Here is a 72089-nt window from a genome sequence, read left to right as displayed (position 1 = left end):
TTTCTTCCTGGTTTTGATTTTTGAAACTCGTTGAGTTGAACAACAGTTAGAGGGCATTGCCGCGATGGTTGGGGAGCTTAAATGATCCCAATTTCCCCTTTCCTTCCTGTCACATGTTGCATGCGATGGCACACAGGACGACTAGTGTGGCCGTAGGAGTGTGCATGTAAAGAATTCAGACATCTGTGTGTGTGTGTGTGTGTGTGTGTGTGTGTGTGTGTGTGTATGGAAACGCATGCCGCATACCAATTACAAGTCAGACTGCAGCGGAGAGGCACACAACTGCTCAACACTTGAATGTGAAAAGCACCGTGTGACTTACGCATCTGTCGCCCAGTCTGGCGTCTTCTGCAAACATTTTTTTTTTTTGCTTTTAAACTTTTTTTTTTTTTTTTTTTTGGGCCCAGGTTGGAAGCGGATTACCTTTCTCTGTTCTCTTCTCCCCCCCTGGTGGAGAGTTGAAATAATCACAGCAGCTTGTGTTGTTGCGCCTCCTCCAAGGTTGTTACTGTGCAGTTTGAAGCCTGCAGCACGGCACTCAAGACTGAGAGCAAACACCCGTGCACAAACACAAGTGTTTGCTCTTCTGTGCTCATGGAGGACTTTGTCTAAGAGAGGAAAGCGAAGTGTGTGTGTGAGAGAGCATTCAGGCACTCTCAGATATTCATATACAAGGCGCGTTACACTACTTGGTCTTATCTGGGAGCAATCATACACTTTATACGTTTAAGATCAAACCAACAGGGTTGGATCCAGGCCTTTACAGACTGTCTTTGAGACACTGGAGCTGTGAATGCAACTTAAACACATCACGGTCTGCCTCCCTCTAGTGTCAAGAGAGCAGATGGAAGAAACAAATGTTTGTGTTCTTTTTTTTTTAGAGCGGTACACTTGAAGTCAATGAAATTGCATTTTGGGGATTGTTAGCAGAGCGTAGACAACATGCCATGGACACTTTTCAGGGCGCTGCATAGACCACGAACACTTAAATTCTGGCACTTTAGTGAGAGGGCTAAATACAGCGCGCTATATGTTAAATAGGGAGCGACAAAACCATATTAGTTGAGTGTGGTAGCGTGCTGATGATTGGAAATAAACACTTAACACATCCATATCTGCCTCAGGTGACATATTTCAGACTTGTAAAGCACTCAACTTGCAAAGTGGAACTTCTTTTTAAGAGAGTAAACAGTCCCCGTAATAACCGCTGTCGAGTATCAGGGGCACATTGTTCTGAACTATTTAAACTCATGCACTGCAAAATGTTTGATTCCCTGTGTGTTAAAGGGGGTTCTATCCACTGCCACAGGAGGGCAGTGTCCATCTTTACTACCCCATCCTTCCCTTCTCTCTCTCTCTCTCGCTCTCTGTTTCATGAATATCTCCCTTTCAATGATCATATTAAGCCCCTGCTCGTCTCACACACACACACATTGATAATCACACAATATGCTACTTTCTGGAACTATCTCCCTGCAGATAGCTCCCGAATACAAACCAGCAGCGAGGGTAAAAGACAAAGACGCTGTGCCGAACAAACCTCGACCACCCTGGGCCTCACTTTGCGCCTCGGTCCACTTCAGTCAGGTGTAGCAGTGAAGATGCTCGGTGAAGATGCGCTTGTGTCAATCACAGGCTACACCCAGTGTCACTTCGGTCATTTTAATTCACACCAGGCGCACGGAGGCCAGAGCCAGGAGGGTTTGCGAAAGCTCCGCTACCTCAGACGTTCTCCGGCGCTGATGCTAATGGCGACTGATGCTAATGGAGACTGATGCTAATGGGGACTGATAGTACCGGGATGTTTGGTTCCATCGCCTGACTCAGACGTCAGAGGGACATCTTCATGAGCGATGAAGCCAAAGCAGCCCGGCCGAGGCAGCGTCTGACGTTATCACTGCGAGCACTGCGGCGAAAAAGGCTCACAGCTAATCCAGCTAACGGGACGGTCTGGAATGGAAGATTTCGTCGACTTGTGTCGCGGTTTCACGGGTCACACTTTTGCTGCTTTCGCAAAAGCTGCGAGCGCAGAGATAAAAAAGATATTTATTTAGCTGTAAGTATGTTTATAAATCATTTAACCTGGACAGGTTGGCTGAGAGCTCACTCTTACTTCCAGGAACAGCCTGGGGGAGAAGATGGAGGGAGGGTCTCTCACACACACACACACACACACACACACATTCACACCTGGGAGCTGCCCAGTACAACCTTAGTCTCACAATGTTGACCAGTGAGCAGATCCACCGGGCGGGGTTTGGTGTTGGTCCCAGGGCAACTGCACCAGAGACTGCTTCTGTTGTTCCTCTTTACCCAAGTGTTTGAACAAGTCCACCTTTCTGGCCACGAGGCTATAAATGTATTCAGAGAGAAGCAGGTCTGCAGTATTGCACACTATGTGTTATTTGTAGTTAATAGGATAAAACATATAAAAACACTGATATGGTTAATTATTATCATATCGGCCTCTAACTGCAACACAGAATCAGTCCTTTATGAAAAGCCATATTTATGCTTATTCTACAATATATGTTTATGTTTTTATCTAATCATTATACTATATTTGATGTACCTGGATTTGCTTGCATGTTGCATCCAAGGCGTCAGTGTCCGGGTCTGAACAGTACCTTAAACTTGCATTCTTTCGAATGGCCACCAGGGGGCGACTCCTCAAAAAGAAGTCTGGTTGTATAGAAGTCTATGAGAAAATGACTCTACTTCTCTCTTGATTTATTACCTCAGTAAACATTGTAAACATGAGTTTATGGTCTCAATCTCTAGTTTCAAGTCTTCTCCAACACAGCATGATGTTCATTTAGTAAATTATGGTCCATTTTAGAGTCAAATAGACCATAACGCAGGGTATGCTTTAGGGCGTGGCTACCTTGTGATTGACAGGTCGCTACCACGTCGTTGTCCGGTCTGGGAGTTGTGTTACAACCTTAACCCTATCACAGTGTGTTTTCAGCTCATAAAAGTTCATTGTTACCTTTTTGGTCGCCTTCAAATGTCGTATTCAGCGTTCATTTGCACTTAGCTCCACCCTCTCGTGTCACCTCAGGTTGCAAAAACAAGATGGCGACCTCCAAAAAAAGCCCAATCCGAGGCTTGAAAACATCCAGAAACCAATGGGTGATGTCACGGTGACTGCATCCACTTCTTCCATTAAGTGTCTCAGGTTTTGAAATGTCCTGAATGCACACCAGGCCGTGATGTATTTTGGGTGTTGCCATGTAGGAAAATGCGAAGAGTCCCGGGAAGCTGTGATAGCGCTAGAAAAGTATGCAAGCCTCATTTAACAACTGTCTGAATGTGGCAAACCCCACCCATCTGCGTCTCAAAGTAGATTAAAACAAGCACAAAGAATTCATTTTCCCAGTTACTATTTCACCCAGTGCCTGTTGGAGGACAGACCGCACGGCCCAGTCACGGTGTCAGGACAATCCAATAAGCCCGCTATAAAAGTCAACCACGACAAACAGGCGACCGCGGCAGCGCTGTAGGCCTTCAACCCTCAAGGCCCAGGCTTCAACCCAGAAGGGGGGGACGCTGCAGAACCCGAGATCATAAAAGTCAAGCGTCTCATTTAATGCCACGGACTGGATGCAAACAAAACAAAGATGAAGCGTGCGTGTTGTCATCAAAAGAGCATTTGGCCTTTTATTGTGAAAGAGAAATGTGTTGTGGGTTCGAAAACTGCAGTCGTGGACTCAGATCAGTGTCCATGAGGTTTGACCAGAACCCAATCCGAGATTTCAAGAAAATCTAATTGAAGTTGACATCTGAGGTAAATAAAAAACGAAGGAATATAGCTCGTGAAGAGGTGGATTTTCATTAATAACTTACATTTTTCTGGTTGATACCACCTGCTTATTCGTGTTTCATTCTTCATCCGCTTGGCTACCGGCTGACAAGTAACGTCAAATCATATTCATGAAGGTGTTCAGCCCTGTCGTTATAGCCTCCCAGCTAACTACTCGGCTTCTGTCTGTCTTGTGTGTTTTTATAGTACATTTCCATGCAGTTCGACATGTGCATGTGTGTGTGTGTGTGTGTGTTGCCAGGGGGTCATGTGAGCCCATCTCATTGTTTTGGGCCCACGGGCTCAAACAGCTGTGGATTGTTAGGGTCAGCCTTGCGTTAAAGCGGAGCCATGGGAGGAGAGGGGGAGAGTGGGGGAGAGTGGGGGAGAGTGGGGGAGGCGAGGGGCTCGCGAGGATGCCGACAGTGTGTGTGTGTGTGTGTGTGTCTCATAAACCCAGGGCTCGGCCTACGTTCAGCAGAGCGCCAATAAAAAACAATAGTTGCTTCCTAATTGTGCCCTAGTGGGACACACATGCACATACCCACACACACTCTTCCCTCTTTGGTCCGTTATGGCCTCGGGCCCCCCCGCCCGCATACCTGTCAGGCCTGATGAACCTTCTCCGTGGAATCACACCAAACCCAAATAAAAGTCTTTTCACGTGTTTCGGCTGTGTCTAATTGCTGGGCTCTGGCTTATCTCGTGCAGATAAAGCTGCCACGTCACCATTTATTATCATACCATTATTTTTTTTACAGGAGCCGATATAGCTCAACCAGACAGGGTGGGGATAAAGTCGCTTTATAGTTACTGGCTTTTGTCAAAAACAGAATGGTGAATGTATCTCTGGTTAGACTTGCGGTGAGATAATGAGAAGACGAAGCGTGCGAGTGTGTCTGCAGCTGTTTGTTTGCACTTTTATGTATTTCTCTAGACCCAGAGAAGTCAACTCTTCTTCTAATACCCCGCTACTCCAACCGGCCTGAAACAAAGATAGAGATCACTTCTCCTCCGTTGCTCGTGGGTGTTTTTCTTTTCAGCGAAGGGGAGGACAAGTAAATGTTCCAGATGTGATGTTCTGTTCTCTAAAGCAGCGAACTGGGTCAGATCGACTTGTCCTGTTCATTCCCTACATCCCTTCAAGGAACTCTTGATGCGGAAAGAGATAAAGTTGAAGCGCGGTCTACGGTTACAGATCAGCTCGGGCAGTTTAATTGGTGAGAACAATATAGCCAACTCTTCTCCCTCCTCCTCTTGGTCTGTCTGTTCATTATTCCTTCCATGGCTATCGTTTTGTCCTCTGAAGCCCCTTTACGGAGACTATACGCAGGTTTGAACACAAAGGATTTAAGATGCATGTTTTTTTGGGACATTTTCGCTCTCGGAGTGATTGAGTGAATTGAGGACGTTTTTTTAATTTGGCCGTTTCCCAACAGTTTTTCTAATGCAATACTAACAAAGTGAGTATATTAATACTCTCCACTACAGTACCCTCGGGGACAATCTTCAGTCTCCTCGTAAGGCTTGAAGAATTGTAGAATTGCTTTGTGTAACGCTAATCTGTTGTGTTGTCCCTTTTAAAAAGTCCATCATAGAAAATGATAGGCCTGAATTTCCTTTTTCTTTTTTTGTCCATCAGGTCTTCGCAAATCGCTCCTCAAGCACAAAGAGATGTTGCTCTACGGCACCAAACCAAAGGAAGTGCAGCGCCTTCGGGAAAAGACAAACTCGTGCAGAGCTTTATGGGAAATTCAGTCGAACTTTGAGGAAACGCTGGCACTACCGATACCGCTGGCACGAAAAAAAAGCCTCCAAATCTCCTCTGTTTATGGAAACTTCACCAAAGGTATTACAGTTAATTAGACAATGATATATTGCTGTTTTAAAAATGCTACATGTTGCACTTTTAATTAACTGAGGTCGTGTCCATTATTCTTGGCAACCGTGACTCCAACAATGATTCACAGTAGTAGTAAGCCCTAATGCCTGGCTGTACACCGTCTATGGAAAGTTCACGTTGGGAATTTCCAGTCAGGACCGGGTGGCTTGACTACAAGCTTGGCGGAATTGGCCGCTCCGTGTGTTTTTGTTTCTTTTTTTTTTTTCTTCTTCTCTCTCGCTCTTCTCTGCAGCCGCGCTCGCATAACTGACCTACAAACGCGTGTGAAATGTACGCGTGCGGTGAACGTGACCTACTGTAAAGAGATGGAAACGCGCCCCGCCGCGCAACGCTGAGCCACAGATTACAGGTTTCGCGCGGGATCGTCTTACTTATTCGCCGAGTACAGGTAGCGTGCGTGCGCGGCCTTGGTAGAGTCAATGAATGCAACACTGAAGAACGAGCCTGTGCCACTTTAATGTTCATTATTCATCAGTGACGTCAGTGTTCTTCTGCTTCCTGGTCTCGTTTTTCTTCGTTTGGAGCACATGCAGAGTGACGCGTCTGACAATTGTCGTGAGAATACTTCGAAAACGACATCATAAAGGCGACAGGTTGTTGTTTACATGACAGTATCCCGTCTCAAATCTTCTGATTCTGAGCTCTGCGAGTTCCCCGTAAATGGGACTCATTCAAACGCAGTCGCTGGCTTCCAGAAGAACAGTGTCCTCCGTTGAAGTTTTTTTTTTTTTTTGGGAAACCTATAGGTCTGGGTCACCTATTTCTGTTTGGCTCCTCTCTGGAGAGGAAGACGGCGGTGACTTTCCACCCCCGAAATGAGCGCTAGCGAGGCGCTGCGCTCCCGCTGTGCGACAACGTCAGCCCCGACCAAAGTCAACAAGGCCCGCTGTGTGAGTGTAACCAAAGGAGAGCCGGTGGGGGCCCGGGGCGGTGGGCGGGCTGCGACTCCTGTGCGACCACACGGCGCACAGAATACAGCATCATAAGCATAATGGCTTCATTCACTTATTCTCGCCACATGCTTTCACTTTGTTTCGACCCGGTTCCAGAGCCAGATTCATGGCGTTTGCCGCATCTGGGGGTCCCAAGGTGAACTTTGAAACCTCGCTGGCACTCATTGTGTTGTTCTGTGAGGGAAAGGTTCACCCATCTGGCAGCTAACCAGAGTAAAACAACCCTATAAGCCCACACACACACACACACACACACACACACACACACACGCCCTGAGGCCAGATCTTTGCACACAGAGCAGGTTGGATTTTATGTGACAGGCAAGAAAACGTTGTCCTCGAGGAGAAATGGATCTATCACAGCTCAGGCCCCAGAAATACCCGCTATGCGTGCTTGCACGTGCACACTGAGTGTTTGTATGCACATGTCCGATGATGATGTATCGCTCTCCGCTCTCGAAGCATGTGGCAAGTCACCGCAATTAGGCCAACCAGGGACGCTGTGCATCGCCAGAGGTGTGTGTGTGTGTGTGTGTGTTTGTGTGTGTGTGTGTGTGTGTGGGGGGGGGGGGGTTGAGTTGTAAAGCCTGCAAGAAGACGAGTTCACCCGAAAGCGCCCCACATTGATCAGTTTCAGGCGCGTTTGCATTCCTGCGAGGGCAAGGGTTTTTTTTTCGGGGAGATCTCGACGAATTCCTCTCGACCGCTTCTCCTCTTCTTGTTTTTGCTCTTTTTCCAGCTCATTTCACGCACTGACAGGCTACCCTGTGCTCCACACGAGAGGCTGAGCGAGTGTGGCGGTTGAGCTTTAACTGTGTGTGTGTGCGTGTGTGTGTACCGTACGTACTAAGTTCATGCACGTGCACGAGCATCCAGTTAGCGAAGCGTCTGTCTATGCAAGCAAGCATTTGTGCATACCTGTGAGCGTCTTGCTTTAGCTAAAAACCCGTGTGTGTGTGTGTGTGTGTGTGTGACAGAGCGTGTGGAGTAAATGAGTGTTTGCTTCTGCCTTTCGGCACCGTGTTTTTTTTTTTTCACAGCGTCAGCCACTCGAATCCTCCAAACTTGCTGACACGATTCCAAAAGTCCACATGTTAAGACTTTTATTTATCCCAAAATCTTTGTCTTCTCCTCTCCATAAGCTTTTTTTTTTTTTTTTTTTTAAACGATCCCGTTCAAGTTAAACTGCCCAAAAAGGAGGAATCACCGATCGATTGGACTGAACTCGTGATGTGGGGTTTGCTTTGTGTTAAGGGGTTTAGAACAAATGTGATTAAATATGGACTTCTGCACCCGGCAGTTGCAAAATTATGAATTAGCCGGTAAAACAATGCCACAGTTTTCCAATATACTGTACCTGATGGCTGTGTGTTTGTGTGTCTGGGTTACTGTTAATCCTGCTCTAACTACACGGCTGATCCTCTGCCAAGTGGGTCAGCCTCACTGGAGCATACACACACACACCGCATAGGTATAGCAGGAGAAAGCAGGGCCGGAGGTGAAGGGGAAAATAAAGAGGAGAGGGAAGGTTGCTGTGTTTATTCAACGCCCCCCCCCCCCCCCGCCCCCCCCCCCCCCCCCACTCCGCTTCCTCCAAATCTGTTTGGGTTTTACAGAATTGTAAAAAGAAAGAAAGAAGAAAAGCAGGTCACGGGGCCACAACACGGCCGCGCGGTTTCAAAAACAATCGCACATCGCTGAGGTCGGCATTCTTTCCCTCATAGTGGAAATGTCCTCGGCATGCATGGATGTGTAAGGGGGATTTACTGTGTGCGGGAGGCACTATATGTGAGCGCACGCGCTCCGCGTCTTCAACCGCCGGCAGACTCGTCCCAGATGTGAATCGGCGCGAAGCAGCTGGACAAGTTTTCTGGAGGTGGTCAGGGCCACGTGTGCACAAACAGAAACCGCACCGCCGTGGTGTTCTCGGAGAGCCCTCTCGCACACAATGTACAACGTGTACGCGCACGCATGAAGACACACTCAAGCGCTTTCATTGTTTGGGGGGGTTTATTCGACGTGAAGTAGGATTGACTTACGAGCTAACTAGCCTCTTAAACGGCTCAAATGACAGTAATCGGGCAGCCGGTTAAGAGCGTCAACGGATTTTGAGCTCCTGTTAAACAAGTGCAACGTCCGCAATATTAATCGGGGAGCCGAATATAAGAACATAAGCATTGTTTGAGTTTCACACAGCAATGCGTGGAATCCGATTAGGCGCTCGGTTTGATTGGACTGAGCAGTAAAACAGAAGTAACGCGCGTGCAGAATCCACACCCGGAGTACATGATCTCGTAATTCTTTGCAGTCGCAGCCGTCTGACAGCCGACGAGCGTCACGCTTTTGTCGGCGATGACATCGGCGCACGCAAAGCAAAGCTTCCAACCTAACCGGTGATTTGACTTACTGATAATCTAATGTGCCTTGTGTATAAATCCGGTGCTGCTGCAGTGGAACGAGCTTTTCCATCATGAACCGCTTGTGGCTCCGTGTGACTCATCGGTGATATTCGACTGGTGTGTTTCTGCGGGACATTGTTTAAAGAAAATACATCCAGTGCGAAATATGGTCCAAAAATAAGGCTCACGGTTGCAGAGCTTTTGATTTCTGCAACAAGGCAAAAATGATCAATTTTATGAAGAAAAAAAAAAGGAAAAAACTCACATAAAGACCACTGATTTAAATGAATCATGTCGTCTGATAATTCGGAGCAGAGCCGGTCGCTTCGGCTGCTTTAAAACCTGCGTAGTAACTGTTGCCACGATGACCGGAGTCTGCCGAGTCAGCGCCGCGCTGCCGTCTGCTTCTGGTTATCCGACACTGTGTAGCTCTGCTGTTGATATAGCAACATTAATCACATAAATTCGGCGGATTTTTTTTTTTTGTGTGCCACTTCGGTCAGCGGTTGAGCTCGGCAGCAGAGCGGCGGCTCGTGAACACAACCGCTGCAAACACACGGTCGCCAAATCAACCACTGTGACCCCCTTTTTCACTCTCTATCGATCACACACACGCGGACAAATGGCTGATTTGCATTCGAACGCGACGTCCTGTCCGGTCCAGACTGTTTGACGGCTAATTCGACCCCGGACCAAGATGGCGCGGGGCACGTGGTACCGCGAAAACTTCTCCTCTCTCGCAATCAGGGACACACTGTTAAAATAAAGAGCAAGGGGATCTTGACATATCCGTTGGAGCGAGGAGGCGAGGTTATGAAACACATCTGCGGATAAAATACACAATCGGGATGTTTGGGAACGTGTCCAGGCTGGCGATATAATGTTAAACACACAATAATGTGATACTAGGTGATAATGAGAGAAGACGGCGCAAAAAAAAAAGCCCCTTTATCGGACGAGTGGAGTCGGACAAAGTCGATCTGAAGAGAAAGCAGCTGGATTTGTGCTCTGGATGTGTCAGCGCGCACACTGTGGTACACGCGAGGACTCGGCTGAACTGGACGAACTCTTGAGATATTTTGTGGTTGGTTCTGACTTTGAGAAGAGGGTTGTTTTACAGTTGGCGGTTTGGTTTCGGGGTCGGGTTCGAGTGTGGGTTTGGGGTTTGGGAGTGCATGTTGTGTGTGTGTGTGTGTGTGCAGGTGTATGCGTGGGGAACTAGCGGATGGATATTCCCGTTTTACATGCAGCCGTGCATGTTCTGATTAACGTAAGACGCCGCCATGACGCACGTCCTCAGTTTCCCTCCGTTTCCCACCTGTTGCTCCCGCGGTGTGCTCTCGTTGTCACTCTTCTGCAAGATTTACAAAACTCTTTTTACGGCCATGCAGGAGAACAGACGACGTGCATCAGGAATGTCCAAAGAATAATATCGGCATGTCTTAATCAGAAAATGCTACATTCAGAATAAGGCCAAATTTGGAAAATCCTAACGGAGCATGCTGTGTATTGTCATATTCTGAATAATTAGTGGGCGCGTAAACATCGTCAATGATGGGATTGATTAGAAGAAATCGGTCCAATCTAATTGCAGCCAGAGGAAAGTTCTGTATCCGACGTGGTCGCCAAGTGCAAGAATAAGTTTACGTTCTTTGCTGAAACATTGTTATGTTCCTCGAAGCAGCTCCGGATCCTGTAAATGAAAAGAAAATCCTTGTGAAAAGATGACATGCATAATGTTTTCTAAATATAAATCGATTATATGTTCATGACTGAGCAGCTGTCAAGGGCCTGAAAAGAGGCGGAACTATAAAACTCAATGTTTAGGCTGCAAAAATTACAATTTCGTTCAGATGTGTAGCTTCAGGTACATGTCCTGTACAAGCGTCGCAGTGTTTCTGTTGCTATACAGCTCTGTGCTGATGAACTCCTCGCCATCCATCCCAAACCCCCCCCCCCGCCCCCCCGGTAACCTAAACCCCCTTTGACAAAACACATTTGAACGCAATGAAAACGTGACCTGCATTGACGCGGAAGCAGCCGGAGACAAGAGGGCCCGAGCGCAGACGGGGGTGTCCGCGAGGATTTAACACATAAACAGGCACACATGCACTGACTCTCCTGTGTAAACCTGGTAGTCTACAGAGTCATCCACACACACACACACACACACGCACACACACAGGGTCTCATATTCCCTCCCCCTGCCCTCGTTTGGCCCACATCGCCTCACGGGACTCCCACCTCTCCGCCGCCTCAGGTCACAGCTCATTATCAGAGGCCATCTTTGTTTCCCACTCTCTCTCCCCCGTGCACACTGTTTTGTTGGAAAGGGAGTCACAGGCCTGCTCATGTGTCCCCCCCCCCCCCCGTTCCACCACACTCATGCTCGAGCACAGTAATTCACCTAGCGGCAGGTAAGTTGGTTGATTCATCCTGTCGGTGGTTGCCAGCGAAATATTTAATCAACGCTAGAAAATGCTGGTAAATATTACTTGGCCCAGGTTTGCCTCCCACATAGGATTACTGTGGAAAACCACCGTGTCAGTACACTAGTGGGAGTCTGGCATTTGAGACAAATAAAACACATCTTTCTCCTTCCCCGACGGTAAAGGTCTCTCATGAGGAGTGATTCAGTCGCGCGTAGGAGGTTTGGAAATTATTTGGCTTTTAAAAAAAAATCTGTCAGAGACTTGAAACACGCTAATCCATTTCTATCAGCGCGGAGGGCCGAAGACAAGGGGGGGGGGGGGGGGGGGGGGGGGAGACGCACGGGTGTAACCAAACGTCACTCTTATCCCACTCTTATTTGCGAGCGCATCAGGTGGGAGCGTGAGCCTCCGCCGCAGATTTCTGGATGTTAAGTGTCAGCTAGCTCGAGTGACGGCGCCACCGGCTGGAGGAGCGCGGAGGCCGTTAGCACCGCGGGCCACCGCGGGGAAAAGGCCGTCTGCAAAGCCAATTAGGCTCTCAGCGCACCATAAAAACAGACCAAGGGGGGGGGGGGGGGGGACTTTCCTGGCTCAGACTCCACGTGCAGGATTTATTTTTTTCCAATACGACAATTTGGAGCGACGGGCGGTTAAGAAAAAAAGAAAGAAAGTGAAACCCAATCTCCCCACTCCCAAAATATTTGCACTGCGGAGAAAAACAAAAGTGATCTGATTTCTATTTGAATCCATTTCTGGTGACAACACTTTCTCTGAGGAGACCGGAGGGAAATGTGGAGCAGACACATAATCTCTCTTTGACAGGAAAATTGCCCAATGAAGTCTAAATGTTTATACGCCGTGTACCAGCGGGGGGAGATGCTGCAGCGTAGAGATGCTCGGAGGCTCGCCGAAAAAAACCAAATGGCCGCGGGCGAGCTCCCAAACAAACACCTGTCAGATGGAAAAGTAAACGTTCACATGTCTTTCTCGATGATGAATTACGTGGCGTAGGTAACTCGTGGCTCAGAGTGGCTTTCCTTGAATCCTCTATTTAACCAGGACACGTCTCTGCCAGACCCATCGAGACACCTTTCCTGTTGATTTTGGGAATGAATGATGTCATTTGTCTTGGATGATTGAAAAAAGTAAAGCAGAAAGTACATGGGGGAAAACTAAGGGGCGGAAGACATTTACCAGGTAGAGAGCTTTAAGCTGTTCCAATGCTATTGGTGGCATTATGGGAAATGTAGGATCTACGTTTTTTTTCCAGTCTGACTCACGCAAGGGACTAAAAGTCTGTTTTTGACTTTTGAGCTCCCCAACTTTGTGTTGGCGATGCCAAATCACTGCAGGTCTCCTTCAGTGTTTTTGTCAAATTTCATGGTTTATTTTTGCCCCCGATGTCGAAACTGACTTGAGCAGCTTCCAGCCGCATTCCCACCTCCACTTTTCCCACCTGTCGCGATCACCTAGACTCCCTGCCGTTCCCATTCACCTGACCTTCCCCCGCCCACCTGCTCACCTGCTCCCCATTTCCTTCGTTACTCTCCCAGTCTATACATTTCCTCCCACACTTGGCCAGATTGTCTAGCTTGCTTCCTCCCGCTTTGCCTGGATTGGTTATTCTCTGCTTTTTCTCTCTAATCATCCCGTCAGGTAATTATCTTCCTTCATACACTGTTCAAACAAAGCTTGTTTGTAATGCATGAGCTCTCCTCTCCGCGGCTTTTCTTGGATGACTCTAGCGAGAGCCGCTGAGCATTTACAGAGTGGCACACTTTACTGATGCAAAGACGACAAAGAGAGAGAGAGAGAGAGAGAGAGAGAGATGGAAAAAAAACCCCACCGTGCCCACCCACACACTGATCTACAAGCACAGAGATGCCACCTACAGTACTCCCTCTCCCTCCCACGCACAGAGGCTTTGAGACACATGGAGACCCAGTGATGTTTTGACAACAATCCCAGCGTGATCGGCCTTTTGCCCTCCTCCCCTGACTATCCCTCCCACTCTGTGTGTCAGCTCATGCCTCTTTCTTTCTTCAGCTCACACACACACATTTTCTCTCAGGTGATCCAGATCACGGTGTTTAATGTGTCACGCTTTGCTTTCGCCTGAGGCTCTGGGACTTCAGAGAGGGCCGTTTTTTTTTCCCCACACAACCTCCCAGGTTTGAACTTCTACATACACTCTACAAAAACATAAAGGCATCTTTCTTTCCCGCTTTCCCCTCCGAGTAGAACTTAACATGTTGAACTGAACACGCAAACTCCAAGAATGATCGCTCTCCCACTGCAGAACAATTCCTGATTTTTGTTCCCCTTCTTTTCTCTCAACCGTCCACGTCCAGTTCGTGTTATGATTTGTAAATGGAGAACATGAAGCAGGTTTTGATGGAGCTTCTGCCATAACCCTAAACGTCAGGCGTTTGGAAGCAAGTCAACATATACATTATGACACAATGCACTGAAGATCATATATTTTAAGGTTTGGAGCCTGGGTGGCCCCCGCTCAGCAATACAATCCATCCTCCACTGATGAATGAGAGTCACGCTGACTTCAATAGGAGTCACTCTGCAGCTGATTTGTACGCACAGCTCCATAATAGAACGCCATTATTGAGAATTGAATTTGCGTTGCACTTTAACATTATTTGAATTTTCCACGTCATATTGAATTCAACGTCGCTCTAACGCGTTCCACGTGTGTGTGGAAACAGGTCTCCAGAGTGGATCACAGTTGAATTAGACTCTTCCATAAGGATAATGCACATTTAATCAAACCTAATGAGGCAATAAGTGCGGCCTGTATGGAATATTCGCTCCTCTTGTGTTGCTGCGTGTGTCGTGCCAGTTTGCGCAGCCACTCGTTAATAGTCTCCTACCTGCTCAGCTAATTGCTTAATTAGTTCCAGGTGTGCTGTGCAACTTTATAAGCTCCGAGACAACGGTTTATATGAGGTTGTATGTTGATTGTTATCCGGCTCTTTTAGCCGCTAAATGTGCCACCTCGTTCTCTAGCGGGGGGGGGGGGGGGGGGGGGGGCCTCACTTTTCTCTCTCTGCTGTTTGGCGCCGGGCAGCTTTTTCGAGGCAAATAGCCGCCAGTTGGAAATCAATACAGGTAAGATGCAGGACGGGGAAAGCAAAACAATGACGATCAGGCCCATGTGTTTCCAACACAGCCCAACGGTCCGCCTAACACTCGCACCTTAATGGGCCACCCAGGGGTGTTGAATCGCCCCCAGAACTTGCATGCCCCCCTAGGCCATCCGGTCCAGCACAGGAGCCCTGCTGGAGATCCCTTTCCTCCTGGAGCCCCTATCAAAATCTCTGCAACAGATCTGCCAGAGAACCCCTCTCATACCCAGATGAAAGTCTGCTACCGGTAAGTAGGCCATAAAACCACAGGAAGGAGGGGGGGGGGGGGGAGAGACAGTGCGTCGGTATTCAATGCCAAAATACAACCACCCTCCCCCCTGTTCTCTCCCCATGACTCCACTGTCCGCACACACCCGGTGCACCCTCCCCGTGCAGCACCCCCACCCTCAGCTACAGACAAATGTGTCAGAAGGCCGTTTGACGGCGGGGGGGGGGGGGGGGGCACCCCTGTGGTAACCGAGCTGGAGCGCAGGGCGGCGGTATGGGCAGGGGAAGCAGGAAGAGGAGGGGAGATCCAGATTGTTAGGGTGTCGGCGAGGTGTCACCATAATTACCCTCCATCATCACCCCACCCAGGAGAACTCGGGCCTTTTTGACTGAGCAACTGAACAAAGATGCGTGTGTGTGTGTGTGTGGGGGGGGGGGGGCGTGTGGATTTACGGAGCCAAAAAGGAAGCTCCCGACAGCTGCTCCTCTCATCGCCTTCAACGGACGAGGGGAAACAACCTTTCTCTCTGGTTCTGTCTCCATCTCTGTCTTCTTCTTCTGTCTTCTTCCTCTGTGTCAACAGAGTGGCTCAAACCGAGATCGTTGACCTGTCATCCAGTCAAGAAAAGGATGTTCCTGATGAAGGAGGGGAGCGTTTCCAGCGTATGTGTGTAGCTTATTTTCAGGAAGCGTGTGTGTGCCGGTGCACGTCTGTATCCTACATCATCATCCTTCCCCCGGGCTACTAGACTCCTGGGCTGCATCAGGGATAATTACAGCACTATTGATTGTCATGGTGGAGCTGTAACTGTATTTCCTGTCACAGTTTTAGGTTTTGAGTTCCAACACACAGGAGAGCCCTCAAAAGTCAACCCCCTCCAAACTTTAAAGTGCGGTTATTCCCCTGTTTTGCATTTGGTGCCACTTGAGAAGGCTCTTTTGAGCGAATCGAAAAACTCGACCTGTGCGTGGACGATCCCTTTCCCTTCCCTACCTGGCAGAGTCTGCTGACTATAAAGAGCTCTGCCAGAAGAGAAAATCTCCACGGGATGTGAGTTGCGCCGAGTGAAATGCTGAGGCTGCAGCTCTATAACACTGTCTCTCTCGCAGCCCTTAATATGATTGGACAGTTGGTACAGTGACAAGCGATTAGTGCATTAGTCAGTTGAGTGATGTTGAGTAACAGGTGACTCTTCAGTCAGTTTCCCGGCTGTTACAGAGTCTGTGATTTCCAGTGGTGCCACTTTCTCTGACGTCATTTACCGCACTGGGCGCACAGTTCCAGTAGGCCCTTGTTAAGAGCAGGGGGCTGCTCAGCGGCCCCTGCCAAGAAGTACACACCAGTGAGGTGGTGGACTTTCAGCACCTTGGCTGTTTTGAGCTCACTCCGGAGCCAGCGGGCTCAGCCGAGGTGCAGTTGGAGGAAAACCAAATGTTTACCGGCGCGGTTATCTTTAGACGCCACTCGAGGAGTGATGAAGTGGCGCGTTAAGTCGCCGGCTATGTGCCAGATCACCAGGGTTGAAACTTAGGCCATTGTCATTAAGGGAGTAAATCTACGGGTGTTTTCATGGCTCCATTGTTGGGTTGCAGCGCTGATAAGCCACACATGGAAGCTATTTCTCCCTCTACAAGCCTGGTTCCTGTATCTAGATTGGCGTAGCGGGGTGTTATTCATTTTCAGAGCCACACAGGAGTGAGGAACATTGGTGGAAAACCACATGTCCCGTGAGACAGTTAAGCACATGGCCTGTGGATACAAACAGCCTTAGTAAGCCATCATCATGTTGGTGTCTTGTAGAAAGGTTATGGGTTATAAAATGTCCTAAACTGCCTCCACGCCAGCAGCATTCTGTGCCTTTTCTGATTAATTGCCAGGAATGAAAACCACCAAATCTCCACTTGATGAAATAAATGAGTGAACACAGCTTCATAAGATTTCAGAGGATCATCAGCTGCTTTTGGAAGGTGTGAAAATATCTCACCACTTTGTCTGTCTCCAACTCTTTGCTCACAGGCCAACCGGTAGCAGAAGTGTTCGAGGAGTTGTCGGTTCAAGGCACTAACAGCAGCCCGAGGCGTTGAATAGAAAACTGGGAACAAGTTGTGCTTCTCTGAGCTTGTCTGTGATTCAGACTCATGGATGATTATTTTGTACATCTCTTTAGGTTACTGTCCTCTTACTGAATAAAGATGCGTCTCAGGGCCATGATTATACTAATCATCAGCCCATCAAATATACTTTTAAAATTGGGGGCATTTTTGGGCTTCACTCGACAGCTTGGAATTTCTTTAAAACTCTTCTTCACGTGTCTTTGGAATAGTTTTTCGGCTGTATCCAAGCTCTTGAAAAGACCAGCCAAACTCTTCACTTTTGATAAAGTCTGAAAGTTTTTACGGTTTCAAAAGAAGGGGGAACATCTCAGATGTTACACATTTCAGACTCTTTTTTTTGGAGCGGAAGCCTTTTGATCCCCAGACTCCAGCCATCTACTCCAAGAGCATTGATCAGCTGCAGGGAGCTTTTATCCAAACAGAAGGTTGACCTCTTTTTGGAGACTCTGGGTTTCTGCCTGCTGCTGCTTCTGTGGGCCGAGAGCTAAACTGCAGATCAGACAGCCTTTCAACACCCACAGTGGGAATTGCTGAATGCCCTGTTTGGTTCAATTTGGCCCACTTTACCTCTTTTGTCCTGACGTCTTCAGCTCTATTCTACTCATTCCGCTTCTAGATTTATTCTTTTCTTTTATATTTCCGTCCTATTGTCTTATCCTTACTCAGTTCTGGACAACCAGGAAGGAAAACTTGAGTATGTCATACCCTAAATCTGATGTATGAGAACAAAATGTTGCTTTGCTCCACTGTCCTAGGAAGTATTACGTTATACTTCCCTGAAACACACCCTGACTTCCTCCCACATCCCACACGTGAATGACTAACCCCTGCCTGTGCTTGGGATGCAGGAAGGTTGTTGTACTGGGACACCCAGGCGGGACGGCGACGGCCGTGAAAAGCTTTGCAGATGGTGGGGCGTCAGGTGGAGGCCGCGTTGACCTCGATTATTCCCGTCATTAACGTGACCAGCTGTGGAAGGGGCATGGGCGTGTGTCAGCAACTGGGAAGTGAAACTTCACGGGGAGGACATCAAATCTACGGGTGGGGGAGGGGAGGGGAGGAAGTCCATCACAATAGCTTAAAACTGCTTGCAGGAAATAAGAGCACTGCGCTGTGACTCAGCAAAAACCCACTATGGTGATTGAGGACTGCTGCAATTTCAAACGGGACAGGGGGGTCATTCAGATTTTTAGCGCTTTCAAGATTATAGTGGAGTCTATCTTTCATAAGGAAATTGCAGTCCATTTGATGAGCTTATCTTCCTTATAAATGCCTTTTTTTTAAGGTTCTGTTGCTCAAATGACATTTACTTTGATTTCTTCGACTTCAAAGTAAAAGTTGGAGGTCCTCCCGAGTTTCAGTCGCAGACTTCAGAGCTCCGGAGCTTAGGTGGAGTGAAAGATGATCCATTTGATGTAGGAGATTTGGTTAGTCGAGGAAATTAACCTGCACGGGGAGCTCCCTTGATCTGCTGCTTCTACTTCAGCCTGTAATGAGCCTCGGCAATATGAGAGTCCTGTGTCAGAGTGGGAGACAAGGTCATGCCGTGGAGATTGATTCACGGTCCCACTTGCATTAACATCACGTGCACGTGAAAAATTACACCGCCCGGTGTATTTCCACCTACTCTGGACTGGAGAGAGGTATGCGGGCTGGAGATGGAGAGATAGGCAGAGGGATGGAACAGGAAAGAGAGAGTCCAAGAGGAATTAAGAATCCCAGAGGAGCTCTGGGAAAGATCCGGGTGACTGGTTGTCAAGGTCTCCACCGCATTCTGCCCCGAATGCGGATGACGGGGGAGCCCGACGGGGGCTCGCGGTCAGTAGGTCAGAAGCCTGTGGGTGACTGTGTATAATGCAGAAGCCACAAAGGCAGTCTGGCCTGGGAAAAAAAAGTTGTAGCTGTCCAAGTCTGTGTCCAACTGTGTGAGAGACCGAGAAAGACAGACACAGCAGCGAAGCACACACAGACACACACTTTTGGGCCGAGCCTTGATGTAAAGCAAGTTGGCCGGATCGGCGTCCCGTTTTAGCCCAGTCACGGCGCGCAGAGGCATCAATCTTCAGCAGTGCGTCACAGAGCGCTGGAGCAGAGATCTGGAGATGACGGTCGGTTCGCTGTGTCTTTGATGAGTTGACAATATGCGCCGTGTCACTCCAAGGACCGGGCATTGAGTTCATAAAGTCTGGATGAACACAACCATAACAACAGACATCCTACCATCTGTTAAGTTTGACGGTGAAGGGGAAAGCCGCTGAACTGGCCACAGCTTGAAAGTGTTATTTAATTCAACACTAAATCTAACGTAGTGACGGACATCGACACACACCTAGAAGTTATTCCCCGTTTTATTAACACGGAGCACAGGATCTAAATAACCGGCGATGGAAAGTGGGTCAGCTGGCCGATTGCAATCCAAGTCAAGCTTAGCCGGGGCTCCGTCTCCATCACCTGGATGTTTGGATTGGGTTTACCATAGCCGTGGCCTGCAGAACCCCCCCCCCCCCCCCCCGCCCAGGTTTCTGGAGAGAGCGAGGGAGAGCCCTTGTTGAACCACGAGGGAGGCGCTGAATTGGTATTTGGCACTGGGCTAATTTAAGAGAGCCCCGTTGTTTTAACGCCGTTCCAAGGCCCTGGACTGTTTTGGGTGGAGGGTAAAAAAAAAAAGAGGGGCAGACAGAGAGATTCTTAACCCATTGCCCTTGGGATACCAGTCTGCATTCCTGCTGCTGGCCTGACCACAGGAACCCCTGCAGTGGGCCGAGTGTGAGTAGACTCTCATCGGAGAGGCTCTTGTTGCACTGTGCATACATTTCACTGTATTTATTCAAGGTTTTCATCGCATTACATACACTCAAAGTAGATTTCCACCAAGCTGAGCCCACGGCCATATGTGCATAGAAAGTTGAAATGCCATAAAGTATCTCTAAATGTTTTATTATTATGTTTGGCTGGAGTGGGAAAAGTCGCTTTAGGACATGTTTCTTCTTCTTGTTTAATATCCGGCGGTGTAGACGCAGCATTTTGTTGCCACACACCGCTACATGCCTGCACTCCACCAGGAAGCTCAGCTACATGGATATCTTGATAAAACAGATATGTAGATGGTGGATGTGGAGGCTCCTGCTGCCTGCTGGGCTCATCAGTGGGCTCGTGGGTTTTTTCCCAGAGGAAGGAGGCTTGAAGTGCTATTAGGCTTCCTAGACCTGTTGGTGCTCCTTAGTGTGTGGGAGCGAACCTGTCTCCTACAAAATTGCATTCCCATACAACTAAACTGCGTTCTCAATTACGTTTCGAGGGAAGCGCATTTTCTCCCGGATTACGGTCGCAGTTTTGAACACGTGGTGAACGTTGTCAATTGAAACAAAACAAAATGGAAAAAATGCAACATAACTACTTAGTTAGGTTCAGCAAAACATCATAGTTTGGCTTGAAATAAGTATGTTTAGTCACGTTAATTCAAATAAGGTTTCGTTTCACACGGGACACAAACACCAGTCTCCTTGGTGAAAGTGTGTTTGTTTGATGCACACACACACACACACAGACACCGTCCTCCTCCCTACACAGACTTTACTTGTACACGTTTTTGTGATAAGTCTAAAACAAATTGAATCCAGGAGATAATGCGATTCCCCCAAAACGTATTTGACAGTACGCGGTTTTGTTGCATGGGAACGTGGGCTTTAGGAGACCAGGCTGTTAGGGGAAACAGATCCATGGATGCACACACTAACTCGCCACAACTCTGTTCTCTTTCCCAACCTCCTGGCAAACTGTTGTTATTAGTTGTCATCTGTTCTAGCCGTGCGCTCCCCAGCGTGTTGGCGCACGCGCTCCCTTCAGTGAATCAGGGACGAGTGGTTTTGTCACATTGTAAAGTCATCAGAAGGTGGGCGAAGCAGCAGGGCTCCTCCGCTGGCTCCCATGTCTGACTCGTTTCCACCGGGCTCGTTATGACTCTAACAGTCACATCCTACCCACTCACCCCATGGGAAGGCGTGCAGAGAAGCAGGGAGGAAAATGGGCCGAGAGATTTCGAATGATAGATCGACTACTGAGAGAGGAACCACGAATATGAACGAGTCAAGCGTGCGGGAGAAGCAGAGGGATCCCATTCGCGCCCTCCAGAGAGTTGATGACAGATGAGAGTGACAGATGAGAAACAGAAAGCACATCTTCAAATAAAGATTTTGGGCTCGAAAGGCCAATTTTATCCCTGACCCACGTCATTTAGAGCGCCGACTCTCCAGAGGAACTATCTTGAAAGCTTGATATTCATTTCCCAGATACATGTGCCTTAAGAGGTCGCTGCCTCCTTCCCTCTGTGGTTTGCTGATGCCACCACCCAGGTCACTTCCTCCCATCAGTCACAGCCTTTCAAACAAATGTCTGTGCTTCAATCAAAGGTGCCTAAAGTGGCAACAGGCCGCGCGAACAATGGAGCGCTCAATCAATTTCCAGTAAAACCTTTATTGCAGCATTGTAACAGCCGACACATTTCCAGCTAATGGCCAGCTATAACCTTTTCTTTTTTTAATCTGCAACCATGTTTTTATATTGCCTGTTGAACGAAACAATCCAGACTTTTGCACGGAACCAAGCAGCCACGCATAACCATTTATTAGGAGGATAAAACATGTTTTGAGCTCTCATGGTAGTAAATAGTGGTTGTTGCGGTAGTGCTAACTGCTGAACAATGTCACGCTGCAGTTAGTCAAAATACTTCAGTTATTTCATCATTTATGACAGCGACTGCTGAAGGTTTTTTGTATGTGCCGCAACCGAAATGATGGCTTTGCTTTGGAACTTTGATAGCAACCGTATCAAAATTGGATTGGGACCAAAAAAGGGTTGAATGTATTTGACGCTGATGCCAAAAACTCAGTTAACCTCTTCCTGTAGAGTATGAATACCTACCGCTATCACCTCTGCATGGTAAACGTGAAGCTACAGCTTGCCCCACGTTAGCTTAGCATAAAAAATGGTAAACAGGGGTAAGCAGCTAGCATGGATATCATAGATCCAGCTTCAGTCAAACCAGCTCAACAAGGATACGGGCATTTAATGCATTGCTGTCAAGGTAAAATGCGTCCTTAATGTACAACAGGAGCAGCATCTACTCGTCTCAACTCGCCACTGAGCCGATAGCCACATGTGGCTGAATGGTGTGATGTGGAGCAGGCGACTGCAAGTCAGTTAATTAGCAAGTCTAAGCATCATAAACCCCAGTCTGGCGGTTGCTTTGTCGCGGCCTTCTCCCTGGAAACCGCCACATCCTTAACAGAGACGTAATTATGCGAGGACAGAATTATGCCCTCAAACAGCGGCTGCGTCAGACGTCTGAACCGGTTTTAGCGAAATCTCACGGTCGAGATCGGGGGGAATATTTTACAGGATGGAAATTGAATTCAGCGGTGCAGTCGAGAGGGAAGTACGGTAATTATCAAACTGGAGCTGTCAGGGATGCAATGACAGAAGAGATTCAAAGTGAGGCCTGAGAAAAAATGCTGCTGAGCCTCCTGACGGCGCAGCATACCTTGTAAAACGCGACTGCAGTAGTGAGGAGTCATCAAAATGTGCCGCTTGATGCTTTGATGGGTTTTCTCAGCTTGACAAGAGGATGTTGTGAACGTCCACGAGTGTGAGGATCTCAATAAAAGTGAAGTCAGCAGGTCTGAAAGAGTCCATGTGTCGCCGCTTAATTAAAGTATAAATAATCAGTGGAGCCACTTGAACTCCTGCAACGGCCTTATTTTAACATGAAACACGGCGAAAGAACCCTGAGATTCCTCAGATAGAGATCGAATGTGTCCTTGTATTGGCTGAAAATGCAAAGTCTGAGGACGTCCTGTCTTTACGTGTATGTGTCAGGACAAAAATTTGACTTATAAAAGACAACTCTTCACCAATGTTCAAATGTTGTCGTCCAAAAGATCTCCTCTCCGTCTCTAGGGGGCAGTGTGGTTGCGTCCCCACTGCCTGAGCTGCAGCACGGCGTCTGCAGCCTGCAGCTGCTCTCACATTACTGACTTTACTGAGCTTTTGCTGTCACAGCAGACGGCTCCTGCTGCTGTTTATGCCAAGACGCCAGAGTTAAGCAACCTACATCGAGACTACGGCGCACGTATTTGAAAATATCCGTGAAATTCCTCAATTAAAACTAAACACCGATTTCAAAGAGAGTGAGTGCTTGGCTGACGCAGACGTAATTAATGTGATGCTTTTTAGTCCTGGAACATCGAACCACTTGGCCACCTTTTACTGTTTCTGATTTCATATATTTGTGACCGCTCACCAGAGCAGATTTTTTAAATATGGCACATTTTCCCTGCTTTGGACGTTCCGCCACTGGATCCATTGGCAGGTGGACGCGGCCGATGTCTCGCGGAGCAGACGGGGGTCACCCACCAGACCTCCAGCACGAGAAATATTCAGCAGCTCTAGTGAATCCGGAGCACTTTCTTGGCAAAGATGTCGAAATATATGTATGTGTTGCACGCAATATGCACGGTAGCCTCAGTCGACAGCAGGACTGGTGCATTCTGGGTAAGGGGAGTGATGCATTATGTTTACAAAGTCTCTGGTAGTGTAAACTGTGAGATCAAAAGCCCTGGCTTGTTCTCGCAAGGCTGATGAAAGGTACTCTGGGGAACGTACTGGAACAAATTGACCACCAGAAAGGGGTTGATATCTAAGGTTTTCAGAGTTAGCAAAAACATTTTAATTTGAAATCGCACGGAGAGAGAGACAGAAAGAGAGGGAGAGGTTGGGTGGTGGTGGTGGTGGTGGTGTGGGGGGTTTAACCGAGAAAGGGAGGCCTATGCTCTGTCCACCGCTCCCCGGTGCCTCTTCCGAGAAATGGACAGAGAAGAAGAGGGAAGTGTGTGTGTGTGTGTGTGTGTGTGTGTGTGGAGGAGGGGGCTAAACTGACACATGGACAACGTCAATGTCAAGATATGCAAGCTGTAACCTCTGACAGTGTCTGCAACCCAGACTGTGTCAGGGGGTCCAGCGTTTGCTCATCACCGGGCTTCTACCGGGGGGGGGTTTGCTGTTCGAAGCTATTGATAACTGAACTGATGAGTGATTCGGTCATGAAATCAAGTGCGATGCGTATGCGGCTCGTTCCAATATGATGTGCGCGTGATGATGAATTACCCAAAGTTGTCTCATCTGGCTTGAGAAAGAGCTCAGTGGTGGTTATGGTGTTAATCATTTCTTAAATGCATCACCGTGCAGAACAAATGCACATTTCGCCACACATGCGTAACACCCGTACGGATCTAATTCCAACTGATTACTGAATCATTACAGTGTGTGTTTGTACTTTGTGGGGTCCGCTGCCCCCCCCAAACCTGGCGGGGAACATTTTAGCCTCCCCGAGGGTCCGAGCTTTATTGGCAGCGAGACATTTCCTGCGTTGCGCCGCTTACACGTGTAAGCTCTGTCAACATGAGGGGTTTTTACACTTGCGCACCTACGCACACATGTTTATTAGCTTTGTCTCTGTAAGGGATCCGTATGTGAAAGTGGCAGCGTGGACGCGTGGAGTGCTGGGCGGCGGACACGTGGCCCGGGTTTAGCGCCGCGTATTGACAATCGAGCATGTGTGTTTCTCAATGCCAGTCACCTCCCTGTTGTGTTTTCACAGCGCGCACCTGGTTCAATGTCCATCTGGCGGAAAAACCCCCCCCCGATCATATCGCCTCCCGCTCCGTACGTAAGACGAAACCGGCCGCAACAGCGGCGTATTATCCCACCGGTGCCGGCCTGCTTTCCGAAAAAGGGCAGATTTCTTTTGTTACGTAACGAAGCCCAAGTGCCGCATGGAAAACCTATCGCTGTTCCCAGTCCTGCTCCTAATCCTCTCCTGCAGTTGGCCTTAAGCCCCTTTAGCCTCGTTGACAGCAGTGGGCCAGGGGTTGTCATTAGGATGAAAGCCCTGCGACTCACCTGGTTACACAGCTGCCTGTTAGGAGGGAGAAGGCATGATTACAGAGGAGAGCCGGCCCTCCCCGCCTTCGCCGGCGTGGACCAACACGCTCTTCAAGGGAGGCCGAGCGACGCAGAGATGAGAGGGCCGGGTCGGCCGGGCCACACTTGTTGTTGTTGTTGTGCTCGAGGTGTTGCTCTTTTTTTTTGTGCAGGTGTTACCCGTACAGCCTGTCGGACCTTTATTGGCTTTTGCTGTTCCAGGACAGAAGATTATGTATCAGAACCTGAACCTGAAGCGTTTCATCTTCGTCTTCAGGTGTCGACGCTGGCGCTGGGTTCGCTTCAGTGGTCAAAGTCCATTCAGGTCAAAGTTAAATGATATGTGCATGTTAAAACCTTTGAAATCAGAAATAATAATAATTGTCCTGCAATCTAATAAATGAATAAATACATCAGTAAAAGTACTAATAATCCGTGTGTTTAGAGTGTTTAAGTCAGCCCACTATTAGCAGCAGCCAATGAAAACACGGGGGTCAACGTGAGGTTGTTTGGTTTGTACAATTAAGATTATTCACATTCTCCAAAATAATTTGGGAAATAGTTTGCCTGAACATGAGACAAAGGGATCCATGTCAGGGTTGCGATGTGTTCATTTGAGGACAAATAAAAAACGAACCGCACCACTTACCGTCACACTATACCGGCTACACCGACTAACAAGTGATTTCTGAGAAGTCCTATTAAAAACCCCACAGCAGTAAAGGTGCTTACCACCTCATAAAAACAACACCGTCACATTCGGTGTTCCTCTGCCGCCCGTAACACAGCACAGTGCTGTCAGCTGATCACGACCACAACAATGTCAATGTTTCATTTGGAAGGAGCAGTCAGGCCTACGCCGGTGAGATCTCCATCTCCAGAGGGGAGCACAGCACACACGGGAGGGGACGTCCCGAGCCCGAGGGGTAATTTGGCGCACTTACCTCTGTTGACGTGGGCCGGCGCTGCTGAGAAGGGTCCCCGCGGCCTCATGGGAAAAACCCCTTTTGACGTCAAAGTGCGACCCGAGCCCCCGGACAGAGTGTTTTCATACGAGCTGCCTGGGTTTGGGTTACAGTGAAGAAGGGGAAATTGCAACCACAGAGCTGACAGGAGCAGAGCTTGAGCTTCAGCCGGGAGGCCTCTCTCTCCATTTCTCTCCTCCATCGCTCTACCTTGCACCTACACAGAGAGACACACTCGGTGTGTTTCTCTCTTCTGTTTTCCCATTTGTAAGGTTAACTCTGTCCACCACTGTTTTTCTGCTTTGCTCTTCTCTCATTGTTAAACTTCTCTCCCTCGTTCTTTGCCCCCCTCTTCTCAGCCATCGCCCTTGTTTTCCTCTCGGTTATAATTGACTTTCTATGTCTTTTAGTCTTTCTGGAAAGCACGCCAGCAAATGTATTATCATTTTTTATTTTTTTTTGCTTCACGTATAATTGCTTTGGACAGATATTCAATCTGACTCACTTAACTTGGCCCGCTACCTCTCTCCTCTCCCACTCCCTCCTCCTCCCACGCTCCGCCCTCCGATTGGCCGCCGCGGCTGAAGGTGGCGCATCCGAGCGGTGAGACTCCAGCTGTTTCCCGCACGGGGATGTGGCGGCGAAGCATCCGTGGGAGCGGTGAGTCGGAGGGTGCGAAGCCTGTGGCCAGCTGTTACCCCCCCCCCCCCCCCCCCCCCCCCCGCAAAACATGTGCATAGATGCAGATGCACGGATGCACATGCGCACGCTAACATCCACTTACCGCACACGCGAGATATGCATGAACGTGCGCGCGTTTGCGTGCATTTATGACTTCCGCAGAGCAAATCTTTGATTACACATTGTACAGCAGAGGCGACCACAAATAGATGGTTCAGTGTGTTAGTAAGTCCGCAGAGTACGGTGTTTAAACTGTGGTCCTGAGCAAAAGACGAGGTTCAGCCGCATCTAATAATGGTCCCAAGGATGGTCGGCGTCGTCACTTTCTTCACCCATAAACCCGCAGCGCCGCTTTTCAACACCGACGCCTTGATGTGTGCCGGTCACAACGCCGAGGTTCAAACAGCACCGAGAGGAACAAGCAACAGTTTGTTAGCGTGGGATGCAGCTGTGGGATAAACACCTGCATGACCTGTGGCATTCCAATATTCACTCTGCTGTCAGCTCTGTTTTTCGTCTCCACTGAAACAACAACATCCAGCTCTTCTCCTGGCCGGATGCTCCACTGCGTTCACCAGCTTTAGTCGCTAACTCTGGCCGTGTGCCCTCATCGGCAAACGCTGCTTTACCAAATGAACATCATGCAGTACTGAAGACGACTTGAAACTAGCGATCGGGGGCCATAAGGTCATGTTTACAATGTTTACTGAGGTAATAAATCAAGTGAGAAGTAGGAAGTAGGAAGATCGCAAAAAGCTTTTTGCAACCACAGGAGTTGCCCGATGCCGGCTATCAGAACGAATGCATGTTCGAGGTACCACTGCATCGGCTTCACTTTTCAGAACCGGAGGTCGCCACCTTGTCACTACAAGTGGCACGTTTCACACGGCACACATCGCCCGTCATTTGATCAGTCGCCAACGTCAGAATATCCACTGGAGCAGCTTTAAATACAGAATGCTGATTTCGTTATTGGTGACAATGAAGCTCTCTTGAGTCTCCTTCCTCTCAGGCTGTAACGAACAGGCTCCAGCATCCTAGCGTCTGTGAATTGAACCCCTTGTTTTATGATTCGGGGTGGGCGGGGGGGTTTCACCTTCAGCAATCTCAGGATTGGAGGTTGTAAATCAAATCGCTGAAATTCCACCGCACGCCAACACAAAGCTCTTTTCATACCCGGACCACATCGCACGCAGAGCTTCTACGGTCAACGCAAACACAATAAATCCTCCGGTGTCTTTCGGCGCAGATCTCTCACTCCGCCGCTCGCGTTTCACAATTGATTCTTTTACTCTGTTCGCACTCCGTTCCCCCACAACGAACATCCACCGAGGCCCGCTAAGAGCGTGGCCATCTGTAACAACAAACAGCACAGGAGCCCTGCGTTCTACCAGTCGCCCATTTTCTCCGCTGGCATGTGCTTGTTTTCTCATCTCGCCCCGCTCCATCTCTGCTCGTTGAAATGTAGTGGCCCGCCGTTTATTTTACAGCACTTTGCCAGGGAATGTGCGCGGGGAGGAAGGGGGGGGGGGCTCACCAAAAATTGCCAATGAAATTCGGAAAATGGCGAGGAGATGACTTTTTCTTTCTTTTCTTTCAGTGACAAAGGCAATTTTGCAATACGGGGTTGGATTTCAACAGCGAAGTCTCTGAGGCTGTGCATGTGTGCATTGGGGGTGGGGGGGGGGGGCGGGCTAAAGTAAACACACCTTTTTACAATAGAAGCCCTTACTGCTGGCTGGCAGGGAAACTGCTGGTGTAGCTGTGGCTCAGGAAGTGCTTCTCGTGTGTCACGGGTGGTTAATTGTGTTTTGGTGTTATCTTAGAAACAAGACCCCCCATCAACCCCTTCAACGCCCCACCCCCCCTCCTAAAGCTTCGTAGACTGCTGCTACGCACCTGGACAAACACAACAATATGGAATTACCATTGGATGCATACCGTGGTGTACTTCTCGTATTATTTCGTCCATATTCTATTCAGCTCGTGGGCGGTCATAACCTGGATGTCTCGTCCCCTTCTCTCCTTCCACACGCTCTGCCTGGACCCCGGGCCGCCCCTCGCCGGGAGTGTGCTCCAGTCGTAATGATGGCCTCTGTGTGTGGCGTGTTAAGACAGCCGGCGAAAAGGGGGGGGAAATTGCTGCTCTTGCACCCTTGCATTCTTGGGCTGAGTGTCGAGGGGGGTTTCGCCGCTGCTCTCCGTGGCTTTTTGCGCCATCACAAGCTCGCCCCCCCCCAACAACGACTGCTGCCGGCGTTGCGTGTGATGGGGACATTTCAGTCCGACAGATTCTGCATGCGAAGCCAGCCAGCCAAAAGGTTTCGCAAAGGCAGCTTGATCTTGAAGGGAGCCGATCGTATTCTGCATGACTACAGCAAAGGCCGGTCCTTACAGTTATTGCCTCAGAACATTGTGAAGAATGCAACACACGCTCCAAGGTGACGTCTTCGCGATACTTTCTTTTCTTCTGGCCAACAGTCCAGACCTAAAAGATTTTCATTTTACGCTGATAGAAAACAGAGAAAAGAAACCAGTGAGTGTTTCGATCATTCATACAGCTAATCATTTCAGCAATAATTTACAGAGTCAGATGTCCATATTACGACCGGGAATCCTCCCCGTTTAGTTTGAACTCCAATTTATCGACTGTTGAACGCTGTGAAGTTAAAAAGGTCATCCTGTGCGATCAGGAGAGAGCAATAACTCAGGTCATCATTCTCCTTCTTGGAAAGACCTCCCTTTGCCAAGATTAACTGCGTGGCTTGGACAGCGGGGAGGAGATGTGCTGAGTGTGTACAACAACCTGACCGCGGGCCAACTATCTGTTAGCTCCAAGCGAAGCATCCCCCGAGATTGTGTGACGCAGACGTCCGTCCCTTCAGGCCCGGTTTGCTCAATCTGCCGTTTTACACGTCTTGTTGTACTCCTTGGCCCGCGCAGCCGGCTCCATCTCTCAGCCCTGTTTTCCTTCCTCCTCTCTCTGACTCTGTCACACAGACACACACACAAAATGATTTACAAGGACGGGCCCCCGGGGGCGCTTGGGGATTCTCACTCTGCGCTGACGTAGACGGGCCGCGAGATTCCCACCGCTTCTTCTGCCCGTTTATCATCCGATTACATAACGGACGGAGGAACGGAGCGGCTCCGACGTCACGCTCGCTCTCGCACGAGCGTGACGCTACTGATTCACTTAACCTTGTGTCTCCGAGGGTTGACCCTCCATTCATAATACCATAAAAATGAGGCACTTTAACGCGCTTCTACGCTTCTTTTTGGCACCCGAGCGGCGGATGAGTGATGGTGTCCCGTGTCTGCACGTGGGCTTTGCTGTGAGCAGTGCATGTGTCAGGATGGAGCATATTTTTTAGGTTTTTGCACGCATGTGCAAGTGGGAAATTCATGGATGTGTGCGTGCCACCAGACTTGTTTTCCACCGAGAGGCCTCATCAGACTCTCTCTGACTGTTTTCCTTACCTCCCTTACCCGGGCAATTGATTGGCATGATTTACACAGTAATTATCTAAGCATGCAGACTCCGTGTGGGCCGAGGACGGAGAGGAGGACCGCCGACGCTGGCGAAGACATCCATTATAGGGAAGAGAGAGGAGAGCCCAGTCCATCAGAACTGTTGTGCTTCCTCTCCGTTCTTAATGGCATATCTTCAGTGTTTTTCCTAAGCGGTAGTTTATACCCTTTGCGCACTCTGGATCCACTGGGGACACATTTTAACTCCTTTTTTCCAAATACCTCACATAATTTGAAGCATGCTAAATAACGGGGAGCTCTGCCCAGCGCTGTGTCTCACGCCACAAAACACATCTATCACAGCCTTTTGGTTTTGATTCCTTTGGTTACTGAAGAAACAGCAATTAAAACCCGATTCCCACTACACTAAATAAATACCTGGCCTTTTTTAAAGCTATACTTCTTATATCTTATTGTCAACCGGTCGGACACATATTTCAAATTTAGAGCCAGAGACTGAATATTGCCTGGCTAAATGACAATGTGAGCAGAGATCAATACCGCATTCAGAGCTATGGTAACCAGCATACTGCCAGGGGTCACTTCCCTCCTCCTGGTATGTGTGAAGTAATAAACCCAAACTGAGTGTAACTGTCAGTGGGAGCCGCTGGCCCCTGATTAACTGAACCAGTGTTGCGCTAAGGCCTCGACAGGCTCGGGTCTCGTCGGGTGCTGAAAAGCTGAATAAACATCCCACTGCGCAGTGCGGGGATACATTCATGTTTGTTTTATTAATGAAATAAAACGTGTCTGAGAGCAAAAAGCATCGGGAAACGGTGTTTTTCAAAACCAAGGTAGCGCATATTTGTTTGAGAGGCTCCGTTTGCCGATTGACGGGAAGAACCGGCCGCCGCCATCGCCGCCTGTGGAGGACCTCAAGTGGAGGTCGAGCCTTTTCACGTAAATACGTCGCAGAGATTCAGCGCCGGTTGTGCAACCACGGTTTTCGGGCGGCTGAGGCCTCGAGGCGTCGGCCACTTTGGGAGCGGAGCGAGAGGAATGCGAAGCTCGCAGCGAGAGCATCAGACGCTTGGGAAAAGAGGTCACTGAAGCTTCACATGTCAGATGAGCAGCTACCTCATGTCTATTTCGGTCCGCTCGTACTTGCATGTGATTTCAAGTTTTTGCCACCTGACGCTGTCCGTAATTTGCCGCCTTTCCAGGAGCTATTCTTCACCGCCTGGAGGTGATCTTGCATGTCCTCAAGCCACACGGCCAGAAAGGAAGCTGCCCCTTTACACAACAGGCAGCCGCGTCTCGAATGTTGACGCTGGCGAAAACGTCCGTCACCGGGGACGCCAAGTCGAAGGCCGAGCTGTCACCACTCGGCTCCGAAAACCTTTGGCTTCCATTTAATCCCAAATATTGTGTCGTGGTCGGTTGGATTTTTCGAGGAAACGTATCGAATGTTTATCTCTCATCTGTTGTTGAAGAGCGGTTGCGCAATATTCTCCAGGAACACGCTCTCATAAGTGCACCGAGGTGAAACCAGGTCAATGCACTTTTTAAAGCGACATTTTAGACTTACATTTTTAAAATACATCCGTTCAGTTTAAATCAGAAAACATGCCATTGACACGTTGGCGTCAGCCCCAACAGATATTTCCATTGACGGTGACAACAAGGGTGAAAAGTCTCAACTCTCAGTCCAACAACTCACATCTGTCCTTGCTCAAATATTCCCACCAATCCTCCACCGCCATGGCACGGAACAATGAAAGCTGTTCACCAGGCGCCCAACCGCTCTTCTAGCGGATCATTACTTTAACGACGTGAGTACTTAGCGAGGGGAAATGTCACATCGCTTTTAAGGTGCTCTTTAGTGTTCGTGACTCAACCCCCAATGGCGCCTTAACTGCGTCATGCGGCAGGCTTCCCCGCCGCGCACCCTCGGGTGCCTCGCAGTGAAACCGCGAACAATATGTGGGGCGTCACCAGTTCCCGCATTAATGAAAGGTGACTCGGGTAATCGTGTGCACGTAGCCTTTACTTTGTCACACACGCGGTGTGCATTGTGTGGCGTGGTCGCCCGCTGTGGCCCCCAGCTGTTTATGAGCGCATTTCCCAGGGAAAGTAAGAATGCTAATGGAGTCACTCAACCACTCAGACACAAACAGAGGGAGAGATAAAGAGGAGGGAGCGGGTTTATAGAGGATACTCCATTATTTCTTGAAGTAATTAAGAGCTGCAGCACCATTAGTCTTATTTTACAGTGCTCAGAGAGTTTATGAGCGAACAACCTGAATGTAAGACTGACCATATGAGCTGCTTTTCATATGTAAAGCAGCTCCTTTAGAGAGTGCTTTAAATGGACTAAAACATGATGGTATTCCTCTTTTACCATTTTTAGCTCTCAGATTCATATCCCCTTTCAATTCAACAAAAATCACCAATAAACAGACCCAAACAGAGCGATGGGGAAACCCTGCGTACAATGACCGATGTGCCAACTTCCCCGATGATGTATTCGTTTCTAACACAGACTCATCTTGGAACCTGGCATGAACCGGCAACAAAGAAATACCCCCTTTTTCCCCTGAAGCGCCTGTCCAACCACAACTTCCCCCTGGTGACGCCGGTCTGGAGCGCATCGCACCTGCGCACCACCCTTGGTTTCCGAGGGAGGAGCAGGCCAGAGGACAAGGGGGGGCCGCAGCGAGGAGCAAGAAAAGGGGCTTTTTTTTTATGCCGATGATGCTGATTAATGACGCCGGAAACAGAAGGGGGAAGCAATGAGGGCTGACTAATGTCGAGCAGCGCGGTGTGATTCAACCTCCCTGGTCAATAACAGAGAGCAGTGCCACTCCTCCAGACATTGGTTCACACTTTCCGGAGATGGATGCGCTCGAGAAACCCCCTCACTGTCCTAGCGACCACAAATGACGACATACAAGTTCATGTGAATTTTAAAACGGCGTGGCGTGTTCTCTGTCAACCATCTGTTTTTGTGCTGCAAACGATTCATGTTGTGGTTCTGGTGACTGTTTGGTCAAACTTGTTGCGTCAGTCAACTCATTTCCTTCTTGAAACTGCAATTTCAGGTCAGACTCCAGGTCAGTCGGAAAGAATTGAAGTCCTGGTCAGAGATGACCTTGATAAGTTGCGGTCAAAGAAATAAATGTGCAAAAGTATACGGATTATAAACTTTATAAACTTCCTGCTGACCGGAGCTCCACTTGTGAGTCTAAAGGCAATCTGCTTTTGTGTTATTTCGATATTCAGTCTCGCGCAAATTACAATGCAGTCACGTGCAGACCCACACGTGCGTGCACACACACACACTTGCACACACAGATGCCCCACGAACCGAGAATCTGGCCAGCGTTTTCTTAGCGAGAGAGCGGAGGGCATTAAGTCCGAAACACACTTCCCCCCCCTGTGTATTTTTCTTTGCGCTCTGGTTGAAATGAACCCATCACGTTCAAGCACGAGAAACAAAAGTTCCCCTTTCACCAGCCGAGAGTCCGAGCTAACTGGAGTCATGTGGGCCCGCCTGTTTCTCCCCGGCACAGTCGGGAGGGCGACCAGGTTCAGTGGTAGTATTTTCTCGCGTGGCCAGGGAATAAATTCATCTCTTCGCGTTGGACTGCCCCAATAAAGTGCGATTGTTTGACTGCAGTCAGTCTAATCCTTTGGAGGATTGACCCACGGAGCAGTGGCCTTTCATTTTCTCCAAAAGCTGAGGTCAGAGGTTAGACAAAGATCAATAATCAGGGGTCTTCCCCCCGTTCTTAGACTGCTCGCCGTGTTGACACGCAGAGATATTTTATACTGTCATTATTCTGTCCACTGACAGTTTTACTGCAAACCTTGTGAAACTAATTCAAGAACTGCCACTCGAGCAGTAGTTCTCAATCCAAAATGAGGCCTCGTTTGAAACCTCCACAAGTTAGTGTCACATATTTAGTAAGTCGAGAGCTTCCTGAAATCATCAGAAATGTCTCAGCGTTTTCCAGAAAACCGTGCTGGTGTACAGCACAGCCTTGGATCACTCCATATATGGAGCGTTGCAGTTATTATTCATCCTGACTGACGGACAAATTGACCCGTACCTTTTGGCCGAGGCAACTCAGCCGGGCACCTCGGCGTAAACCTGAGCGCCAACATCTTGACACGAGAAGGATGCCGGGAAAGGAGGTTTTCCTAACCAAAGAAAAATCAATAGAAAGAGCTCTTTTTTTTTTTTTTTTTTGCTTTTTTTTTCGCTCACGTTTTTCTGAGCGCTGGAAGCTAGAAGATCAGCGGGGTTGCAGGGACGCTGGAATGCAGAATTTGCTGGACCGAGAGTGGAGGTTGGCAGAGAAACCCTTCCACTGCTCCAACAGACAATCCTCTCAAGTCACGATTTAAACACAGAGGCAGCGGGCATTGTCCACATTGGACCTCAAACACGAGAGTAACACTATATCGAGTAGTTTGGATGAATCACTTCACCGAGTCTTTTTTGGTCGCCGGTCTTTCTGTTATCTTAATTGCTCGAGCAACAGTAGCCACTCTTTGCTTTAAATCAGTGTCAAAAACAATGCCTCCGCTCTGCCTCGACTGCATTCCTTCCAATTAGCGCCCGGACTTATGTGTCAAATTTGTTGAGCTTATTCTTCCATTACAGCCTCCCCCAGAACTTTCCATCACAGTCCGGAGGAGGGGGAAATGTGCAGACTAAGCATTTAGGGAGGCGGGGCAGTGAAAAGAGAGAGCTTGCACCTTCCCTAAAGATCTATCTCTCTCAGTCTCTCCTTCCTCCTTGACAAAGCACACATGGGAGGCCCCCTGACAGGAATATGAGTTTAAAGGAGTGGGGGGTGGGGGGGTGGGGGAGCTGATGCACAGCCTTACAGGAACAAGGACCGCTCTGTGCAGCCCATTCATTCATGGCAGGTACCTCTATCTCCAGCCAAACATCAAATGAGAAGGAGGCACCCACCAGTAAAGCATCATCTCGGGGGGGAAAAAAGCCCTCAAAGTGTTTCGCTATTTGTCCCAATTTACTGTATTCTTCCCCTTGTCTCAAATACTTCTACTCAGAACCAAACTTAATTTCTTTGTACAGAGCGGAAAATATTTACTACGGTTTTAATGACTCATCCGGGAATCTGTTTGTGGGGGAAATAACACACAAAGAGTTCCCCCTCGGGATGGATGGTAAGAAAGAGAGAGGAGACCCAGGTCTGGGGCCAGGATGACAAAACCTTTAGCGCCACCAGGATGGCGGAGGGGGAGATATGAACGGATGAGATGAAAGAAGGGAGGCTCGGACGGATAGGATGCAAACGGAGGCGAGGACAGGCCAGCGCTTTTCCAGAGGGGAGGCCTAGAAGGGTGGGGGGGTGAGGGTTGAGTTATGGGGCCGATGGACAGACGTCCGTCTCGGCTTCTTGTAAATGGGGCCAAGCAGGAAAACACACCCTGCATTTTCCCCAGACCACCCCCAATGCACCTTGGGATCAAGGGTGAGCCCTGGTAAAGATGAAGTGAATTGGCAGAAATTGACTGGGCTCTGACAGCGAAGCGGCTGTTTGTGAGAAAAAAGGGGTCCAAAGGTCGCAGACAGGTGGCGGCCCCGCGCCAAGCGGCGTCAAAGCGAGGTCCTCTGGAGTTCAGGGGCATGTGAGTGCAGCTCATCAGCACCGAGACACAACAATGCACCGCAGCCCTTTTTTTCTATCCTCCTCCCTTTGTCCCCGCGATGTGTTTGATCCTCTGAATATAACCCCATTTACGCTTCACTCAAGAGACGGGATGAACGGAAATGCACTTTGAAGCGCCGAAAGAGGCCAAATTTTGTATCCCCGCATGCCTGGAAGACACCCCACATCCCAGCTGACGGACAATCGGGGGACGCAACAAAGAGCGCCTCTGTTTACTGTCCGCTGTCAACCTTCAGATACGAGGGACTGCTAACTGCTAATTAGCACGGGAGATGTTTCAATTTTCGACTTCTACTCCAGTAGCCCCGTGGAGACTTTCCGCTCTAAATACCCAGGAATTGCATCCACATGGACTGCGGAGGGAGCAGTCGGTTTTTTGCGAGGAATTCGCTCAAGGACCTCTGTGATGACTGCAAGCGCGACCGACACCGAAAACCGACTGCGAAAGGCCACCTGGATTCCGCTTGTGTGCTCACGTGTCTGCTTGTAGTTGACGTCTTTTGCATACATTTGCACAAGTACACATACGTCATCTCCGATGTGTTCATACTGTATATGTTTGCATGCATGCAAACCGGGCCCCGATTGTCTTTGTGCACATAAATGATCTCATACACCGCTGATTAGAATTTAAAGCAATTAAGGGTTGGCAGACGTCTTGAAACCTGATTTTTAACCCTAACTTGGCCGTTCCTGTCAAAGAAGCATCTCTGGTCTTTCTTAAAATTCCTCCGCTGTACGTCTCAAAACCCGACACATATCCGATCAAACTTGCAGAAGCGATTCCTGCAAAACACTGCCCGCAGAATTGTGATGATCTTCCCGCTGGTATTCAGTGTCAAATGAGACATCAAGAAGCAGACATTTTCTTTTGCTGACCGGCCTTTTCAGGAGTCAGTAAACACGTTTCAGACCCATTGGACTCCTGACATGTCGAACCGTTTCATTGAAGCCAGATGGCTTGTAGAGTAAACTCTCTTCTACAGGCTGTAAAGGGTGCATCCCTTGATCTACCTAACACATGACAGCGATAAGAGCGGAGGACCAGAAGGATTCAGACGGACAAGGGCCATTGTTCTACAGACAGCTATAAAATAAAACCTCAAGCACATTAAAGCAGAAGCTTCTTATTAATGAAAGAAATGAGCTTCACCTTTGTTTCACCCGTCACTATTTCTCCGTCTGATCAACTGGAGTGCGTCTTGAAAATGTGGTTGCAATTATCCACAAATGATCTTTTTTTTTCTTTTCTCCTTCTTTGTTGAACCATGCAGGAATCTGTGGAACGTGTTGCTTTTCCACAGCGGCTCAGGTGGACATATTCTGTTCGCCGTGTCTGTTTAATGACACCCAGTTGTATTCAGGGTCACTTACAAAAAAAAAAGCAGCTTCACAAGGTTATCCAGGGCACACAAAGTAGTTTATTTACTTAATTGCATGTAAATGGTCTTGAAAGTTGATTTGATGCTCCAGGTTTGCGTTGCTGCTCCTGATCTCTGACCTCTCTAAGGGGTAGTGGGGGCACTCTTAAAGATGAATCACCTAAAAAAACCCTGATGATCAATAGAGTGCCACAAAACCATTAAAAAATCAAAAGTAAATCCGCTCTAACAGTGTGTTAGATAAATCATGGTGGTGCCTGGAGGTCAGGCAGCTCAGAAATAGGACAAAAAAAAGCGAGTCGTGGCCGTAGGAGCCATTCCTCATTACACTACGGTTTTCATCAAAGTGGCTACTCCGTCTGAGGACATGCGAGACTGCTGTGAGAGGCCTTTCTTTCTCCACAACAGTTTACTATTTGTGGTGTGGGACTGGATCCTCTATTTCCCCACAACACATATTCAGTTCAATGGGAATGTGACTGCACATATAAATCTCAAATTGTAACCCCATTGTTGGAAGATCTACTATATACAAACACTATTTTACTAAACAGAAACAGAAGAAGTACTGCAAGAACACCATTTACAATGAAAACAATGGCTACTCCAGCTACAACTTGAACTGATGTACTTAAGACTAGCTGTAACATGCTGTCTTGTAAAGAAGTTCACTTTTTTGCGGAGAGTTAGATGAGAAGATTGATACCACTCACATGCATGTACGCTAAATATGAAGCTAGGAGCCATGGGCCTGTTAGCGTAGCTTAGCATTAGGCCTAGACTCTATCCAAAGATTACAAAAATCAAACATCTAAAGGTCAGTAATCAACACTTTGTATCTTCGGAGTCGGGCTAACTTTCCCCACTGCTTCTAGTCTTTATGCTAAGCTAAGCTAACTAGTGTATGGTTGGCCTACATGCATGTAAGTGGTATCGTTCTTCTCATGCAATGATCGGCAAGAAAGTGAATAAGTGCCCCAAATTCTGGACTTTCAAAGTCACATTATTGACCTCTTTTCAGTATACAAATATAACGATATAATGGATGGAACAATGGATTGTTCTGTGCGCATTTGTGAATCTTTCTGTTTGCATTTGTGAGTCTCTCTGTGTGCATTTGCAATTATTGAGACTGATCTGACCCCATAAAGACAGGATCGCTGCAGTCATGGTGATAGGAGCATGCTCTTAATAACATTAAATACGAAGGATTTCCTCTTGATCTTGAATATTGTCTGGAACTGAGGAGTCCTGGCTACAAACCTGTGGTGCACGTCTACCCTGATATTTCAAATTGATCTTATGAGCTCATAAGAGCCACTGTATATTAAACACCACATTAATATGATGCCATTCTTGATCAAATTCAGACTTTGGTTATTTCTCTATATTTCCCCCTTGTTCTTTGTTGACACAACGGTCTACAGACACATCTTTTTGGAAGTTTTATTCATAGACCTAACAAAAGCTGTTAGGACCCAACAATAAAAGCTTTGGATCTGTTGAAATATGTTGCACATGCAGTCTCTGGAGTCCACGCCCAAATTTCATGTTTATGCTTTTAATATGCAGATTGTTTACCAAATGTTCCCTTTCTTATCAACATAGTGAGAAACGTTTTCTCCCAAACAGTCGCCGAGCGCCACATGTTGAACACAATCATGTTTCACCCAAGTGATTTCAACTGTTGTAAATCCTATAAATAACATGAAAGGGTGAGAATTAAGCACATTGTGGAGTTTTATTCACATTCATAACACACACAGGTAATCCCACTAGCCTCCAGCAAGTTGACCGACGGCTTCATTAATGCTTTATGCTGCAATAAAGCCTGCAGTAAATAAACAATACGTTGTTTGTTTTGCATCTAAGCAGCAAGAGAAGGGCCCAGGGGTTGCAATGGGAGCACTGGGGATTCACACTGCTGAGCTGGTGAGTTTGCAAGAATAAAAGTGGAAGGAGGGGGGGGGGGGCTCTGCATGTGCACGGCTCCCCCGTCCAAATAATCACTCCCGTCTGCATCTCAGCTGTAAGTGCTCGGGGGCCCCTGGAAAGGAGGGCGGGAGGCCCCTTATCTAAACAGAGCGCCGAGGGAAACAGAGGGCTCTATGGAGTGTCAAGGACCACGGGAAGTATTCAATCCTATTGTGACATGCTCACCTCTGTGCACAAACAAAGCCTCCCCAGATTCCCCCCCCCGACCTGCTTTCAGCTTCACATATGGAGGCCACCAGACAATGCAGGAGCACGGGAGGGAGGGGGAGAAAACAAAGGCATGAAAGAAGAGAGAAAGGTGATGGAGTTGAGTAAGTAATAATTTCAAAGAAAGGCAGAGGATCACGGACAGGCGAGGTGGTCGTCCATCCGCCGGGATGATGCAGCGCCGCTGGTATTCTCTGACACCTGCCTTCCTCCGCACGTGTTGAACCAGATACATGGATCTCATCACAAGGTGGAAAGCTGGCCTTCTGCCATCCACCTAGCTAGCTGCTTGCCATGTGACTTCATACCCCGAAGAAAGTCTGATTTTCCCTGCTCCCGACCATCACCGCACATGTGTTTGAAACATGAGGGCGCACGGACAGACGAAAAACAAAGTCATCGTATGCGTTCTCTCCTTTATTTATTAGGGAAAGTGGGACGTCGGGGGCGATTGATTTTGAAGCATTAAAGCTTTGCGTCGTCCCAAATCTCGATAAAACATCTGCTGCTAAATAAACAGCTTTGCGAGGATGCAAATTATAGCCTTGGCGAGGATCCGCAGACTGAGACGCAACGAAGCGAAACATCAGTCAGTTTTTCCATCCCACTGAAGTTAATTAATTTTTATGAGCGTTTTTGCTGTTTGCTCTCATTTGTTATGCGAGGGGCGGCAGATCGGAGGAAAGCTCATTTTTCACCTTTGTTTACACTCAAGGCACACTGGCTTTGTCCAGATGACCTCATTTATAAAGTGTCAAACTGCATCACTTTGGCAGTTTTCAAAGACTTTTCACATCTGGCGGAGTTACACATGCTGGCACAATAGCGATAAAGAGTTTATCCACCATGCAGGGGCTCTCAAGGTGTTGGACCAGTGAAAAAAGGAGCAACAACATCGGGCCTTGCCGCCTCAACCTGCACGTTTTTTATCGACCAGTCGGCGGCGAATGAAAAATGCCCCCGCTCCAAATTTCATCCATGCAGTCATTCAGTCATTTGCCATTTTCCACTTTCAGGGGTAATGAGGAGCAGCTTCACGAAACAAAAGTGAGACTGAGGGAAAATTAGACCGGCAGATAAGTGATGTGCGGTATAGCAGCGGCACCTCCTCCGCCTACGATGGGAGTTCTCAAGCATCGCGGCCTAGGTGAAGCTGAAGCGAGGCCTCGGCCCCGCTGTAGGCCTGGAAACGACTTCAAAGCGGAACAAAGTCTTAAAACCTTGAACGGGGAAGAGGAGAGTTAATTGAGAGCATATCATTTCCAGATGGCGCCACAAAACAAAAAAAAATCGGCGAGAGATGATTAAACTGCTAAGAAGCAATGGAAATCCCTGGCAATTAAGCCAGATAGCTGCCATATGCACCAGACTGGGTTTAAACCGCCCCAGACTCCCTTCTTTTTCTCCTCCCCAACGCTCGTCCCGTTTCATCGCCACAAAACAGACTTCGGGAAAAGGTTGCGCTCCCACCGGATGGATGCCATTTACCTTATTGGTGGCCTCACGTGGACAGGCTCAGCGGGGGAGCTGGTGATGGAGGGGAAATTAGTCAGACGTTGACAGAAATCGGAGGTAATCCGAGAAAGGTGCAGGCCGCCGCTGACGCTCCGCAATGCTTCGGCACCGTGTCAGGTGTTCAAACCTCCTTATGTGTTCGCCACGTGTTTGTGGAGGCCGCCTCCGTCGTTTCCGTTACGTTGGTAAACTCAACGTTCCGCACAGCGATTGGTCAGGTGTGCCGAGGCGAGGAAGCAGTTTGCGCCGTGATCGTCGTTTTGGCAATCCATTGCACTTCGAGCGTGGCCATTTGAAACTCTGACCTTTACTTCACGTCTTACTTCGTAGGATGAAAAAAAAACCCCTTCACACCTTATTCATCAAGAACTAATTCGAAGTCCTTCTACTGCGACACGTTTTTCGTTCCATAATAATTCATTCATTCCCAATTCAAAAGACTGATCATCTGAATCATCTGAATACAGCAAATTCCATCATTCCTGAGCTCCATCCAGGTTAAAACATGTGCCGAGGCTCGAAATGATTTGACCCAGGCCTCTTCCAAGGACATATCACGACAGGCAGCCACGCTCCGCTCCTTTCACGGTCGCAGAGGAGCGCACGAGCCTCAGATAGAGTTTACAAGGATTTTTCTGCCTTTGGAAACTGTTCCTGAGCACAGGTCTCAAAGCAATCCACCTTTTTGGAGAGAGGACGCTCAGCAGTCATGGAAAAATATGCCTCCCTTCACCGAAAAAGAAAAGAAAAAAGAAGCAATTTCCTGCAATCACGGTGGCTTTACTGTACTTAGTTCATCTAAATAAAAAGGGAGGTGATTTGTATTCGTCTAATTTGATTAACTGGAAGAATCTTGAGGGTTTTTCCATTCAAACGACTCCATTTCTGGGGAGAAAACAGTTTGTTTTAAACTTGGTAGCTTCTAAATGGTGTAAAAGATGCCGTGTGATTTTTTTTTAAAATAGAGGATATTGATTAATTAAAGTTTGCCTGCGTCTTCATCAACCCTCAAGACAGAAAGTCTGGGCGCTCCAGTTTACAGGAAGAGCTCGAACAAGGAACAAATAGAAGTGAGTGCATGCAGACCACAAAAATGACAAACCGCCGTTTGAAGAGGACAAGATTCTCCATGTGGTCCGCCCCTCATCTTAACCAACATGACTTTAACGAGGGAAAAAGAAAACACTCTCGACATCATCGGGCCAAACACTCTCAACACATTCATGATGAAGTGGCGGGATTGGTTTCGGCCGTGTCTTCTTTGGATTTTGGTAAAAGATTTCCCAGAAAAATCTTAAAGAACGAGCTCTGATGACATTAAACTGGGACCCGCAACGTTTTTCTTGAAATTGCCTTCACATTTCCTGGTGTGAGCTTCAGAGGCATTTGTTTGCCGATTATTTTATAGGCACGCATTGGATTTAAAGACGTGGACCATGTTGAGCACTGAATGTTCTTGTCCTAACTCTGAATTCTTTGAGTGATGCAATTTGTTGGGTTTTTTTTGTTGTCGTTTCTTTTATTTGATTTAAAAAAAAAAGTTTTTATTGTTCTGTTTTTTTGGTCCGTTATCTGTTTTTATGACCCTCTTACAACAGAGTTGTATAATGGGATTGTAAAGAGGTTAAATAGGAATGAAATTAAAAAATAGTATTAACACTATAACTGAGATATTCAGTGCCTTTCCCACATCAAAACGTCTTTGTCGCCCAGTCTCCGGTCAAACTCTAAGTGGGTCACAGCTCGCCCTCGTCTGTCTTACTCCCCTCCTGCGTCTGACGTCACTCAGGTAGAACGTTCACCGCCTAACAAGCTATAAGTTTATGATCCCACGGTGTGCATGATACCATAAAATGTCTTAATGCTGCAAAGGGTCTTAAGATTTCCACGCTGATTCCTGCCAGCAGTAATTCTGTATATAGAAAAGGGGATCAGAGGTGGTTGGAATGAAACTCCTCGTCTACTTAGAGGAGAAAAAGAAGCGTCTCTGTTTATATTCCAACAGCTCTTCTGCTTTTTTTTTTTCTCGCAATTCTAAGTAACCATGAAAGTACAATGAGAGGCTCAGCCTGCAGACATGTTGTCCTGTACTGTGCTGTGTTTCTGGCTTTACATAATTGAGGTGACATATCGAAACACAACCGTCTCTTCAATGCAGTCATACAGAGGTTTTTGTAACACAATAAAAGAGCATAAGACACATGGATGCTTTACTGATGTGTTTTCTGGTTTGTTTTAAGTTTGTTTCGGTGTTTTTGATGTACGTTACCATCTTGACCAGGGTCCCCTTGTATCCTGAATATATAAATGATGAATCAAAGAATAAAGAATAAATGAGTCAAAATGCATCTGGATGCCGTGGTTTTTTTCAATCTTTACGTGTGATTCTTACGTTTATTTGCTCTCTCTGTACTTAACCCTCGTGTCCATTGGATCACAGGTTCAGGGTGAAAGAGTGGAAGAAACCCTGACTCAAACTTAAACGTACCTCACTTTAATTTCACCTGAAGTAAATAACCAGCTGTCTTTTTTTTTGTTTTTTTTTGGTCTGGTGAGGACGTCTCCACGTGACGGACCAGCTAAATTGCATCACTTCCTGTGCAGCAGAGCATTGCCCCATGGGAATATGGACCATCCAGACCAAAAAAAAAGAAGGTTTGCATGCGCGTTTGCTTTCAGTCACAGTGGGAAGAGAAACACCAGGTCCCTCCATGCTGCTTATGTGACATCCACTCCGGCTCTTGTGCCTCCTTAAGTGACTTAATATGGCTTGTTGTGGGCAGGCCGCGCTAAACGGCACCAGAGGCCATGCTGGTTCTCGGGGGTCCTTTGAGGAAACGGGCATGACAGGAGGACCGGCCTGGCACGCCAGCCTCCCTGCTGCGCCCTGCAGGACTTCAAAGCACCGACTGCCTCTCTCACACACACATCTGACTCAGCACAAGAGACAGTGTGTGTGTGTTTGACTGTGGGGGCTAATGTTCGTCGCTTGAGTGAATGCATTTATCACCATGTGCATAATGGCGTAGCATCAGCGTGGGCGTAGTGAGGCGGCGAGGCCACGTGGTGTGTAAAGGTGTTTGTGAGGGTTTAACCATGCGTGGTCGCCTCAGCGAGTAGCCAACGCAGCGCTAATTGGTGCACTGGCAAGGGTGTCAGAGTGAGTTTGACCGCGTTTAGAGAAGAGGAGAGAAAGAGTTCATTTCAAAGACATCCAGAGAAAGCCGCTCTGCCGAGATATTGCAATTGCGAATTAGCGCGCATCCCGTTTTGAGGAGGACGTTCAACACAACAGAGAGTAGATGAGAGGCGAGGACCCGAGACGCGGGGACGGGGATGTTGATGGGAGCCTGGCACCGGCCGGGTGGACGGGGGTCTGCAGGAGCGGCATGTTCACAGAGAGTTTCTCTGTGGCTCTTGATCCGCGGCTCTGGCAGCACTTCAATGGAGGCCTTATCGCCATAATGGTCACGGGGGAGAGGACACGACGAGAGAACACACTCAGCACCATCGCAGAGCACGCAGGCGTGCGCGCCCTACTTCTTGTTTTCATCTCATCGGCTACTTCTTCTTCCGCTTCACTTCCTTTTTTTTGTATCTTCCACAGCCGTGCAGAAGTTTGAGAGGGTTTTTTTTTTGAAGGTAAGATTTGCAGGACGTCCTCCGCTCCTCAGGTCTTCTGGCTCTACATCCGACTTTCTTCAAGGCTCTTAAAAGTGCGAGCATTAAAGCTCGAGAGACACTGTTAAGAGTCACTTTAGATAGGACTTCCAGCTTCCAGTCCTGCCCCGGCGGACGACGGACTTGGGTGGTCGAGAAGAGACATCAAAGCCCAGCGGGTTCGAGGAAAGAGACAAATTTAAAGTTTAGACGGGGGGGCAAAACGTGAGGACAGAGACCCGGAGGAAGGCGAATGAGATGGACGAGTGCGAGGAGGAAGTGAGTGGGTGAAGAAGAGTCCGGGCCAACATAAACTGTTATGCTCCGGCCCCATTAAAACACCCTCATGAGTCCATGTGAGGGCCTCGCAGTGTACAAGAAGAGTGTACAACAAGTGCGGGCCTTTGTAAACAACCGAAAAAGAGAGAAATTTGAATTGTCTGCTGTTTTATGTTATGGAGGAGAAACAGTTCCCTTGAGGAAGAGAGCCAGGCCTCTGACCTTTTGGGATTCTTGCACCAGCTGGGAACATCTGAGTGTGAATCCCGCCTTTCCTTCCTAAATTACTCCAGGCTGTTGTTGCGAATAACAAACCCGCCTCGGTCAGTTTGGCCCCGCGTCTCGAAACGAGTTAAGAGTTAAGAAACACGCAGCTTCTCCGAGTCGTCCTCAAAAGACCGCGGGGACACTGGAGGGAAGGGGGAAAAACGGAGTCCAGGAGCCACCCAGACGCTGGTTGTTTACCCCCGTGGCAAACAAATCCCCCCATCTGGAGGCTGGTGATCAGCGAGGACGGAGCAGTAGAGGAAGACAACACGGGAGGGTTGTGTCCACGAGTACAGGCAAATCTGACTTTGGCTTAGGAAGGTTCAGACAACTGAAACCTATGAGAAAGAGAGGATGCAAATAACGGTTTTCAGTTCACTTTGATGTCCACTTTGACCTCGTTTACAGCAACTACATAAATCCCTGGATTATGTTTGATAGGCAGCAACATTTTTAAATCCTGCCTTACTACAATACTTGCACACGATGGTATGGGTTAAGGTTAGACAGAGATAATGGTTGTGGCAAATAAACCATTGTTAATGCAACTAAACCAAAGCAAACATTAACTTTTGTAAACCGGAGCCTCTCCGCTGCACAAAGGTCACACCACTTCCTGCACCGGCAGTGCTCACACATCGCGTTTAGAGACACGGAACTTTCGTGGGCTGAATCGCCAAACGCTGCTCTTTTTCTGGTGGTCTCAACTCCGGCGGGCAGGGCTTTTATTTTGAAAGTTGTGAGGCGGTCAACCGCTTTGTCGCAACTTGATTGCTGCATGATTATTAGATGGAAACGGAAGCTCTTAAGATAGCCTCCTGAGGAAGTGTGAACAATCTGAGTTCCTGGTAAGTGTTCACATACGGTTTGACTCACTCTCCTCTCCTGAAGGCCGCTTTGACGAATAATAGTAGTCAGCAAAGTTCCAAAGTTCTGGCTGATATCCAAAGCCGAGAGGAGCTCAGGCTTCCAGTTCTGGTCCATTCTTGTTTATCTTAGCTCCGACTTGGCCGCAGCTTTCGGCCCTTCAGTCCAGAAAGACACTCGACGACCCGAATCCTGTCGTGACGTTAGCAAGATGCCGATCTGACGTGGGTTCGACGGCGCAACGAAAAAACTCCCGAGCTTTCCGGTAAGAGGGACGGGAAGTTCCCTCTTCTGGAGGAGTGACGTCGCAGCTGAGGTGAAGCTCTGCCGCTCAACATGAATCAGGCCTCTACCAGCGATAACGGGCTTGAAATAATGTCTAAATATGCCCGCTTGCCGTTTTAACCTTCACGACGACTCGTCGACTGCATCCGAGATAAAGCGCACAATAGCAGTCCTTCTCCCAGTGAGTCCCTGCAATCACAATTTCACTGCAATCAGTGTTTCAGTGTTTGTTGCTCAAGTTTTTTTTTTGCCCTGACATCTGAAAATCTTGGCACACGCCTCATATTTCCACTCGTGCAATCTGTTTTCATTAAGCTCACGTCTCCCTGAAGGGAAAAAGACAGCGTTTTCTTCATTGCCAGAGCACACTAATCTGTGTCAAATATGAGAAAGGGAGAGAGAGAGAGAGACAGAGGCAACGCTTTGTTGCTGGCGTGGAGGAGAGGAGTCGCTGAATTAAGTTGTTTCGGTTTGATCCCACTTAAAAGAGAGCACAGAGAGACGGGAGACAACAATTCCCTGCCATGCAATTATCCATTAAGCGCGCAGAAAGACTTATAGAAATATGCAGCAAAAACAGACAGATCTGTGTTGCTATACTTGCGAGGACTTGCAATGGCCTTCATTGACCGTCCCAAATCTTGACACAGCCTTCGAACATCTGGGGACAAAGTCCGACATGACAAGAAACAGATATTATGAGCACAAATTGTCTATTTAGAATCTTATTTTTTTGGTGTTTGTACTGTGTGTGTGTGTGTGTGTGTCCCAGTGCCTTGGCATTGGGTTATCTGTGTGTGAGTCCCAAACTCCCCTGCAGGTCCCCTCTCCTGTCAAAGCGCCGGTCCTGCGGTGTGTCCTGCCGGTCCTGTTATCTCACCTCTCTCTCATCTGGCTATTGTGTCTCCAATCTTCTCTCCTTTATCTAATCCTCTCTCTCTCTCTCTCTCTCTGTCTCTTTATCTCCGCATGTCTGTCACCCACAAGTCCCTCGGGATATTCGTTTGCTTGATCTTATAGGCCTTTCATCCCCACAGAAACGCATTAAGACTCACGGGTAAGCTGGAAAAACAAGTTTGTATTCTTTAAGTCGCGGCAGCGCTGAAGCCCAACATGTATCCTGTGTTTCTGTTCCCGTCATGTTCGGCCTTGTCGACTTTGCCATATATGGCTGTCACTGCAGCAACAGGCCGGCAAGAAAGGACACATTTGGAGAACTCTTTCTCTGCACACATTTTCCTCTTCTGAAGGCTTTTCTAAAATCTCTTTGGGATCTCAGTGCAACAGCCAATGCTAAAACACGAGCACATTTTATTCTGATTCTGCACATTCCCTACGAAAAATAAAGGTGTCCATTTGAGTCATGATCTTGACCTTTTTTCCGCCTAAACACCCACAACAGTGTGTCACCCGATTGACCAATCACTGAGCAGCTGAGCCAGCAGCTTCTCACACCTCACCCTGTGGGGGTGTTGTGTGTGTGTGTGAGTGTGTGTGTGTGTGTGTGTGTGTGTGTGTGTACGGATGACTCTGGGGCTTGTGCTGTGTGCTGATACACACGCTTTACACTTTACTTTGGCCGAGGGCGGATATCTCAAACAGCATCCATCACATACGGCTTGGCTGGAATCCCTGTGGCTGTCTGACTCTCTGTGTGTGTGTGTGTGTGTGTGTGTGAGGAGCCTTGAGGTCAAAGACACTGAGCCTCTGACCTCTCCTACTCTCCGGGGACGTTTTCACCTCTCTTGGTGAAACGGCGAACAGCACCTTCGCTTCCTGTCAAAGCGCACCGATTGAAGATGAAACGCAGATTAATTGAATCAAATCCATATTTACAAATGTCACGTTAAGCGGGGTATCACTTCAGCACCAGCCACTGCTTTAGTTTTTCCTCCAAAGCGTTTCCGCGATCAACACCGGTCCACCTTAAGAGATTTTCACATGCAGTTCTTCATTTTTGCCTGCTGGTGTCAGCGTTGCACCACGGGAAAGTCCACTCCATGCACGCTCTGGAGCCAAGAGGAGGGTCTTGTTTTTAAGGAGGTTCACGAGGGTTGAGAGACTTACTCTGAGCATGAAAACCACAGTGCTGAGTAGGTATCAGTGTGGAGGGATCACACAGTGTGCATTATTAAAGAATACAGAATATTATGCAGTTCCAGATGTCTCGCCTCCACGCATGAACATTTGTTTTCCCTGCTGCTTGCTTGTACATGTCCTCTACTGTCCCACAAGCATCAGTGCTGGCTGTGTCTTGGTGCGGCATGTGGCGGCTGACACAGGGAAAGCAGCTTACAGCTCCTGGTCCCCGCTTGGTCCCGGGCGGCGAGCAACCTGGGGGCCTCCCGGACTGCCACCAACAGGGCTTTATCGGCCCCGAGGATTACTGCGATTTCATCAGGGTCCGGGCCTGCTTGCAGCCCCCCACACACACACACACACACACACACACACACACACACATTAAGGCTCACATATGTATATGCACACATGCTCAGAGAAAGTGCAAGTTGCTTGTCAAGCGTGTGCAGAATTGAAATAAAAAAACAATATGTGAACGATGAAGATGCTTTGCTCCAGACTGTCTGTGTTTACAGCCATTGTGTCTCCAGTCACGTGTGAAGGTTTACTGGATGTGGTGGTGGGCTCCGTGTGGACTAAGAGGAGGCCAAACAGCAACAGTTGCTATGGTCTTCCGTGTATGTATAGATGCTTGTGTGTGAGCGTGGCAGAGGAGGTCAAAGGTGGCCGGAGTAAGAGGTTTGTAACTCCAGGTCAGCAGAATAACATCAGACGTCTTCTTCTCTGTACATCTTTGTTCAAAAAGCTCGCACTCAGGGCTCATGGTGGTTACATCATGTGTGCTAAAAGTCACAATACACCATATTTCATTTGGATAATGACACATGGTAATAAGGAAAATACAGGTATTACCAAACAACAACTTAATGCAACTCCAAAAATAGTGGAATTTCAACTTTCTTGTACTATCCTGCAGGATGACATTTACATATTTGGCTCGGGTTCAAGTAAAAAATTACATTTGCTACATTTCTACATTTTTTTGTATTTAAAAAACAATCTGTAATTTTACTTTTGCTTATCTTTCTCTCCTTAATTAAATAGTTTGACATATTAAAATATGAGCATGAGGATAATGTAGACCTGCCTGGCATAGGTAATAAAAAAAAACCTAAAAAAACCGGCTTCTATCCATAACGCACCGCCTGGCGAGCACGCGACAGCCAGCCCTATCACACCCAAGTTAGCGCGTGAGCAGCAGGTGCGCGCAGCCTTCAGCTACCATGCTAATGTGCTGCAGCAGGTGACTTCTACATTAGCTCAGGCACTTCTATACTTCCGGTGAGGTGTTTGTGGCTTCTTTTTTGCTATTTGTGACAACAACACCTGCACGTGAGGAGCCGGGGTGGGACCAGTGTGGCTGAGTGGACTGGTTTTGTTTTACTGGGAATGACGGGAGCCCAGAAGCTCAACCTGGAGCAGCTGGTAGGAGGACTCCGCGGTGCACGTGACGCGCAGAATGACGTTGAGACAGGTGAGTGGGCCAACAAAGGAGAACTTTAATGTTAGCTGTTTTTGCTAAATTCTTATCAGGCTACACAGAGGAAGGTTGTGTTATTGATAATCAGAAATGTGCAGTTTTTTCCCCCTTCCCATCTAACCTTACATTTCTTTTTCACGCGTCATTTTGCTGCTAAATGTCCTGGTATGCTTTCCATCCCTGATATTTAGTCATGCATGTTTCTGCTTCTCGCATCAAATCGGTCCAACTCGTCGGAGGGCCGGTGGGCTCCTTCCAAGTGAATCCTGGCGTTGCTGTGCGTGTAGTGTGAGCGCGGTCGGGCCTAAAGCAGGGGAAACGGCCAGGAAAGTTTGCATTGATTCAAACGGTGTTGTATTCACTCCCCCCAGTCCCAGAATGTCTCATATTACATGCATCTGCTCCAATTTTTTTTTTTAGCTTGTTTAAAATAGCTAAGTAACACTTAAAGAATTGCATCACAAACCAGGCATGTAATCAGTCAGTGACTGGATATGCTAAATGAGCTTGCAAGTCGGCTAAAATAATCATCAAGTGGTTCTAGTAACACAGTGACTGACATCTAAATTCTTCTTCCAACCAATTGAAAACAGCATGAAGTAGGTCAGGTCAGACTGAGGGTTTGTCCTACTTGATTCCCCAATTTCATCCCAAATCTTTTAACTCATTCTCTTCTTGACTCTAAGTTTACTTAAGCTTGATTTATGCCTGTGAGGGGTGCATGTCTAAACGGGCCTGCCTGTCTGTCTGCCGCGGAGGCCTCTCCTTATTTTTAAAAGCCGACGTCCACCTTGTGAACATTTTCATGCTGGTCCCTGCGGCGGCCTGCGGTTGTTGAGACCATCACAATGAACCAACGCGACTAGACAGTCGTGGCCACATTCAAGCAGCTCATACTTTGTTTCTCAGGTCGTACACTTTGGAACGACCATGTGGCAGAAAAAAAACAGTCAATGCCTGGAGGGCTCGGTGCGTCTCAGTCTGCTATAGTTGTCTGTGAATATCTGTCTATGTTTATGGATGCGTGTGTGTGTGTGTGTGTGTGTGTGTGTGTGTGTGTTGATGTGCGCGTCTGTGTTTCTCGGTCTGCCTGTTTTTATGTCTTTTTGTGTGTGCCCCCACAAGTGTATGCGTGTGTGTCTGTGTATTTATGTCTACGTCTGTGTTTGTGTCTGAGTGTTGGTGTTTGTGTGTGTGTGTGTGTGTGTGTGTGTGTGTGTGTGTGTGTGTGTGTGTCTGTGTGGCTTTCGCTCTCAGGTGCGACCAAGGCGCTTGGAATTGTGGAGCACTCTGCATGCCTGGCCTCTGATGTTGTGATCAGTCCCTTTTGGCTGAGGCTGTTCCCCTTTAAATCATCTCAATGTTGATTTATATTCGAAAACATGTCCACTATTTGAAAAAAAAAAAACTGCTACCACCATAAAGCTGTGGGGAGCTAATCCCTTGCACGAGTTTCACTAACTGTGTTGTGCAGATGCTGAAAAATCGACCCATTATTTCAAGATGTTTCCGAGATGCTTCCTTTAAAAAAGGAAATCCTCCATATTTGGTGTCTCTTATGCCGAATACAGCACTACCCAGGATAGACATTAATAGTACAGCTTGTATGGGAATGATGCCAACCAAATGTTTAAAAAGACCCAAAAAGCAAAGCTACATTTGGTACATATGTCTAAGTTTTGCCTCTGAGATTTATGCCCAATATAATAGAGGTGAAGAGGAATTTGTTATGGTGCTCATCGCATTGGAAATGCTATATGAAAGGGCCAATAAGAACAACTGGTCTGTGGAGTTGTTTAATGCTTTGACCAGTCTATTTGCCTCAGTTGTGTTGGAGTCGAAGGAAAAAAAATCTCCAAACTTGGACCAAAACCAAACTATCTGCACGATACAGCTAGAGGTTTGTAAGACAATACGCGTTTCATTTCTTTGTCATTTTGTGTCAAGAAAGTAGTCCCTCACAGCCAGCAGCAACTTGTTGTCCTGCTCACCAGATATTTGTGAGAATGCGGCCACAGAAACACAAGCTCTTTCTGTCAACACTTACTGAAAGACGAACGCTTTGTAATCATGCCTTTTTTCGGGGATTTTCCCGCCTTTATCCATTGTAATCACATCGGGTAATAAAACATTATCTCTTCCTATTTAAAAGGCAATTGCGTTGTTTGGCTCTGGGGCCCTTGAGCGGTGCAACGAGACCCCGTCATTAAGAAGTATTACTCCCTCATTCAATGATATGTGGATGGAGAACATCTTGTGCATTTGAAGTGTCGTAATGACACACCGCTCCCGTCACTTTATGGTATTGATGCTTAGCTTTGAGTGCATAAGCCGGCTGCATAAGTTTGACTCTTCTTTGTTGTCTCTTTTATATGAAAAGGAGTGGGTGCTCTTTAGCTTGATTATAGGTGCAGCGGCTAAGCGCACACTGCGCCGTCTTTGTTGGGAACGTCTTCCCAGATGGTTTGGCTTTTAGGCAACGGTAACAATGGGCGATTGAAAGGAAGACCACAAGCTCTCTCTTTATGTTTGCATCAAAAGTCAGAAGTTGGCACACGAAAACCACAGCAATCATTCCCAATTCCCTACAGCAGTTGGAACACGTCCGTTAACCAAACAACTCGCGCGGCGCAGCGTAATCCTTATTTACAGAATGTCGTTATGTATTATCTGTCTCCAGGCCAAATGCACACTCAGTCGGAACAATCTATACAAAGCGTTTTAAGAACAGCTGGTAAATAAACTATCCTCTCCTACAGAATCCCACCTCTCTCTGCACCTCTAAGCTTTCCTTCTGTCCTCATACCTGCTCCCTTTTTATTCCACCATGCATGCGTCATTTTCTCTGCTCCTCACACGTTTCACTCTCGTCTCCCTTTCTCAGTCTCACTGTCTCAGGCTCGTCCTTTTGAGAGACAATAGCCTCATTGTGACTGTGTTTTTCGCGGGTGTGTGTGCGTTGGACCACACAAGACTGCGGAGCAGAAGAAAACGTTAACATCCCTCCTTTTTTCTCCCTACCTGTCCATATAATCATGGCTTAGATCACCGGGCTCTGACAGCTCGTCACCTCGCAGCTTAGATAGAGGAAATACCTTAAAGATCCTTTAAGGTGTGCATACATGTCTATATATGTATGTGTGTGTGTGCGTCTGAGGGGGGGGGGGGGGGACAATAGGGGCATTAGGTATCTGTCTCATCATGGCTCTTGGGCGGAGAGAGGGCGTGGCGCAACGCGCACACACACACACACACACACACACACAGGCTCTATTGTGCATTGTTTTCACACGCACGGGTGTGACGGATGGAGAACTTCTGGCAGCGAACATAGCGGCGCATTTGGCGGCTCATTTCACACAGAACTTGTGAACTGAGCATGCAATCCAAAGCTAACAACTAATGGGCGTCCGGGACGAATGCGAGGCGGCGTTTGTCGCCCGTTGCATGGCAAGGTGAGCGAAGGGTTAACGCACGTGAACCACACGTGTGTTAAGGTTCGGGCTACCGCGAGGCCACAAATAAACGATCGAGTGACAAATGATCAGCGCCTGTCAGCTGTGCTCACCGCAGGATGGGCTGCAGAGTCAAGCGCTGAGGCCTAAACAAAACAATCCCAACTCCAGGTCCGCTTACTTGCTTTTTCTGGAGCTTTTATGAGTAATACACGAGGGAATTTGTTCAGTTGTCATAGAAATAACTGTCAAGACTCATTGTCTAAGCCTTGTGCTATTTCCATGGTCAAAAATGACCTCCACCCTCGACTGAAGACCATGTGATATGGATGAAAGCTAGTAAGTGGACCTTGAGTCAGTACGTTTTTGTTTGAATCCTCTTAAATTTGGATCATTTCAGTGTTCAAACCGCTGGCTCTCTGCAGTAGTCTCTCCTCTCTCTGGCCTAATGCTTTCACAGTGATGACATGTATTCCTCCCACTCTCTCACGCACTGAGCATGTTATCTGGCCTTTTAACGGCCGCGCTGCGCCCATTTTGGTTTTACTTAACGAAACCTCTGAGATTAGAGAAACGCGTCGCAAGTCAGGCATCGTACTGGTATCTGAAATGTCCCGGTCCAACAGTTGACTAAACCTGGCGACTCATGCCAGAATGGCGATGAGTGACGCATCCCGTCCACGGGCCGACTCCGGGCCAACGCCGGCCCGAGTTCTGCGAGTTCAAACTGACTCGGGTTGGAAAACCAGCAACACTTTTCCAAATCTGGCAGCTATCTAAAACCAAAAGCTGGATCACATTTGGTCCTCCAGTGCACAGAGGATTTCCCTACAGTGATCAATTAAATATACTATTATTATACAGTATAGGTGGAATGTAGCCTTGTATATATTACACCAACAGAGCAATGTTGACTTTCCTCATTTCCACACGAGTCAGGATCATTTGAATAGGCAACGAATGGTTGAATATATATTTATAGTGTGTGTGCATGTGTTTGTGTGTCGACGCTGAAGGCCGTGCGACCATAAATCATACGATACGCTGCAATGTGTTAAAGCTGAAAAAACAATGGTTCACCGTGTACCTTGTACTCGGGCACAAGTATGGGGGTTCACTGCTTTAAAAGCCTAAACCAGAACCTGCTTCCTGAGTCTGGATTAGAACTAATTAGAACCGTACAGCTATTCTAAAGCAAGAAACCAGTATTATTGTTTGAACTTGTAAAAATATCTTAAAGGACAGGGCAAATTCCATTTCTGAGAAAGCAACCGCGAAAGAAGCACTTTAAACTTCAACATAACATGCAATTAACCTGCCAGCACAGCAGAGGCTTTCACAGGAGCACCGCTTCTCCTTGTATAGGCACGATGGAAACCTACAACTTTAGGACTACATTACCCTCACCTCAGGACATCCAGCGTGTATAACTCGCTGTGTATTTGTAGTAAATGTCAGGTTTGCGCTGCATTTAAGTGCCACTCGGAAGATCCTACTTCCGAGCAAAGAAGCCTCGCGTCGTGTTTTCTCTCCAGTCAAGCGCTCCTGGTCAGAAAAGAGTTAATCATTGGCCTAATTTAGCATTTAATAAAGAATTAAGGAATGATATTCTTCTGCGCTCACCTCTACACCACACCGGCCACTTGTCTTATCTTCTTTCCTTCCCGCCGCCCACAGCGAAAACCACTGCGGTCTACTTTGTTCTGTAGCTTTTGCATTCAGGAAGCAGTAAAGCAGCTGTGAGATGACAGTTAAGATGTGCTTATGTCTGAGTGTCTGTAGCGCTTTCACATGTTGAGTGATACAGTAGTATCCTCAACGAGAAGAAATGCTAGATGGGTTGCTAGTTGAAAAGTAGTTTTTTTTTTTTGCCTTCTCCACCATATTGGACACCTACAAAAATAACGTCATGCTCTCTGGTCACCACCTTAAAAGGCATACATGTTGTGTAGAGCAGAAATCAGTTGCTTATTCTCTCGTCATATCGAAGGTCAAGTCACCAACTGAATTTCTGAAGTCCACCTGTTGAGTTAAAGGTCCAGAAAGAAGCCTTGAGGAGAGAGACAGCGTAATGTAAGAGGAGCCCATAGACACTCATGACTTCAGGCCCTATAACATAATCTCTGCTTAAGCACAGTGGGAACGTTCCCATCAAACCTCGGATGTGTGAGTCTAGACATTAATGCGTGTATACCCATATCTCCATCCCCCATCAGGGAGCATTTCAGCCTGTCCATCGAGCCTGTCTATTGGTCGCTGATGCCCTGATGGATGCTCCGCCTCCTCTTTTTGTCCCAACTTCCTCTCTTTATCCTCCGTTCCTCCCAAAGCCTATCATCTTCCTGCTTGTGTCCGCCCAACCTCAAGTCAAAGTGTGTGTGTGTGTGTGTGTGTGTGTGTGTGAGTACATAGGTTTCTCATATAGATAAGGGATCTTTAAACTAACAGACAGAGGAGCACTAAGAGCCGGTGAACCTATCAGCCGAAAGAGGCCGCACTGCAGATGAACAGATTAGCTGCGCCCACATATGCATACATGCACGCACCGACGCACATGCACACGTCACACAGGCAGGTAACATGAGTGAGAACGTGCCATGTGAATATGTTTCCCATACAAAGAAACCACTGTCTTTTGTCCTCCCCTGCCACTTTTTGGCACATGTTTTGCACTTAACTTCCCTTTTTACTCCTTTTTTTTTTTTTAATCCAATATGTTCTTACTTTTGGTGTAATGTGTGTTTTGACTTGAGCAACATCCTCATCAATCATGACACAATGATATCAAAGTGTCTGCGTTTTGAAATGGTGTCAATAAGGCAGACGGAGCCAAGTAGCAATTTGTGTGTTTTTTCTGAGGAAAGAGCTGCAGCCCTCGTTTAATAAATTCCAGAATAACACCATAATGTTCTATGTCATTTACACTAATGTTACAGTGATGCCTCAGGAGATCAAGTATGATGAGGTTGCTATAGACTCACCAATGCGTACCATCGACTCGCTGTAAGCTCCTATAGGAATAGTGGTACTGCTGCATTTAGCTGCCTGCAGCAACATCATTCTGCACACCATCCATCACGTCATGTAAGCTGCCTGTCCAATGTCTTCACACTTTTTTTTTTTTTTTTGTAAGCGCGTGCACTGTTTGGACCTGGAGCTGCCGCCGAACTGCACACGCACGCCATGCAAAAGTGTGCCTGTCAGACGTGACGAGGGGAAGCGGCTGTCAAGGCGGCGTGTTGTGTCTCCGCCGGAGACTCGGGCCGACGAGGGCCCCCGGAGCCACGCTGAGCACGGCGAACGACAACACACCGACACCGCAGCTGATACCGTATCTGCTGACTACGTCAATCTTCAAGCGTTAATATGTCAGCCTGATGATTACGGTGCAATCAAGGTTCAACCACACTCAGTGTCTGTGTTTCTTCTCTTTAATACCTGAACGCCTGACACTCGGGGGGAAATCCTCACTCAACAGCCCTGAGGCGAGTAAACACCACACACATCTGTAATGACTCCTGTTTCCCTACCAACCTGGGCTGTTTTGGTCGCTGCAGCGATGGCAGAAACCCCTTCATTAAGCGTCTTCCCCCGGGGGGGCTGGAGGGTTGATAACAATATCCCATTGTCCAGTCATGGCATGAGGGGCAACGAGACAGAACAGCACGAGCTGGAAGTGTTAATAACAGACTTGTAGTACAATGGTGGTACTATCACTTCAGGAATGTGTGATTGTCCTCGAGGAAGGGAACACACCAGCACCTCTGCAACCTTAGATCGCAGTGTTTAGCTCCTGCGTTCCCGCTCAGATTCTTTCTGACAGGTCGAGACATTGAAGAAGAAGAAGAAGAAGGTTTACATATTGTATTTCTTGGAGGATTGGAATTTATATCAAACTTAAATATGACCCTTTTAGCTCTTTCTCCCCACTGTAGCGCTGTTATGACCTAAGGACTGGAGTGTTTCTCAGGTCACACAGCTCCCTTATATCAGCATGGAGTCTGTGTGTTCTTCTTTATGCAACAGTAACTGCCTCTTTAAGGCTCATGAGCCTCTGGACTTGTCAGGGGCAGACTTCAAAAGACGGGCTTTGAAGTTGTGCGCCATATGGGATGCTTGAGATGAATTTTCAGCGCACTGGCTGCACGGGCTCAGTTCTTTGGCCGTTCGATACGAGCGTCTCGAAGGCTTCGCGGAGGCAAAGCGCGGAGACGGCAACGTCATTCCCGCGCAGATGCCGAGACTCTCTTCCTGCTGTCGGCACTTCAGACGACATGGTTCCCTTTTGTGTGGTTGTCTTCTTCAATAAAAACGGAGAAGAAATACTTTTCTTGAGGCAAAAGCTTTTATTCGGTTAGTTATAAACTGATTAAATCTGGTATTCCAATACGGACACACAGGACGTACACATTTTTATATCACAAGATGAAAGTACCATTACATTCTAAGCTAACATTGCCGTAGTTAGTGCCGTCACACAGCAAAAGTGAGTTTTGTGTTATGAACACAATCTTGTCCTCCGCTCTAATGGAGCTGCTCACAGTTGGAAGAAATTAATGATGGGCAGGGGTGCAATTCCCAGTTTGAACAACATCCATTGGAGCACGTTTTACATTATAAAAGAGCATTTAAATCTTGTGCCAGAACACATCACAGAGCATGCCTGCAACGTATTAAAACAATAGCATGCGAACTACAAATGACTGTTGGATTTTAAAAGCTAAAGTCAGACTTTGAATAGGTGTCAGAACATTGCTTATTTTAACAATCATGGAGTCGGTTACAATTTGTGCTTCTCCTTCAACACATTGCATACGAGCCAATATCAGACCCCATCAAACCGACACAGTTCCTGATCATCTCAAATCTCTATTAATTGATATGTGAGCCAGCAACACTCCATTAAAGACAAGCCGAGGAGTCAGCTCTCCCTCCCCACCGAACCACAAAATATTAAACCAGGCTTTAATAAGAAGCATGTGGGGTGATACAAAGCTTCAACTGGCATTTACACCGTTTCTCTCCTCATTCATATGTACACCACATCATAATCAAATCCCTGCTGAAAGTAACAATGCCTGTTTCCAAATTCAACACTTGCTTACAAAGCACATGTTGACACTGGCGCCAGAGCGCTGTGGGCACCAGCTCCAGTCACACACACACACGTATATACTTTTATTCACGCCATGAAATGATACTCGTTAGCAGAAATTATAGTTGGTTTTTTTTGTGAATTATGAGCTGTGATGTAACATTTTATTTTTTGTTGCCGCCCCTCCCCTGTGGTGAGCAACCAATCCTGGAACACTACGTGATTTACAACAATGTGTTATGCATACTTATGTAAAAGCATGCACACACACACACACACACACACACAGAATTACATAATACCATCTGCATTTATTCCCTGACCCTCAACTTATATATTACTGCATTTTCATTGCAATTTCAAGGCTATATATGTATAAATATAATAACTCCAGTTAATCTATGCAACAGCACTGACCCTCATGTTAAACTGCAGCTGAAGCATAATTCATCAGGGTGCCACGGCATTGTCTGGTCACTCTCTGTCACACGGACGTGGGTCTACAGGTGCAGCTGATCCCTGTGCAACACTGAGCCCTCACTTCAGCCAGGAAATGATTTAAAGCCATGAAACCGGCCGCGGCGGAGGGAGGGAGGCAGGGAGGGAGGGAGGGAGGGAGGGGTGGGTGGGATTGATATCTCACTCGACGTCTGATTTCGGAGCACTCAGGGGTGTTTGATATTACAGGTGGACCGGGACACCCGGTGGAGTCATATGTCCACTGCTGACCCCGCGCGGCCGCCAAAGGTGGTGATGGCGAAATCCGCTGTGTGTGTGTGTGTGTGTGTGTGAATGCGTGCGTTTGCAGAGAAAAAAAACGAGCCAGGCTTTGGGAATACTTATCCAGCTGCATGAGAGTATCCTTTTAACCCTGTGATTTCTACGTGTGGTGAGCGATTGTGTGTGTGTGTGTGTGTGTTTGTAACCCCAGTTTAACATCTGTATATTCATTAGGCTTGAAGACCATGAATTGAGATGCTGGTATTTCCCGGTAATTCTCATTAAATTCGCCCAATTTCCTGCTGAAAAATATCGTGCGTGCGTGCTTTGCTAAACACAAAATAACTTTATTGAAAGAGTGTGTACTGCGTGAGGTGGAGACTGAGCGAGGGTCAGGGATGGAGGGATGAGAGGTGTCCAGGTGGGGGTGAAATGAAAGTCAAAGCAAATGGGGACCGATGACGGGTGAAGGTGTCGGAGAAAGGAACCCAAGGAGTGAGATTCATTAGGCTTCACTGGCCCCCCCCCCCCCACCAGACACTCTTTTGTGGTTTTTGTAATGAGAAGGAAGGAGGGGAGGAAGTGGTAAAAAGAGGATTGGAGTAGGTATGTGAAAACTGAGACAAAGGAGAGAGAAAATGGGGTTAGACACAGGAAATTGTGTAAGAATTAGGCGTGGTCTTTAGTCTTAGGGTTCATGTGAAGGCCCCTAATGCTCCACTGTGTTCACCAGCTCTTCACTAACGTCTGTCTGCTGTTTGGGGCTGGGCAGGTCGTGTTCAGTGGGATTGTAGAGCTTTGTGGTTGAAAAAAAAACAAGTTGAGTGAGAGTGAACCAAAACGGTAAAGTTGCATGCTGGGAAACCAAAAGTGCAGAAAGACACTTAATAGCTCAGGGACACTCATGTTTGGGTTCTTCATAGTAATGTGTGTTTTCCCGAAAAGGAATCCTAATGCCATATTCTGAGACTTTAAAGTGAGAAGTATGAGGTACTATTGAGCGGCGGTTCTTCTTAGCCTACATGTTACATAAGGCCATAGTTGCCCCTCTCCAGCTATCAATGACCTAGCAAGTTACATAAAAGCAGTGTGAGTACGTGTGTGTGGAGACAGGAGAGAGAGAGAGAGGGAGAATATTAGCCTCCAGAGGCAGAAGCACACAATGTTCAGTATTGACCTGCATGTGTGCTTCAGTGATTTCAGCAGCTTGATGTTTGGCCTCAGTATCTCCGTCTGAACCCCGCGGCTCACACTGGGCTGGGTCAGCCTCCTGTTCCTGCCGCGGCTCTAACAGTCAACAGCGTTAACAAAGATATCGGAGCTGAATAATGACTGGAAACTTAGTGACCAACAATCTTCATTCTTAACCCTTTTGTCCCAGGCAACATATTCACTGCTGAGGACAAACGGCAATGAGACAAAAATCACTTCTGGTGTCATGAAGGAGATCGCACCAATCAACATTCCCCTTCATTCTGAAGTCTGGGTGGATTGGAGAGCACTCACCACCTCTTTGGCCCACATTTCATGTTGCCTTTTGTGTGTGCATGTAAACACAGCTTAGTACGATTCTAGTTTGGGTCAGATGATGGAGCAGTGTTTTTGTTTCTGAGACCTTGTGATGTGTGTGTGTGTGTGTTTGTGTGTGTCTCAGCACGTGCAGGTTGTGTGCCTTTGCAACTGTTTCGTTTTTTATATGTATGTATGTACTGTGAAAAGTCCTGAAATGATAAATGAGGCGCGATGAGCTGTCATGTACCGCGCGGTAATTGGTGATAGCCTGCAGCCGAGCGATTCTTTCTAGTGCATTGTGGGTGAGAGCAATGTTGCTCTTCCGTTTCCGTACTGCGGGGCTCTGTATGTTAATGTTGACAAATGAATAAAGGCAGATGCGTTGTTATCCGACAGCGTCTCTCTCTCAGCAGAGCGTCGTAAACTGTTCGCCTGCTGTTCTCAACAACTTGCCACCGACTCTCCCCCTTTTCTCTCTGGTGTGCTGCGAGTCCCGCCCACCAGAAAGTCGTATACAGTGTAGATATGATTATGTATCTTGGCAGCAAGCAGCAGCAGCAGCAGCAGCGTGCATACATCATTGTGTTTATGAGCGCGTGTGCATGCGTGCATCACGGTGTGTCCTGGTCGGGGGAGGGAACCAACTCATGGAACACTTGACAGAAGATATATACCTTTTCCAGAGGAAAAGGAAACAAAGGCCGACTCCAAATGATACACGGCTCCTCTATGAGGCCTGCGAGAGCACTTTCTGCTCTCTACTGACTCAGGTAAACCCAGCTGGACCCGTTTCTTTCATTTTTACGGTCCTTTTAATGTGACTTCTCTCACAGCCAGGCTGCCTGATATCTACCAGCATGTGCTGACTCCATTTGAACCCGCCGCTTTCATTTTGCCAGATCGGCAGAACTGCCTTTCCATTTCTCTTCTGTATTGCTTGCCATCCCGGCGTGTCTTTGCCTTGTTTAGCCCCCCCCCCCCCCCCCCCCTTCCTTCCCCGTCCAGGTAGGTCTTTGGTGCCAGAAAGAGGAGCACAGTGTTCCTTTTGTTATTTCCAGGGCTTAAGTCTAGATAACGGGTTTGAAAGGCTCTATATTTCCATAATTTGGATTTGAAGGGGCAAGTCTTTACAGAGTTCCCTATAGACATTAGACAATAAAGACTTTTATGGATACTTAAAGGCACTTTATTTTTCCTACATTTTTGTAGAATCCTGATTTGAAAACCAGCTTTAACTCTGTGTTGTGGGAACAAATGTTGTATTTTTGTTCCGCTACTTTTAATATTAGCAGTTGTGATAGAATCTGTTTGTCCGCTTCTGCACACGCTCACTCGCATTTCCATTCGGGACGGCAGGGATAATACATTACCAGCTAGTCCCGCTGGCCCCTCCCCTTGACAACGGTTGCCTCGTGCCACAACTGGAGCCCATCACCAGGGCGGGCGGACAGCCAGCCTGCCAGATGTGAGGCCTTCTCCACGCTCTCTGTAATCCAAGCAGAAACACAACCTACACACACACACACACACACACATGCACGTACACAGATGACTAAACGCTTATCACAACTATGCATTTACCTGCCTCTGCGTACACTCTCCCTCCGGAATATATACCGAAGAACACGAGACGCAGACTTCTCTTGCGGACCTCTTTGTTTTCCATCCAAACCTAAGAGTGACCTTGTAGTGGCCACAGATTCCCCGTGTGGAAAGCAGCCTCCTCCAGAACCCTGCTATTAGCGGCTTTGTGGGGCAGAGTGGCGACATGTTAATGGCACACAGACACAGGGGAGGCTACGGACCCCTGCAGGGAACGTGGACTCTTAAAGATAGAGGTTGACAGCAACCACCAAGGGATGGTTTGGGTTTGTGTTGGCATCGAGATTAAATTAAGTATTTCGTACTGTTTTTTTTTTTTACAAGAAACTATGTGTAGTATTTCAAGATCTACAGAATGTGGCCGCATTAGTTGCGAGGATTGTGTATTGAGGGTACAAGTAGCCTTCGTGCTGCCTTTTACATTGTGTGCCGTTGGATCGGATTTGGAGGGAAATCTGCTGGAGTGCTTTAGGACACCAAACAGGAAGAGGGAATCCTTATTCAAACCCAAACAAAAGTCCTTACACTTAAAGGACTAGTTTGACATTTTGAAATTGGCTTATTCCCTTTCTTGCTGCGAGTTAGACTAGAAGATTGGTACCACTCCCACATCTGTACAATAGATATGATGCATGTTCAGCCTATAGCTTTGCATGGAGCAAGATTTTCATTTTCTTTAAAAATGGCGAAGTACATTCCAAAAGCAACAAAAAATGTTACTTTACAGGTTTAAATGGCTCATTGGACTATTTTCTGCTGCGGATGAATAAACAGTTGGCGTGCTAACCAACTACAGTGTGTGTGTGTGTGTGTGTGTGTGTGTGTGTTCATGGTAGTGAAAAAAACATGTCCCCCTGTGCTAATGTGTGGCGCAATGACGTGTTTTTAATAGTTAACAGTGGAGCGCTAAACAGACAATGGCCAGTTTGAAAAACTGCATTTTCTACAGTGAGCGAATATTGCGAGGCTCTCGTGAACTACTTCAGCAGGAACGTTACTAATGGCATTCAAGGTCATTCTCCTAAAACTGTAACTAGTAAAACAGATTTGGGGTTATTGGATAAACTTCCTGAGGCCCTAAGAGGTTGTGTCATCAAGCTAATAAGTCACAATTTCCGACATTTCCAGTGTGCCGGGGTTAAACTAACAGTTTTTTGTTTTTTTTCGTGGGTTTCCTCGAGAGTTTACAAGGGACAGAGCTGCTTAGGCAATAAGTAACACCATCTGTAAATAATACAAACCAAAGACAATAAGTTAATAGATCCGGAGGCAACAGCACAATGATTTCACAGAGGCATGAATGGGTCAGTGGCCGTGCGTGCGTACACTCTGGTCAATGGGGCGGCGCATCTCAAACTCTGATGATAAGACGACCGCTGCTGCCCGATGACCCCTCTGTGACAGTCCAGGTCGAGGTTTGACGAGTGGCCGTTAATCTAACCGTGTCATCGCTTCACGGCACGAGAGTCCGTTCAAAGACGAGCGTTTTTTTGAAGCTCTAAATTGGGCAACGTCAGATGAACTTGTAAATGAGGCCTGAAGCGACTGGCACACAGCCAGCAAGACTACCGTTGAGAGAAACAAGACACAGCGGGAGAAGAGTTCCAGGAAGAAACCAGATGCCAGTTTAACGCCCTCGGATTTGATTCACCGTATTTCCGAGGGAAATATATCCAACATGGCGTCGCTGTAAAAGTCCAATTACAGGACGTTGCCTTTAGAAACAATGGTAGCCCTCCACCTACACACAGCCCATGACCAGACCTCTCCCACTCGCCTCATTTCCCCGAAATCTTTGTGTTCGGTCACGGGCCATGAGCGGCAAAATGTAATCACAGCGCTCCGTGATGAGTCATGGGGCACTCCGTTGACGTAGCGACTTGCCAACGTAGCAGCAGCAGCTACCCATTAAGATAGCCAAGGAAGGGGAAATACCAGTATTTGTACAATTGGTTGCTTTACTGACATGTATTCCAAGCCTATTGATTTGACTGGATTAACAACTGCACAGCATGTTGTGCTACAAGTAGTAGTGGAAATCAATGGTATATGTTTATTTAGACATTAAATGTGTTTATTCAAACGCTAAATGTACTTCTGGAAAGCCGTCCAACTCCTTTTAATGGTGCATTTACTGTGTACTCTTTGACCATTTGTGCAGGGAAAGTTGGCTGGACACCTGACAGAAAGACACCGTTTACTTCAAGCTGAAAGAATTGTCCATGTCATTTAACGAAAGTGAATTACACGGATAATAAAAGATTACATGCAGTCGGAACAGTGTAGGTGTGTCCCACTCCAGGGCGGCCTATAGCTTCAGTATCGCTCCCCGTTAGAAAGTGGTATTGCGAGCGCGTCGCTAGGCGAACATCAAAGGGCTCCATAAGTCAGCTGGTGTTTGGCTCGACCTCTCATCACACTGGCACGGGCCCGGCTCGAGCTTCAGAAGCTCTGGCCTCGGTTTCACAAAGAAAGCAATGATGTCAAGAGTTCTGGACACATTGCAACATCACACCACTTTGAGGCTTGAGAGGAGCTAAAAGCTCTGCTGAAATTTGGAGACGGGGAGGTGTGGTCGTAAATCAGAATTCCCTCACACTCTCTCGCTCCTCGCTTGCTCCTGCCTCTCGCTCGCTCTCTCCTCCAGTCTCCCGGCCCCCATCTCGGGCCAGAGACGGCACATTTTAAACCCATTAGCGATTGGCCTGCCAGCTGTACATCAGCAGAAAACCATAAATTGTTTTATTGGATGAAGTTTCTGCAAAGTGATGAGCTCAGCGTTACCGATTCCCGGTACACCACCAGCTTATTGTGTGTGTGAAAGTGTGCCTCTTGTCAAATATTTAAAAAAATATATATTTCCAAGGCTTTGACGGTTGCATAATGTCTCTTGCGCATTTGTCACGCCTTGCTCAGGATATGTGTCAGTAGGCTAGGAGGCTTTTAAGCATTTGAATAGAATTTTCTGTGCAAATATTTGACTCCTTATATATATATATATATATATATGAGCTTGCTCGATGCCATCCATTATGTCTCCAGGCTTGTGGATAAGCATGAATATCACCAGCGTTTTCAGTAAATGTTTATCAATACACTTTGGCTACCTTCTGTGCAAAAAAACAAAATGCAGATTTATGGCATTTGAGCTGTACCTCTCTACAGCTGCAGGCCGTCTCTCTGTGGCTGCTTGAAGGAGCAGCTTGTGTGAAGTTGTTGACATTAGTACCCATCTCCCACCCCCCCCCCCCCCTGAGTCACACAGCTGTGTGCAGTGCAAACACTCCGGGCCCCCTCCGACCGCGTTGCCGGAGTAACTGAGACCACAACCAGGAGCGCCCCCGCCGTCCTCCTGCTGCCCGTTTGGTCAGGTCGCTCCGTAAGCGATGCCTCCTGGAGGTCACCATAGGAACACGTTTATCCCAAAATGTCATCGACGATGAAGATGGGGGGTGAAGGTTTTACCAGCCCATGTGTTCAGGGCAGGATGTGCGTGGTCGCAAAGGAGGGGTTTTCGGGGGGTTTTGGTAGCGCAACACCACAGGTGTGACAGGGTTTCATAGCGTGTGTTGGTGTTTTTCCCTCGTTGCCTTGGAAATGGGGCTCCTCAAAGATGGGAAAAGCCCCAGACCCCCCCCCAATATACACACACCACGCGTCCACTCCATGGAATAATATTTTGGTTGTGTCAGCAGGATCGCGGGCTCTGGGGAGGAATGTTGTCTCGGGAGGACAGGTGCGTCACACCTGCATGGCCGGCTGTGTGTACGGGAAATATTCATTCCACCCCCCCCCCCCACCCCCCTACTGCAGACCCCGCAGTCACTGGTGAGTTCCATTATAAGAGGCCCTATATGAACGGCGGTGACGGCCGTGGGTGTGAACTGGAATATAAAATGAACGTTGGCATCAGAGAACTGTGTATGCCATTCATGGCTGTGGAAGAATATACACGGAGAGATGGAAACATTTACAATTAGCTGTGCTCAATATAGCAGCACTAGTATGTCAATGTTCAATTTCAAACCACTACATACTATAACGGTGCTTAAAGCGAGACTGTGTAACATTTGAAAGTCTTTCTCCTACAAATAAGAAGTTCAATTTATAAGCAATAAAACGCACCATTGCTCGATCCAATACTCTGTGGGCTTCTGCATCGACACCCTTAGTTGGTCTGGTATGACTATTAGCTCATGCTGGCTAATGTTAGCTCGAGATTGCTGCGTAACTGACACTTCCGTCGGTTTTTCGGATCTTTTGACTCTTCTCTACGAGTTCTGCTTGTATCCGCATTTTTGAGAGGATCCTGTAATTGTTTTTTTCTGGCCACAGTTGCAGCTCAAATCCACTCATTCGCTCACAAGTCTCCGTACCCGGCTTTTAAAGCCTTGATTAGACGTTTTTACGATGGATTTCGAAGACAGGATCAGAGTTTGAGCTGCACATTCAATCCTTCGTTATTACATGGACTCTTACTTATGTCCAATTAAGGTTTTACATCTGGACCGACAGCTGCATTGACCGGTGTCGACCGGTGTCTGGCTTCTCCCGTCTCCTGGAGTGTCTCCAAATAGCCGATTGGCATCGTTAGGTGGGTGAAGGTGTGTGTTGGGGGTGGATTTTCTGCTGTTCGGGGTCGGGATTCGAGCCTGTTCTACCACTTATCCCTCCAGAACTTCATCCAAGAAACACAAACTAAGCGGCACTTAAGAGACTTGGTGAAACGCATTACTCTTATCCCGGGATGACGTCTATTTCAAGGCAAATTCATGAAATATGAATACTATGGGAGCTTTAAATCTGCACCTAAATGGCTGCTTAGGAATTCTCTTTTAGTGTTATTGCTGAAGCGTGGGGCAGAAGTGCAACGGTAAATCAGTCTTAAACACTTGAATCATTTAATTCAATAACCTGACCTTAATGGCGTCTTGGAAGGACGTTCCTTGCACGTTGAGTGGTATGGACTGAATATCAAAGTACAGCCAAGGGTACAGTATAGTCCTTTGGCCACTTAAAAAGGCAGTGTTCCCCAGGATCAGTACGAGGCGATCCCATCCTTTTGGGGCATGCAGATATAGCGAGATGTTCCTTCAAAACCAAAACATGTTTGTGTGAGAGCGGGGGGGGGGGGGTAATGAATCAGCTGAGGTTTATGAGAAGCATACGTACAGTCTGGAGCAGTTTGTGATTTAAGGAGGCAGAAAGGGAATAACTCTGATCTGTTCCTCATCAATTGATGTTTATATCTGCCTCCACTCCACAAACAGCACGTGGAGCACAACTGCATCTCATCATTTTCCTCCACACACACACACACACACACACACACACACACACACACACACACACACATTGATTGTAAGCCGGCGGGTGGCGGAGGGGGCTGCTGGATGCCTGGAAGTGATAACGTGATCACCGCAAACCAGAACAAGATCAAGCTGTACTTGTACTCACAATGGAATAAAGCAGAGGGGGGGGGGGGGGGAGGGATATAAAAGGATGAGGAAATTAGGCTAAATAAAGAGTAGAAGTGATAAAGAGGGAGGCAAGTTGTTTAGAGAATCTCATCAGGGAGAAAGAAAGAGAGAGAGAGAGAGAGAAGGGGAGGGGGGGTGATAACAAGATGGAAAGGAGGGGAGAGCGGGGAGAAAACAATAAGGCAGACGTAGAAGGAGACACGGGGCATGTGGTGTTGAGCAAAAGCTGACCCGGACACGGCCGAGCGTACGTTACGCGTCCGAGAACACGGGCCGCTGAACTCACCCCGAGACACAACAACACTCCGGACGTCAAGTCTGGCAGCGTCAAAACACCCCGACACATGAACACAACCACATGTTGAAATGAGAGACAGGAGGGTGTGTGTGTGTGTGTGTGTGTGTGTGTGTGTGTGTGTGTGTGTGTGTGTGTGTGTGTGTGTGTGTGTGTGTGTGTGTGTGTGTGTGTGTGTGTGTGTGTGTGTGTGTGTGTGTGTGTGTGTGTGTGTGTGTGTGTGTGTGACGTGGCGCTCGCCGCGAGATGTGCAGCTGAGGCGCTTGACTGGGGTCAGGTGACCAGAAGATCAACCCCGCAGCTCTCATGTCTGATTTGTCTCACGGTTAGTCACAAGCCACACACCTCGCGTAAATGATTGCAGCGCAACGCGGGTGACGTCGGGCGCGTTGCTCGGTGACGTGGACGTTGCGAGGCTGCGGTCAGTCACTCAACGCCTGACGGAGGACTGCTGGGTGAAGGCAGATGGATTCATAATGGTGTTCTCTCTCAGGGCTGACAAGGCGGACGTCATTGAAACAAGGGGTTTCCTGTTTTTGAGTGGAAAAATGAAGGTTGCAAACATTTTTTATTGTCATGTTTGTGCGTTTTGCGTATGGCGCAAGTCGGATCAGCCTCAGAGGAACGACGGGACGCCTTCCGATTTGGGAGTACTTACATGGATGACAGGAAAGCAACCACACGTAAAAGAACAAATGAGTAACAAAAGAATGTTTTTAGGACATCATGCTCGCCTCTGCACAAAATGTGCCCATTAACTCTCCGAGAGTGACAAACACACACTTAAAACACACAACCACAGGACTGTGTGCCAGCGACGGCCTCCTCCCAAACGGTAACGGCACACTGTTCTCCTGCTGTTAGTGCTTTTAAAGGAGCTCAGTGCCGCCGACTGTCAATGGTGCGTTAAACAAGAACAGTTATCGGGGTTAAATCTGAAGTTGGAAATGGAGTGGAAAAGAGTCCCTGTGATCCAGAGGGGAGAGAGAATGAACGACGGGGAGAGGAGGAAGTGGTGTTCCAAATTTCAACAGAGAGAGCCACATTTTTGTCTTTTACTGTCCTCATGCTTCTGATTATTAAATATGATTTAGGCCGCTGGAAGGTAACGCGAGACGACTCTTATTTATCACTGAATCTTTAACATCGGGGGCCGTCGCTGAATATGAAAGTGAACGCAGAATAATGGCCATATGTCGAGCTAGTTTTGAGGGATTATTAATAGTAAATGGAAAGTTACAGTTCTGTATAATAACTGCCGAAGAGTTACGCAACATGTTTACCTCCCTCTGTATGTTTACAGTGTTTATTTCAAGTGCCATAGGTCGGTTAACCCCTTTCCATGGATTTGAGAAATGCCTGTGAAGCGCCGTAACATTTTCATTGTTGATTTGCCCCTTGTCATACCCTGCTGCATTTATTCATGGAGGAGTGTGCCTAATCTAGCGTGACGACTTAATCCAGATGTAGGATTACGTGGGGGAAACGTGTCGTAATTCTCACAATCTCCACTTCCATCTCAAGGCACAACATTAGCACCGGCCATACGTTCCCCTCTCAGATCAGGTTCTGTCCTCCAAAGCCGCTAAGATACACACCGGCCGTCTCGGGGTCACCGCTCAGGTAACATGGCAATAATTTACACTCCAGCTGAAGGCCAAATACCTCCAGTTTGAGTTACACTGGGCGGATCTCACACCATGTGTGCGGATGTGAGCTGTGTGTTAGTTGTTAAAATGTCTTAACACCAGAAATTCACTTCTGATTGAAGTGATTCCCGAATGTGGTTCTGATTAAGACGTATATGTAGCAAAAGGCTTATTAGCTAATTAGAAATAAGAGGCAGTTTGTGACGTGAGCTTATGTACTTTTTTTTTTTTGTTCTCAAAGCAGGATGAAAATGCTGTTTTGGCATATTTCAAATATTTCCTCCAGTCTGCATATTTATTAGAGTTATTGAATCGCAGCCGACAAAATAAAATCTGTTCGCAGTCTGGGGGAAGAAAAACATAAAGACCGTTGTTCTCATGTTGCATAGTTAAGGGGGTTGTGTAAACTAGCTGTAATCACAACATGTGATAACAGTTTTATCAGCTTGTAAATTCATCAGATACGGAGATAATCATCACTTCTTTCTTTTTTTTTCATCCAGCCGCTTCACGGTCTGCGTTGTCGGCTGCGATCTGAAATAGCTGGAATGCCTTCGGTTGTGGAGCGATAGGCTGGTAATTCACTGATTGGTGTTCTTAGGGAAGTGGAGAGCCGAGGCACGCTCAAGATCACACACATTCACAGTAATCATTATAAGAGCTGAGCTCCTTCATGCCAAAATAAACCAATCACACATCCCACCACAGCCAACAGCGGGGTGGACCTAAAGGGAACGAAGGGGGGCCCAGTTGTTGATAGAGAAACTGACATCTCTCATTGGTCCGCTCTGCGATTCATGTCATCGTGATGTGAAAAACAACAACTTTATTCTGAGAAGTCTGAGCTTTTATTTCATTGCAATCCACATTTTGTCCAAAATGCAAGCGGCTGGTCTCAATTCCAAACACGGCAAAACCCTCAGACGGACTGTAATCAGATCGATGTATTTCATCTGAATGACCTAATTGATCTATCGCCTCCCCAAATGCTCTCTCTTGAATGAACAACATATTTTCGGCTTCACAAAAATCCAGATTCCACCAGCTCCTCTCTCTCTCTCTCTCTCTCTCTCTCTGTCTCTCTCTCTCTCTCTCTCTCTCTCTCTCTCTCTCTCTCTCTCTCTCTCTCTCTCTCTCTCTCTCTCTCTCTCTCTCTCTCTCTCGTCCACTTTGATTTGCTGAGGGGGCATTTGACAGCAGGCCGACAGGGTCGTCTTCAGACGCGGTCAGGGTGGCTCAGAGGGTCGCGATGATGTCCGCATAGACTTCCCAGCACTCGTGGGAGGCGGTGTGGCGCCGTGTTCAAAGTGCTCGCTCGTTGGTGTGGAATGTTTGGCGGGCGAGGTGCGTCTGTTTGAAGTGTGTGTGTGTGTGTGTGTGTGTGTGTGTGTGTTTCACCCGAGTAAAAATAGCAGTTGCAGTCCAGGTGGGCGTGTCTGTTTGACACCACAGTGGCCTGCGTTATGGGCACACTGGCCAGACATGCTTGCCAACCTTGCAGCCAGGTGCACCAGCCAGCTCGGCAGGAGGGCTCATGGGAAACCGTTTCGACGCAGAGGGCACATCCAGGGAACCGAGGGGGAACCAATTTCTCGAGTTTGCAATGACCAAAAAGCCCGCGCTCAGGTATGTGAGGTTGCACTCAGGTACTATAAACTTAGAGGGAATCCAACCAATCTCTGGGCAGAGGGGAGCAGCAGTGTTAGGCAAACAGTAGCCTGGTATCCAGGTAACGGCAAAGGGAAAAAGGGGTCGACGGGGACTGGAAGGCCCCGCTGTTACAGGGTCGTTAACCCATGCGTTCATTACTCACTTATACAACACATTATAGTCCCACATGCTGTGTTCACACACGGCCGTTTAATCGCGCACGAACATGCGCATCCGTACAAACGCGCGCGCCAGCTTCGGCTGACACAAACACGCTCGACGCCGCGAAACACCTCGAGTCGCATCTCGGTGCCTCATTGGATACGAACACTCCGGGCCGCCCCCCCAATTGGCAGATTGAAATGCGCCTCGGACAGCAGCTGTTCGAGCGGCGCCAACTTTAGCACTTTGTCATGAGAATCGTCGACATGCCTCAAAAAGAATACAAGAAGCAGCATTCTCTGTCTGCCTCTTTCTTGTGTGTGTGTGTGTGTGTGTGTGAACAGTCGACGGGGCCACCAGTTGATACACAGTAACTTCTGGGAAGGGGTGGACCTGGAGTGTAGGCTCTGTATTTTTAGTGCATACAGCTACACAGGTACAGGCCCTCACACACACACACCTCTATGTTACATTTGCTTGGAGGATAAATTCGTGGGATCTGATAGTCTTGTTGATGTCGTGCTGCTACCCCTCTGGTCGGAAGGCTTTAGCCTGAACGCTCCTATCACTTAGCATTATGTCGATTTTAAACATACATTCACAGCGAGGCTTATAAAAACCGGTGTGTGAGCGGCGTGATCCCTACAGAGAGAGCGTTTGTGTGGGCTAGCGTTAA

Source organism: Pholis gunnellus (assembly GCF_910591455.1).
Source record: "Pholis gunnellus genome assembly, chromosome: 24".
NCBI lineage: Eukaryota > Metazoa > Chordata > Actinopteri > Perciformes > Pholidae > Pholis > Pholis gunnellus.
Note: the sequence above shows the minus strand (reverse complement) of the source record.